The sequence below is a fragment of the Thamnophis sirtalis genome, unplaced genomic scaffold (assembly GCF_051295495.1).
Source record: "Thamnophis sirtalis isolate CommonGarterSnake01/CBP01778 unplaced genomic scaffold, rThaSir2_p1.2 scaffold_5, whole genome shotgun sequence".
Lineage (NCBI taxonomy): Eukaryota > Metazoa > Chordata > Lepidosauria > Squamata > Natricidae > Thamnophis > Thamnophis sirtalis.
This window is the reverse complement of record NW_028261385.1, coordinates 131,325,892-131,397,980: the sequence shown is the minus strand read 5'-3', so window position 1 is coordinate 131,397,980 and position 72,089 is coordinate 131,325,892. Positions and strand designations below refer to the sequence as shown.

Here is a 72,089-nt window from a genome sequence, read left to right as displayed (position 1 = left end):
CGTACATTCACATTATACACAATTAGTCTCAACCATTAACTATTAGCCTGCTTAGTGCATTATCTATCCTTCTGTCCAATCACAATATATACAGTTTGTTCCAGTCTTGTCACTTTGTTTTATACCAATCATAAAATCTGTTCCAGACTTCAATATATTCTGATTCCCCTTTATTTTTAAGTTCAAGAGTGAACCTATCTGCTTCCGCACCGGCCAATACTTTTCTGATTATAGCTAGCTCTGATGGTGTATTTTCTTTTTTCCAATATTGTGCATAAGTTATGCGTGCCGCAGTTAGTACATGTATAATTAAATAAAGTGTATCTTTCTTAAACCCCTCCGGTATTATACCTAGGAGAAAAATTTCCGGTTTGAACAAGATTTGGTCTCCCACCATTTGTTCTAACCATGATTGAATCATTTTCCAATATTTTAAACAGTTTAATGTTGAAGCTGTGGGGGTTTGAGGATGTAACAACGGAGTCAGGTAGAGCATTCCAGGCATTGACCATTCATCAGCAAAACCTACCCATTTTTATTTTTAATCTTCCCCTATACGTGGGACATGGTGGCTCAGTGGCTAAGATGCTGAGCTTGTCGATCAGAAAGGTCGGCAGTTCGGCAGTTCGAATCCCTAGCGCCACGTAATGGAGTGAGCTCCTATTTCTTGACCCAGCTTCGGCAAACCTAGAGTTCAAAAACATGTAAAAAACAAAGTAGAAAAATAAGAACCACCTTTGGTGGGAAGGTAACAGCATTCTGTGCGTCTTCAGCATTTAGTCATGTCGGCCACATGATCACGGAGATGTCTTCAGACAGCTTTGAAATGGAGATGAGCACCGCCCCCTAGAGTCAGGAACGACTAGCACACATGTGTGAGGGGAACCTTTACCTTTATGCACTCAAAAGAAGCATGAGCTTTATAATATAATATTATAAAAGAAGGGTAAAACCCAGTAAATAAATAAACAAATAAATATAAGATTAAAATAGTCGTTTGACAGATAGGACGTTGTAGCAGACAATTTTGTGTATTATGCTTGTCAGATCGCAGGCAGCGTAGTTCCAGGTTGTCCAAGCCCAACATTTTGAGGCTGATGGCATAAGGGATTCAGTTGTGAGCAGAGGACTTCTTTTTTGTGAAATACCTCTGGACCCGCTCAATTGTATTAATGTCCAATATACAGTGTGGATTCCAGTTTGTACTGTCTTGAAAGAGTGCTCACCCTGTGCTGAACAGTCGGTTGGTTTCATGTCACCTGCTGATTGGATATCACCATGATGGTTCCTGTTGGGGAGAAGAAGGGAAGGGGTGGATATCTCCGACAGTTTTTCAGGATCTTCCCCCTTCTTAACTTCTCCTGAAATCTGGCCAAGCCACCTGGGAGGATGAGGGAAAGAAAATTGGGATGCATTCTTGCAGAAAGTTGCTGCTCTGACTTAATTGCTGAGAAAGCGATGACTAGACCCTTTGAGCTCTACCCTCAAAGTCCATTTTTGTGGCCTTCCCTGTCCTTTCTGAGCAACACTGGGGTTTTTTCAATTCTCCAGGAGTTGCCGTTTTCTGCCCCATGTCTGGGTTGGAAGCTCTGGAGGAGGGAGCTCAGCAAAGGAATTTGGGTATCTGGAAGTGTGGAGGAGGTTGTGTTCTCAGGAAAGGAAAGGAAAGGAAAAGAAGTGAAGGGAAGGAAAAGAAAAAAGGAAAGGAAAGGAAAGGAAAAGGAAGTGAAGGAAAGGAAAGGAAAGGAAAAGGAAGTAAAGTAAAGGAAAAGACAAGAAAGGGAAGGAAAGGAAAGGAAAAGAAAGTGAAGGAAAGGAAAAGAAAAGAAAGAGAAGGGAAGGAAAAGAAAAGAAAAGAAGAGAAAGAGAAGGGAAGGGAAGGGAAGGAAAAGGAAGTGGAGGAAAGGAAAATAAAAGAAAAGGAAGGAAAGGGAAGGAAAGGAAAGGAAAAGGAAGTAAAGGAAAGGAAAAGACAAGAAAGTGAAGGAAAGGAAAAGACAAGAAAGGGAAGGAAAGGAAAAGAAAAGAAAGGGAAGGAAAGGAAAAGAAAAGAAAGAGAAGGGAAGGAAAAGAAAAGGAATTGAAGGAAAGGAAAGGAAAGGAAAGGAAAAGGAAGGAAAGGAAAGAAGATGAGGGGGAGAAGCAGCTGTCAGGTGAGTGGCATCTGGGACCATACTGAATCCCTTTTATTTCCCTAGGACTGGGTATAAGGGAGGCAGAGAAATGCTTGATCTGTAGCAGAGGTGGTATTCAGCAAGTTCTGACCAGTTCTGGAAAACCGGTAGCGGAAATTTTGAGTAGTTCGGAGAACTGGTAAATACCACCTCTGACTGGCCCTGGCCCCATCTCTTCTCTGCCTCCTGAGTCCCAGCTGATCAGGAAGGAATGGGAATTTTGCAGTAACCTTCCCCTGGAGTGGGGAGGGAATGGAGATTTGCAGTATCCTTCCCCTGCCATGCCCACCAAGCCACGCCCACAGAACCCAATTTTGAATCCCACCACTGATCTATAGGTGCACGATCTATTGGATTAACAGCACAGTGTCAAATCAAGCAACAACACCAGGGGCAGATGACTTGGTACCAGATTTTGAGAGATGACTAAGCCCCTATGTCCAAATATCTACCAAAATTTGTCATCTCCCCCAGTTTCAACCCCACTCCCGGTTCGTGTGAAGGACAGTGACTTTCTGCTTGCTTCTGAAGCCTGGTGAAAAGGAAGGAAAAGCATTTATCAATTATTTTTCTTGACTTGCCCTGTTCACAACAAATAAGGATAGCGCCATTTGTGCGGCATCACTGGGGTGACATGATAGAGGCAGCAATGTTATGCCAGTATAGTTGTCTGCCAGTTCGGTAATACTTTAACTCCGCTGTGAGAAATTGCTCATAGAATGACAGCACAGAATCCCAGCCAATGTAAATATCTAAGCCAGTGTAATGTCAGGGAGTATTTGAGCAGAGATATATAGGCCATCAATAGTTCTAGTCAGAAACTTCCAAAATAAGACATATCAGGAATTTCTGGTGAAAAATAGATGTAATTAGAAGAAAGTGATATGCTAGGTTCATGTATCATATGAAGGAATGCTTTGTTTCATCCATAGCCTGTTGAATAAAGCATACATCCTCCTAAATCATAATGTGGATTGTTTGGTTTTTAATTTGGAATGTGTGAATCATGCTACTGCAATTTGTGACTTAAAATTATAAGTAGTTTTTGTCTTGCAACCTGAACTGGGACCAGATTTCCAGTTGTAAGTTATTATAGTCATAAGTCAGGGGTGGGTTTCAACCGGTTCGCAGCAGTCCCCGCGAACCGGTTGGTCGGCGAACCCAGAAGTAAGTAACTTCCGGGAACGGCGAAGGCCCCCCCCCCACCCGCGCTCCTTACCGGTCTTTGAAGGCTTTTGCGCTTCCACGCAGGCGCATGGCACATACAGCGCCTGCGCGATTCTCCGCGAGCAGCTGGATGGCACATACCTTGTAAGAGCCAAGGTGGCGCAGTGGTTAAATGCAGCACTGCAGGCTACTGCTAGATCAGCAGGTCAGCGGTTCAAATCTCACCGGCTCAGGGTTGACTCAGCCTTCCATCCTTCCGAGGTGGGTAAAATGAGGACCCAGATTGTTGGGGGCAATATGCTGACTCTCTGTAAACCGCTTAGAGAGGCCTGAAAGGCCTATGAAGCGGTATATAAGTCTACTGCTATTGCTATTGCTATTGCTATTACCTGCGTGATTCTCCGTGAGCAGCTGGAGCATCGCGCAGGCGCTAAGACGCATGCGTGAACTGCGCGCGTGCATGAGGACACCGCTGCCCCTGTTCCAACCGAATCGGTTGGAACGGGATTAGCAACCCACCCCTGCCATAAGTCAAGGTAGCCGTGTAACTGAACCCAATTTTACAACTTTTTTGCACTGGTTGTTAAGTGAATCACATGGTTGTTAAGTGAAATCATGCCCATTCTCTCATGCCCATTCTCTCGAAAATGTTGCAAATCACAGCAGTCAGTCCGGTGGTGGGTTGCCAATTTTTTTACTACCAGTTCAGGCCCACTCGTGCACCCGTGCAACACTTCTGTGCATGCGCAGAAGCGTTGAGGCGGGTGGGCGGAGCCTCCTGCCATCCCTACTACTGGTTCACCCAATCCGGGCCGAACTGGGAGCAACCCATGTCTAAGTCAGTGATAAAAGCAAACCAGTTGCTAAGTGCCTGAATTATGGTCAAATGACTGGGCATAGCCAGACATGTTTTAGAGGCCATAAAGCACCTGTTCCAGGCCCATCATAATTTTGAATGGTTTTTAAGTGGCAAGTCATAAGTCAAAGCATCTGTGCAATTGTTTACCAAAAAGACATGAAATCATGGTTTATGAATAACAGTGGCTGTATTCACACATTATACAAAACCACAATGTGGTTTGCTTCATTTGGTCCCAGTCCAATGTAGGAACCCAGTATTGAAATTATGTTATGTGCTGAGTCATGGTTTGTTTTAATTATGCTTTGTGGATAAAACCACAGTGGCACAATTCCTATATAAAACTATGGCACAAAGATGTTTACAAGCCATAGTTTTGTTGATTGTATAGGCAACATTCAACACTAATATTGTTTGCCAAATCCAAACAAAGCATATTAGTACAATATCTGATCCAAGTATTAAGAGGTTAATTAAATTTGTTAAGGATAAAGTACGTCTATGTGAGAATTTTATTATAGAGGCAATATCAGTGGTGGGTTGCAGGTGGTACGCCCTGGTACGGGCGTACCGCTGCCTGCTGGGAGCATTGGGTACCGTTCCGGTACGGTGCTCGGGAGGGCTCGCCCTCCCGCTCTCCTTACCTGTATTTGAGCTCTTTGACACTTCCACACACGCAGCGTATGGCGCCTATGCGACGCTCCACCGAGCAGCTGGAGCATCAAGGGGGCATTGTGGAGCTATGCGCATGTGCGGGCATGCTGCACGCATTCATGTAGTGGAGTCTGGGCCCCGTTGCACCGTACCTGTTGCAAGGCGATCCGGAACCCACCACTGGGCAATATTCATAAAATCTCACTGGATGGAGGACTCAGGTGGTGACATCTGTTGATAAGTTTTTATGTTTTTCTGCTTCTCCCTTTCTTTCTTACAAAGAAAATCTATTAAGAGGAAAGATTGAGGAGATAAACAATTGGTAAGTAGCAGCAAGAATGCTCTTTCTTCCAATCTATGCCAACTACATAGCGATAGCACTTAAACTTATATACTGCTCCATAATGCTTTATTCTCTAGGCAGTTTACAGAGTCATCATACTGTATTACCCCAACAATTTGAGTCCTCATTTTACTCATCTCAGAAGATAGAAGGCTTAGTCAATCTTGAGCTGGTCAGGAACAAATTGCTGGCATTAGCATTCTAACCACTGGGCTACCGTGATTCAACTCCATCATCATCAGATAGGTTTTTCTGAATTATTTAAAATTATCTGATATATAGCAATAGCATTTAGACTTACTTTATATACCTCTTCATAGTGCTTTATTGCTCTCTCTAAGTAGTTTACCCCCCAATGATTGCCCCCAATGATCTAGGACCTCATTTTACAGATCTTGGAAGAATGGAAGGTTGAGTCAACCTTGAGCTGGTCAAGATCCAATTTTCTGGTAGTCGGGAGAGTTAGCCTACAATACTGCACTCTAACCACTGTGCCACCAGGGTTCATATCAGAATGGAATGTACAATTCTTCTTTCCTTAAATTCTAAAACCAGAGAGATACAGATGTTAAATTAGCTCACATCCTCATGTATGAGTTTTTAAATGACTCTTACCACAAGAACCGCAACCATCCTGGTTTGTTTGTTTTTAAAAAAACATATTTTTATTTCCATTTTCATAACATACAATCACATGTATACTATACATAGCCAATATCATATAGTAATAAATAATGATTACATCAATTCCTCTTGTCATCAATGCCCCCCCAAAATATAAAAGCCCATTATTAGCTCTTCTGCTCTCCATACACCTCTTTCTTCTACCTCTCTCCTACTTCCTATCTTCCCTCCATCATGCTTTCCTACTCTACTTCCCCTTCCCTTCTTCTTCTCCTCTCTCTACATTCCACTCCTCCTTATTCTCACCCTCCTCATCTTCCCCCCTTACCCTCTCTCCTATCCCTCTCTTCCCATCTTTCTCTCTACATTCCACTCCTCCTTATCCTCCTCATCTTCCCCCCTTACCCTCTCCTCTCCCTCTCTTCCAACCATCCTGGTTTGTTGTTGTTAGTTGCAAAGTCATGTCCCACCCATCGTGACCCCATGGATAATGTTCCTCCAGGCCTTCCTGTCCTCTACCATCTCACAGAGTCCATTCAAGATCAAGCCTACTGCTTCAGTGACTCCATCCAGCCACTTGAGTTTCATCTTCAGGATCTGGCCTTCTAAAGAGCAGTCAGGGTTGATCTCCTCTAGGACTGAGCGGTTTGATCGCCTTGCTGTCCAAGGGGCTCACAGGAATCTTCTCCAGCACCATCGTTGAAAGGCCTCAATTCTCTGGAGCTCAGCCTTTCTTATGATCCACTTTCACAGCCATACGTTGCAAGTGGGAAAACCATAGTCTTGACTATACACACTTTTGATGGCAGGGTGATGTCTCTGCTTTTTAGTATGATGTCTAGATTTGCCATAGCTTTCCTCACTCTTTTAAGTTCTTGGCTGTAGTCCCCATCTGCAGTGATCTTGGAGCCCAGGAAAATAACATTCCTGGTTTAGAGCTATGCATTTCAGATGACTATTGTATATGCAGAGCATTAGATTTAGGATCTATCCAAGTCTGGTTGTCACTGAATATCTAGAAGGGATATCTAGAGACTATCAGAATGGTATACAGCCCATCTTCTCTTAAGTTGTCAAAATAGAAACAGAGATATTATGTCATGCCCCGGTGTACGTTTTGAATGTTTACTCTGAAGTTAAAATCTTACATCTGTCCTGTTTCTAGTTAGGTGGGCCTCATTTAATCCTTTAATCTATTTTTTTTAAATGAGAAACATCACACAGTCAGTGACTAAAAAGTGCTATGCAGAGATGGGTTCCTACCAGTTCGCATCTATTCGGTAGAACCGGTTCATCAAATCTACCGAACCGGTTAGAAGAGGTTCCACCAGTGGACCCGGAAAGCAGGCCACACCTACAGAAGAGGTTCCAAAAATTTTTGAAACCCACCACTGGTCCTTGGATATGATTATTCTACACTATCATGCTCATATTTATAAAACTCAGTGCCTCTGTGAAAGGTAAGGATGACTACTGCGTTTGTGGTGCAATCAGAACATTGTGTGTGTTGAAGTTGTTTTAACGCAAACCAAAGATGCCTTTTAAAAAACAAGTTTACATTGTATTCTTATGCATGCCGGTGCTGTGTGTGAGGTAATTTAAGGTAGTTCTCACAAGTGTCGTCGTCATCTTCATATCCTGTCACATCTGCGGCAAGCCACTCCCATCCAGTCACATGGGCGGCAAGCCACTCCCACAAAGGAGACCACACCCACAGAGTAGGTTCGAACAATTTTTGAAACCCACCACTGGTGTTATGCCACCGAAATGTTATAAATGCACAAATTCTAGCAAGATAAAAGACGGTGGGTGAGTGGGGGTGGGAGCAGAAATGTCAGTAAAAAATTCCGGCATAATTTCATTAAAAATAATGTGAATGAAATCCCTGAAGATCAGTTGCCAAGGAAAATAAAGTCTTAGAGAACACCAGTGCAACATATGGAAACAAATAAAAAGAAAGAAAAAGCAATGCGAACAAAAAAGATGGCTCAGGAGGAAGGAAGCCGTGACAGTTGTTGGAGGCAAAAAAGACATGAGTGTCATCCGTAAAGCCCATCTTGTAGGAGAGCAATTTGTCAGTTGGGGGGAGGGGCAGGGCAGGGGGCTTTAAATGATGAGCCTATCGTCACATTGAACTGGAAATGCCGCCAAGGTACCGAGAAGGCTTTGTTATGGGTAAGAGGCATGGCGCAGGCAGAGGCTGCAGAAACATTTGGCCGGACTGTGATGGTGTTGGAGCACCCTCAAGTTGTGGAGCTGAGCCACCTGTCAGGTTTCAGCCAGATGGAGAGTTGAATTGGAAGGCCTGCAGGCGGAGACTTCAAGATGCTGCTCTTGATCAGCTACTCTTTTTACAGTTGTTAGACAAGCTGTCATGAGAAACAGAGCCTTTGGGGAGGGGGAAAAACGGATGATCCTCACTACCGCAAAAATGCTGCAATTGCTGGGGATTAACAGGAGATTATATTTCTCCCAATATATCTGCCAACAACAGGATAGCGTTTTGCACCCAAGCTCAGGCAGAGTTGGCTGATTGTTTTCTGTGATAGAGACCACAGGCTGCTGCCTTTCAGAACTTAAGAAATATGTGCCTGTTGTTTCATCAGACTTTTGGCCCGAGTTGGCTGCAGGGGTCATCAGAAGAAAGAGGTGGTCCAGGGAGTCCTCAATTTACAACCACAATGTAACAGGTATGTTAAATTGGTTGAACAAATATTGTGGTTGCTGTTGTTATCATTATTACATACTTTATTCATTAAATATGAAACTCAGCCAACTTAAATTCAAAAATGCATTACAAATGCCAGTGACTGGTGCTAATGGTTGATAGGGGTTGATGCCAGCGTCCCAGATATCAACCAAGTACCTTCTTAAAATATAAGATGTTCCGAGTAGCACAGTTTTTTGCACTTCTGTTGGTGTTATTGCAGGAAGCTGCAATTTGTTGATGTATCTTGTAAAATTCTTCGACATGGTGCCAAGCTCCGAGCATAACTTCCAAACTCCAAAACTCTGCTGCTGAGTCTTCCAGCATCGGCCGCTCTAGGAGTGCTCTCTATGATGTGTCAGCTACTGGAAGACTTTCTGTCTGGAAGACTCTCTGTCCGGGGGTTTCCTGAATGTGCCAAGGCACGGGAGCTGGGGGCCGGGCAGAGCGCCATGTGGCTTGGCGCCTTAGTGATACCCCCTAGGTCAATGAATGGCTGTGCCCAGCTCTTCAGGAGTCCGCTCACAAGGGAGCAGCTGCCCAGCAATCCCAAAACAATAAGCCCTCCCTGATAATAAGCCCAAGGCCATATTTCGTGGGGCAAAGGAAAATAAGACCCTGTCGTATTTTCGGGGAAACACGGAAGGTATCAACCAAGTACCTTCTTAAGATTTACAATGTTCTTAGTAGCGCAGTTTTTTGCAGTTCCGCTGGTGTTATTGCAGAAAGCTGCAATTTCTTGATGTGTTTTGTAAAATTCTTGGAGATGGTACCAAGTGCCCTGATAACAATAGGTATCAGTGTTACATGTTTCATCCATAGCTGGGTATTATGATGATTATGATGATTATGGTAATTATGATTATGATTACAATGGTTATGATTATGATGATGATTATTAATTGTGATTATTGTGATTATTGTGATTATTGTGATTATTGTGATTATTGTGATTATTGTGATTATTGTGATTATTGTTAATGCAATGAATATTGTTGTAAACACTTTGATTATTATTTCCTAAAATGATTTGTACCCAGACCACACACTGTTCAACAAAATACAAAATGTTCCCCCCCAAAAAACAAAATACGACCACAATCGAAGCTCAACATTGCTGCTGCTGAACGAGACGTTTGTTAAGTAAATTTTGTCCCATTTTTCAACCTTTCTTGCCACCGTTGTTAAGTGAATCACTGCAGTTGTTAAGCTAGCCACACGGTTGTGAAGTGAATCTGGCTTCCTCATTGTCAGAAGGTCACAAGAGCTGATCACATGACCCCGGGGACTCTGCAACCGTCACAAATATGAGTCAGTCGCTGAGTCTGAATTTTGATCACGTGACCATAGGGATGAAGCAACAGTTGTAAGTGGGAAAAATGGTCCTTTTTTCAGTCCCATTGTAACTTTGAGCGTTGAACTAAATGAACTGTGGTAAGTTGAGGACTGGCTGTGTTCATTTTACTTTTGTGGCGCTGGCTGACAGACTTTGTGGTTCTACTTTGCGGTCCGGAGTCCATCAGGATAGAGAGAAGTACTAAGTTGTTCTGAATACATCAAGAAAAGCCAGCAGATGATGGGTGAGCTCCCCATGTCTGTCCTGTAATTCTATTCCTTGGCAGCCAATGCTGTTCCATCAGCATTTGCCCAGGGCATTCCAGCAGCCTAGCAGGCATGGAGGAAATATATCTGCCATTGCAGTCCTGCAGCCAAAGGATCAAAGACATCTTAAAGCTGTGACATCTGTTTCTGCACCCCCAATCTTGGAGTCTCTTTTTGCAATCCAGTCTTTGGGGAAGAGGGCTTTCAAATAGAAAGGAAAATCTGTTTCCATTCCCTCTTCGTCATTTGCAACACAGCTGTCTGCTCCCCTCCCCAAATGAACAGCCAAGGTGAACTCACAAACTCCATAGGCATGGTCGTGAATTGGAGAATGACTGGCGGTGGTGGCACAGTGGTTAGAATGCAATATTGCAGGCTAACCCGCTGCCAGCAGTTCGATTCTGACCGGCTCAAGGTTGACTCATCCTTCCATCCTCCTAAGGTTGGTAAAATGAGGATTTGGGGACAGCGGGGGGGAATATGCTGATTCTGTAAACTGCTTAGAGAGAGCCGTAAAGCACTATGAAACGATATATAAGCGTATTCCTAAGTGCTATTGCTACTCAAGACTGGCTGCTGTTTAACCTAGAACCTGTTTCTCCCGTGGGGAAGAGTTCATGATCTTTCGGCAGTCTGTCAGCATTGCAGCAAGAGGCAAGGAGAACAAAGGACACCCGTTTTTGACTTCTCCAAGAAGGCAAAAGGGACAGTCAGAGCCACATCTGCCTGATTCTTTCTCTCGGCTGCTCCAGTTCCTCCATCCCTCTTCAACCCACACACCCTCCTCCTCCTCACCAGTCTTTCTCATTATTTCTGATTACCATAAATCCAGCACCACCGAAACACAAGAGAATCGCTTGTTAATTTCATGCCACATGCCACAGAATAAATGGAACTGCCGAAGCCACGGCAAGGCTGCTGCGCTCTGCACATAAATAATGATCAGCTGTCTGCATCCGGAAAAGCAAAGTTGGGGGATTCACTGCTGAAGACTTCCATCCCCTCCTTTCGCTGTCATTGTTTTCCTGCGTTGGGTCATGCCAAAGAAGAATGAACGTACTGGCTGGGAACAGAATGAATCTGATTTAATTTGGGCTTAATGTGTCATGGGAAGGAGGCCATCAGGATTAGTACATCTTCTAGCATACAATTCCTTGTGGCTAGTCCAGGAAACTATGGTTATACTATGCAAGAACCTTAGTGAGATGTGTGGCTGTCACACAGAGCTCTGGTGGGGAAGGAGGGAGGGAGGATGGAGAACAAGGAGGGCAAATGAATACAGAAAAACAGAGTTGCAAGGGACCTTGGAGGTCTTCTAGTCCAATGCCCTGCTCAGGCTGGAAAGCCTATAGCCGTGAGGGCGAACCTATGGCACGCGTGCCACAGTTGGCACACGGAGCCATTTGTTAGGGCATGTAAGGTGTTGGCCAGCTTACTTTGGCCTTCATTTTTGGCCGTTTTTCACCCTCCAGAGGAAGAAAAATGGCCTAAGAGCAACCCAGAAGTTCGGGAGCGGACTTCCAAGTTGCCCATAGGGTCGTTTTCGCCCTCTGAAGGTTTCAAGGAAGCCTCCTGAAGCCTCCAGAGGGCCTCGAGAGGAGAAGCCATTTTCACCCTCTCTAGGCTCCTAGAAAGCCTCTGCAGCCCAAGAAGGGCGAGAAATGGGTCCATCTCGGGCAAAAAGCAGGGGTCGCACACACATGCGCGGCAGTGATGAGTTTCAAAAATTTTTAGAACCTCTTCTGTGGCCTGCTTTGTGGGAGTGGCTTTCCAGCCATGTGACTGGGTGGGAGTGGCTTGCCGGCCATGTGACCATGTGGGCGTGGCTTGTCAGTCATGTGATTGAGTAGGAGTGGCTTGGCAGTCATGTGACTAGGTGGGGATGGCCAACTTGTAAAATGTGGTGAAAATCACTTAACAATGCTCTTGCTTAGCAACCAAAATGTTGGCTCAGAAACTCTGGCATTTGAAGCAACGAAGTCTTAAAGCTGTCAAGTTACAAGACCCTCGCACCCCCAACCCTTTAGAAAAAAAAACCAGGGGTGTTCAAATTTGACAGCTTTAAGACTTGTGGACTTCAACTCCCAGAATTCCTCCTCTCGCTCTTCATCTTGATGATATCCGGATGGGCAGGAGGAGGGAACTGGAACTGGTTCTAAATGGCACTGTAGATTTGTGGAACCTCTTCTATAGAAGAGGTTAGAACTGGCAGGAACCTACCCCTGATGCGTGGGTGTGTGTGTATCACTCACATAGAATTATGGGTGTGGGCATGCCTGCCCACGACCCCCCTGCACTCCCCCTGCTTTTTGCACGAGATGGCAAAATGGTTAGCCATCCCTGGCCTACAGTATCATTTCAGACAAATGGTTGTTCAATCTCTTCTTAAAAACTTCCAGTGTTGGGGCATTCATAACTTCTGGAGGCAAGTCATCCCACTGATTAATTGTTCTAACTGTCAGGAAATTTCTCCTCAGTTCTAAGTTGCTTCTCTCCTTGATTAGTTTCCACCCATTGCTCCTTTTCCTGTCTTCAGGTGCTTTGGAAAATAGGTTGACCCCCCCCCCTTCTTTATGATAACAAAAGCAATGTTGCAAGTCCCATCCTTTTTGGTCAAGAGATCAGCTCTTCCATTACAATGGCACGATGATGTTATTGTTTTGATGGAAGGTTAAAATTTGGACGTGCCTCTGTTGTCAGCAGTAAATGCATATTGTTGCAAACGTGTGTGTGTGAATTGGCTGTCCCCCTTAAACACCATCCTCTTGAATTATTCCCAATGTTTGCAGTTCAGTTTATGAGAGTTGGCCTGTGAGATTTTGCTGCCTGAAATTAAAACAAGAGCACAGCTCTTTTCAGGCCATGATCAAAAGCAAAGGACTGACTCTATCATCAAACTAGCAATGGGTAGGTGTATTGAACTGTGTCAGAATATTCATGAACTGGAATAGGACATAGCAACAGGTCAGCCATTGGGGACTGGCTGGAATAGGACATGGTAACAAAAGTCAGGCAATGTATAGGCATAGCAACTAAGTCAGCCAATGAGGGCTGTTCGGGAGCTGAGACAGCAAGGAGCCTGGGCGTGGCTTTGGCTTTGGCTTAGCTAAACTGCCCTGTATAGAAGAGGTTCTCTTTGTCTGTATTAAACTCTTAACTCTGAACTGAAACCAATATCTCCTCTGCCTGTGTTTTGCCTATAACTACTACCACATTGAAGTGTGGGAAGTTATCATCCAGTCCTCTCCAAGAAAAATGAAATATCCTAGGAAATATTGAAAAGGCAGACTATTTCTCTGGATGTGAAAAGAAACATGTTTTAAAAGACAGAATAGTTGCCTATAGCTTTCTGCCCACCCCCAGCTAATGGGCCATTAAGATGGCCAGGCTAGCCCACTTTACATAATAAAGACTTCTCCTCACTGCAGCTGTAGGGGGAAGGGATATTACTCAACTGACCACAAGGCAACTGAGAACTCATCACAGCCTAGAGAGTAGCCCCCTGCATGGCACCATGGGAGTCTGACAACCAGTCAGAATACATTTCTTACACAGGAACAGGAAACAGACAGGTGGGACTGAACAGGGTATAAAAGCCTAGCAAGCCCCTCCCTCAGCCCTTCTCTTCTTCTCCATCAACATTGAAACATGTGATCACCTTTTCTGGTCAGGGCTCAAGCCATGTCGCCCTGTCCAACAATAAACCATCTTTCCAAGCAGCCTCCATGTCTCCAGTGTCTTTTTCCCCACTTGGAGCTGAACCCAGAAGGACATTTCTTTCAACAGAAGAAACCACTATTGGTATTGCACATTTACTCATGTGTTATTATGTATATAAAAAAGTTAATGAATCCTGCTGAATCAGTTATCTGTGTGTGCGTGCTGGATGTGATTTCTGCAACAAACTCTGACCAACTACCTCCACGGTCTAGTTTATGGTGCCCATTAAGGCATGATGGAAAGTGAATCCAGAGTTTGTTCTGGCAATCAGGTGCCTTCTGCTTAGCCACAGAATCATGAGGGCTAGTGCTCTGATAACAAACAAGCCCCTTTGCCCAGCAATCATTTTGTGAGTGTGCCCATCGCATGCCCTGAAAATCCCCAACATGAAAATCCCCCATAAAATCAGAGAATAGAGTTTGGATTGAACGCGGGTGAAACTGGCCCAGGATACATTTACCAAAATGTGCTTGGGCCCTTTAAAACTAGCAAACACCTCAAAGTTGCAATGATACAAGGCTAAATGAAGAACTTATCCTGCTCGCGGACGAGAGCGAAGGTGGCATTGAAGGTTCCAGCCAGGGAAGCACGATAAGACAAACATAACCACTGATCTGAAGGTGGCCATTGATTAACACCTAAGGTAAGTGAAGCACAAACCAGATAAAGCAACCTTGCCATTAACTTTTACTGCATTCAAGGTTAGAGACTCCAGGTGGGAGAATCTGCTCCGAGCATTGACTTTAAAGTAAACTCCTGGGAACAAAATTGGGCTTATTTCAGAGAACACATGCATAGCTCATATCAACAGAGCCACGGTGACACAGTGGTTAGAATCAGAGGTGGTACTCAAACCAGTTCACCCGAAACGGTAGCTGAAATCACGAGCCCACCTGCCCTGGCACTATGCTATCTGATTTAGACACATTTTTGTCAGCGGGAGCATGCACGGAAGCCCAGGCACATGCGCGGGTGCTTGTACCCGCAAAGCAGGCGGGAGTGTGCAGGGCAAACTAGTGGTAACAAAATGAATGCAGTATTGCGGGCTAATTCTGCCAACTGCCAGCAGTTCGATTCTCACCGGCTCAAGGTTGACTCAGCCTTCCATCCTTGCGAGGTCGATAAAATGAGGACCCTGATTGTTGGCGGCTGACTCTGTAAACTGCTTAGAGAGGACTGTAAAGCACTATGAAGTGGTATATAAGTCTTAAGTGATCTTGCTGTTGCTCAGAGTGATACCTGTTCCTGTTTTGGGGTCCTTCTCTACACCAACTTTGTAGCAACAGCTTGATAGCAGCAACCTCTGCGATCTCATTATGTCAGTTGGGTTCAAAAACCGAGTCAGTTTCTTTGGAGCTGATCTGCTGTATACAGGTAGTCGTCGACTTACAACAGTTCATTTAAGTGACTGTTCAAACTTACAATGGAACTAAAAAAGGGACTTGTGACCATTTTTCACACTTACGACCATTGCAGCATCCCCACGGTCAGCAATCAAAATTCTAATGCTTTGCAATTGACTCATATTTATGATGGTTGCAGTCAGTGACATGCGATGAGGTTTATGGCTGGTGAGGCACTGACACAATTTTTTTTAGACTTCAACTCCCAGAATTCCACAGCTAAGCATGCTCAGTTCCGATTTAAAGCGACAGAATTTGTTTTTCTCCTTTGCGAAATAAGTTTCCTTCTTTCTTTTTCTTTTTCTTCTCCCTTCCCCTCCTTCCTCCCTCTCTCCCTCCCTCCCCCCTCTCAAACACACACACACACACAGTTGGATTGGAGGGAGTCAGGGAGACCATAGGAGGAGGCAGGAAGCCAGTCAAAGAGCCATACTGGAGCACACACACTTTCCCCCAGCCCCGGAAGGATCCAGCCCAGCTTCACTGATTACAGGTTTGAAAAGACAACGTGGCTCTGCCTGCATTCAAACTACACTTGGGGAGGGAGAACACTTCCCTCCAGCCTTTGCCCAAAGCCCCGCACCAGGAGGAGGAAGTTTGAATTCCTCCCCCTCCCTCCGATCCACATGTATCTTTTCCAGCTGTTTCAGAGAGGATTTCAACTCTGCTCTTGCCTGCCATCATGAAAAGAAAAAAAATGTAAAAGGAAAAAGGCAAGAGCTGAGGTCAGGCTGAGCTAGTTGCTGCCAGAGTCACCGTGGATGACTCTGCTTAACTGTTTAAAAAAGCCTCTAAAAAGCACCCCCTACAGGAGGAGGCAGGAGAACGACATGCCTCATCTACGTCAGGACTTTTTTGGCTTTTAACCCTTGCTTAACTCTGCTCGAGTGATCATAAAAAGTCAGACTAGAATGAGGCATGTCATTCTCCTGCCGCCTCCTGTAGAGAGCGCTTTTTTAAACAGTTAAGCACTAAGCAGAGTCATCCACGGTGACTCTGGCAGCAACTAGCTCAGCCTGACCTCAGCTCTTGCCTTTTTCCTTTTACATTTTTCTTTTCTTTTCATGATGACAGTGGTGAGGCTCTGCCTCCCCTGCCTCCCCTGCCTGCACGTCACTGGTTGCAGTACCCCGAGGTCACGTGATCCCCTTTTGCGACCTTCTGACAAGCAAAGTCAATGGGGAAGCCAGATTCACTTAATGACCATGTTACTAACTTAACAACTGGAGCGATTCAGCTAACAAATCTGGTAAGGTCATAAAATGGGGCAAAACTCACATAAGTCCCACTTAGCAACAGAAATGTTGAGTTCACTTGTGGTTGTAAGTCGAGGAGTACCTGTATTTAACGCCACAAACCAGGAACTCTTGCAAGGTTAATGGAAGCTTGATACATTTAATCTATCCTTATAGGAACTATTGGGTCATATTTCTGAAATGTACAGCCAATCAAACACATCCACAAATATGCTAAGGATACCGATGGGGAAATAAAAGGCGCAAGCAATTTATTTCCTTTCCCTTTTTTTCACTGTGTAGGGATGAGGAAATGTGTATCACTGCGGAACATGGCAGCCCAAAAACAGGGCTGGTATGTTTTTATCCCTCATTCTCTGTGTTTCAAGGTTGGCAGGTCAAAGATGATTTCCTTTGAGGAATGCGAAGAATGGAAGTGGTGCAGAAATTCCCTTATTTCTTTTTCAAAAAGGCAAGATTTATCACAGTTCTGCCCCTCTTCCTGTTAAAGAATTCCAGTCGTGCAATCGTCTTGTGGTTGAGGCTGCTTTCCAAGGTGAAGGTTTGAGTTTGACAGCCGGTTAGAGCAGAATGCCAAAAGAAATTGGTCCAAGCCTACATATCATTGTGGCCGCAAGAATAACTTAGGCACAATTTTGGAAATCCACTACCATACCGTCGGAAGATGCTATAATTAAAAAGATCTATGAATGTGCAGAAATGGACAGAATGACGGGTTGGCTGAGGGGCAAAGGAGAAACGGAACATTACCTTAGCGGGAACTTATGGTATATGTGGGCGACAAGGAGAACAGCAGGGACTTAAAACGGGGAAAGTTAAAAGTGAACATGGGTATTGTAATAGATCCCTGAACTTTGTAATGAGAAGATGTGGCTTAGAGACCTAACAATGAGGAAGGAAAGAAAAAAGTTGGGCTGTGAATGACTGTCACCGCGGGGGGGGGGGAGGGGGGGTTGTATCTTTAAAATTATATTTGTATTTGTATGTTTTACTCCTAAAAAAATGTATAACTAATAAAGATTACTTTAAAAAAAAAAGAAATTGGTCCAATTCATGGAGGGTGGGTTGCTAAACCAGAGCATTTCTCCAGTTTTAGGCTAACAAAAACCAGCCTGCTAGCGGCGAGTGCATTCCAAAATGCTCAGAGCCGAGGTGGCACAGTGGTTAAATGCAGCACTGCAGGCTACTTCAGCTGACTGCAGTTCTGCAGTTCGGCTGTTCAAATCTCACCGGCTCAGGGTTGACTCAGCCTTCCATCCTTCCGAGGTGGGTAAAATGAGGACCCGGATTGTTGTTGGGGGCAATAGGCTGACTCTGTAAACCGCTTAGAGAGGGCTGAAAGCCCTATGAAGCGGTATATAAGTCTAACTGCTATTGCTATTGCTATCTTCTATATATTCTATATTGCTATATACCTGGAGAAACAAAGCTGGTCTTTATAACCCTCCCTAAGGCCTGGTTGTGGCCAAATAAGCTGTGTGCTGTTAGATAACCCACCGTTTCCGTCTGGAATTGAAAGCTGAGACTTGTCATTCTTATCATCGCTGTGCTTTCATTTAAGGCACGGGAGAAAGTTCATTTATTTCTCAGCAGGCGTATATCTGAGAAAGGCTAGTGGGATGTCCTCCGCTAAATGCAAACGCTTTCCCTTTCCCTTCCAAATCGTGTGCATAATGAAGCGCGTTTGGCAAATTAAAGCAAGGAGAAAAGGAATTAATAATAATCGAACCCCACAAGTGCCATTAAGATCTTCACAGCGGTTTGCTTTCATGAGGGTTTTCTTTTTGAGAAAAGCACGCTTCACTGCAACGGCAGGGGAAACGTGTACGGAGAAGAATGCATTCTTTTGTTCCGCCTTCCAATGACCATGTCACTAAGCAACCTCGCAGTGGTTTGGTAGCTGTTTTCGTCCCCCAGCCCATCAAAAGCTCCTATTAGCGCCCTATGATTCATAGTCCAACTGAATGGCTGGTGAAATGTGTAAGAGGGGTGGGTTTTTTTTTTAAACTGGGGAGGGGGAAAATATTGTAATCAATGTAAATGACGGGCAAGAGTGTTGGCCCTAATTAATGACTTGAATTGAGCCAATGTCACGAGAACAACAAGGTCAAAGCAATGTCAGAACAACGTAGAATCATTATAGGAGTAAAGTTCAGAGGTAGGTTCCTACCAGTTCGCACCAGTTCGGTAGAACCGGTTCATCAAATCTACTGAACTGGTTAGAAGAGCTTCCACCAGTGGACCTGGAAAGCAGACCACAGCTACAGAAGAGGTTCCAAAAATTTTTGAAACCCACCACTGACACACACACAAACACAGATTCACACAGAGAGAGAAAAAGAAAGAGAAAGGAAGGAAGGAAGGAAGGAAGGAAGGAAGGAAGAAAGAGAGAGAGAGAGAGAGAGAGAGATGAAAGAAAAAAGGAAAAAGGGACAGAGAGATAAAAGGAAGGAAAGAGAGAGAGAGAGAAAGAGAGAGAGAAAGAAAGAAAGAAAGAAAGAAAGAAAGAAAGAAAGAAAGAAAACACATGGCCAGCAAGCCACTCCCACCAGGTCACATGGCCGGCAAGCCACTCCCACAAAGGAGGTCACACCCACAGAGTAGGTTCAAAAAAATTTTGAAACCCACCACTGGTAAAGTCCCAAATCCTGCTGGAGTTCTGGGTCAGAACAATGGGTTTATATGATGTGCCATGTGGAGTAGGGCTTCTGCTTTTCTGAATCCGGACCTAAAAGCAGGGGGATCTATGATAATTTGGCTTTTTGTTTTTCACTCACTGAATACTTTAGTGTTCTGATAGGATATTATGCAGCAGCAGCCAAAAGAAGCCAACGCAGTCCTAGACTGCCTTAATAGAGAGATAGAATCAAGATCATGTGAAGTTCTAGTACTGTTTTACAAAGCCTTAATAAGACTACATTTGGAGCAGTGTACCCAGTCCAGAGGTGGTATTCAGCAGGTTCTGACCAGTTCTGGAGAACCGGTAGCGGAAATTTTGAGTACTTCATAGAACCGGTAAATACTCTTTTGGACTGAATTCTATTAATAGATTCGTACATACTGGGCTGATAATTAACATCTGGTTGTTTTAGGATGATTTTGTACCATCTCAGCAACTGGATATTCAGGGGCTAAGCCTGGTTCTTAAAATGTGATTGTCATGCTAAAATAGTTCTCCTTCCACTTAGCCCAAACATTGTCTAACTATTGGGCCAGTTCTGATCTTTTGAAGAAAGGAACTAATACGCTGCTAGAGCTGAATTTGTGGGAACAGGTGTCATCCCCACTGCTCAGAGGTTCACCAAAAAAGTAAAGACCATGAGGACAGATGATGGGGAAAGCAGGGGGTGGGCCATTATCTAAATATTGGGGCTGACACCTGGCATCTGAAGGCGCCGATAGAGTCACCAATCATACATCTGTCTTCGTAGGTGCATGCAAGAAGCAGCATAGTGAAATGCCTACTGTTGCTGTACTTCCTATCTCCCCATCTCCCCTCCAAGTGGGGAGAACCTCTTCTTTTGTGAATTTTACCAAAGAGTTTTTCAATAGGAGTAAGTACTTCAATAGTCTGTACCATTTCAGGAAGTGTGGAAGGGTGGTACTGTTTATGTTTGAATGTGAGTAAGGGAAGTACTGGTAGCATGAAGCCAACCTTGATTTCTCTCAAGAAAACTAAGCAAGGTCTTTACCTTTAACTTATAAAGCGAATCTAAAGATAAAACCAGAAGCTTTTCTTATAGACTTCATGGAAAAAGACTTGAGAGAAAAAATTGGAATTTTAATGTTATATATGTTGACGGCAGCAAGGCTATTTCATGCACAAAAATGGAAGGACATTTTGATTCCTACAATAGCAATAGTACTTAGACATATATATTTTACAGCCTTCTCTAAGTAGTTTACAGAGTCAGCCTATTGCCCCCGACAATCTGGGTCCTCATTTTACCCACCTTGGAAGGATGGAAGGCTGAGTCAATCTTGAACTGGTCAGGATCGAACACTTGGCAGTGGGCAGAGTTAGCTTGCAATGCTGCACTTTAACCACTGCACACCATGACTCATGGACAATGGAAGACACAATGGACAAATGGTTGCGAAAACTGATGGAGTTAGCAGAGATAGCTAAATTGACTGCTTTGATTAAAGAAAAAAAAACCACAATTACTTTTGTTTCTGCTTGGAAACCACTTCTTGTCTTTGTGCTTGAGATGGGAAAAAATGAAGCTTTGATGTTGGGTTTTACTGATTAGATTGCTTTGTTGTTATAGAAATGGCTAGTTGATACTATTATGGATTAGTAAAAAGTTGAGGCTTGATGTTAATGCCGTATGCTACTGTACCAGAGAGAATAAAAAATCAGCATCTTTTTTTTTCTTTTGCCCTCTCTTTTCTAAACTTCTCTCTTCCCCTTTCCCTCCCTTTTGTTTCCTACTATTTGCTTTTGTATTTTTGTATTTTATATTATAAGCTAATTAAAAAAAACATAAAACTTGTAAGAAAGCTAAGCAAGGTTAGTTCTTGTTATTTTTTGTGGGACTACCAGGGTGGAACTACTAGGGTTATAGATTAGACATTGAATATGTAAATGAATGAATGAATGAATGAATGAATGAATGAATGAATGAATGAATGAATGAATGAATGAATGAATCAATGAATCAATCAATGAATCAATCAATGAATCAATCAATGAATCAATCAATGAATCAAACAAACAAACTAACAAACAAACAAAGAACCAAACAATCTAACAACCAAATAATCAATCAATGCAGTGTCAAACTACTTCAAAACTGTGGCAAAAAAACATCTGTTTGTCTGGCCACTGGAGTTGAGCTTAAACTAGAGGAAAATTGTTTAAGAGGAAATTCCGGGGCATGGAAGTGATTCGTTCTTCTGGCTCTTCTCTCTTCATATGTGCAGGGATTTGTTCAGCGTTCAAGCAATTACCCCTCATCCAGTGGTGCAATTCAACCGGTTCTATCCGGTTTGGGCGAACCGGCAGTAGTGGCAGCAGGAGGCTCTGTCCACCCGCCAGGACGTCATTACGTCCCGTTTTTGATGCTCTGCACATGCGCGGAAGCTCCTGCACATGAACAGAGGTGGCGCGTGCGCTCACATTTGCGAGCCAGGAGCAAAAATAAGTTGATTTCACCCCTGCCCTCATCTTCAATCTTTTCTAGAGTGTAATTTAATAAAAGGTTGATCATTTGAATTTTATAAAGATGCCAGCTGTGGACTAGAGATACTAAAAAGCCTAATACCTCCTTTTTTTTCCTGAAAAGACAGAAATCACATTTAAAGGAGAAACTTCCTGATAGTGCAAACAATTAACGGCTTTCCTTCAAGAAGTTGTGGGTGCTTCATCCCTGGAGCTTTTCAAGAAGAAACTGGATAGCCACTTGTCTGGGTCTCCTACCTGAGCAGGAAGTTGGACTAGATGACCTCCAAGGTCCCTTCCAACATATTCTATGTCCTAAGTCTAGCCATGGTTCTGTATAAATTGTCCTTCAGTTATATTAGTGCCCGTATGCTAATTTCTCATTTCTGTCCACAAAACTTTCGATGTGAGAGAGATTCAGCATGGACTTTGCTCCCCCTGCTGGCCTGCCTGCAAATATTCTGTTATCTGCAGAAGCTGTTTAGATAACAAGTGGATCTGCTTTGCCTCCTTCCAAAATTTATACAGGTAGTTCTCGACTTACAACAGTTCATTTAGTGACCATTTGAAGTGATAGTGGCACTTGATAAAAGTGGTTTATGACTATTTTTCATACTTAAAGACCACTGCACCGTCCCCATGGTCACAGGATCAAAATTCAGATGCTTGGCAACTGACTCATATTTATGACTGTTATAGTGTCCCAAGCGCATGTGATTACCTTTTACGACCTTCTAACAAGCAAAGTCAACCAGACCCAGTTAACAACCGTGCTACTAACCTAACAACTGCAACGATTCACTTAAAAACTGTGGTTAGAACGATTGTAAAATGAGGCCAACATTAACAAATGCCTCACTTGCTAACAGAAATATTGCGGGTCAATTGGGGTCATAAGTTGAGGACTACCTGTACCACAGAGTGAAATGGACTGAGAGACACAGGAAATAAGAGCTGATTCCCCCCCCCCCCCCCATCAGTACAAAAGGACAGGAGAGTTTGTTGATCTTACTACCCTGTTTCCCCCAAAATAAGATCTCCCCGGATAATAAGCCCAATCAGGCTTTTGAGCGCATAGCAATAGCAGTAAAAGCAGTTAGACTTATATACCACTTCATAGGGCTTTCAGCCCTCTCTAAGCGGTTTACAGAGTCAGCATATTGCCCCCAACAATCCAGGTCCTCATTTTACCCACCTTGGAAGGATGGAACGCTGAGTCAACTTTGAGCCGGTGAGATTTGAACAGCCGAACTGCAGAACTGCAGTCAGCTGAAGTAGCCTACAGTGCTGCATTTAACCACTGTGCCACCTCGGCTCTCGGCATGCACAAAAATAACCCCTCCCCCAAAAATAAGCCATCCCCGAAAATATTGCAACACAGCAGCAGCCATGAGATGTCCATGCTTGCCGCCTCCTGCACCTGAAAAATAATAAGACCTCCCCGAAAATAAGGCCAAGCGCTTATTTTGGGGGTCAAGAGAAAATAAGACCCTGTCTTATTTTCAGGGAAACATAGTAGTATTATCCCAGAACTCAAATGATGAAGCAAAAAACTGAAGACTTAGAGCAGTGTTTCTCAACCTTGGCAACTTGAAGATGTCTGGACTTCAACTCCCAGAATTCCCCAGCCAGCATTTGCCAGAATTCTGGGAGTTGAAGTCCGGACATCTTCAAGTTGCCAAGGTTGAGAAACACTGACTTAGAGCAAGTTGCGTGTTTTCTCACCACATATGAAATATTGGTGTTGGAAACATCCCACTTGAAGCTGTGGATACTGCGTTGGAACAAAAAAAACGTTCAATCGGGTAGAAAGGAGAAAGAGGTTGGTGGACTGGGGGGTAAATCAAAGGAAGGAGTTGCTGAAAAGGCTAGCTTTGAAAATTGCCTCTGTTGGCTGTTAAATATTCATTTTGATGTTACTGCTCAGCACAGCACTACTGGAGCTCATAAAGAGGTAGACTGTTTATGATGAAGCAGGTTATTTGGCAGTACTTTTATTTCAGCCAGTTTTATCAGTGTCCAAACTTAATGTAACTCTGTTTGGATCTTTATGTGGGACTAGGAGGGCCATGTGTCAGAGTAAATGAGGGCTGGTTAATGCTAGACTAGGAGCAGTGGTGGGTTTCAAAAATTGTTCGAACCTACTCTGTGGGTGTGGCCTCCTTTGTGGGAGTGGTTTGCTGCCCATGTGACCGGATGGGAGTGGCTTGCCGCCCATATGACTGGATATGAAGATGCCGATGCCACTTGTCAGAACCACCTTAAATTACCTCACACACAGCACTGGCATGCATAAGAATATGATGTAAACTTGTTTTTTAAAAGGCATCTTTGGTTTGCGTTAAAACAACTTCAACACACGCAATGTTCTGATTGCACCACAAACGCAGTAGTCATCCTTACCTTTCACAGAGGCACTGAGTTTTATAAATATGAGCATGATAATGTAGAATAATCATATCCAAGGACCAGTGGTTGGACCCTGGTCCAGTGCACCGGACCAGTCCAAAATTTTTTGGAGCCTCTTCTGTAGGTGTGGCCTGCTTTCCGGGTCCACTGGTGGAACTTCTTCTAACCGGTTCGGTAGATTTGACGAACCGGTTCTACCGAATAGGTGCGAACTGGTAGGAACCCACCTCTGACTAGGAGGCAGCAGGGAATTTCACAGCTGCAGATAAGTAAGCCTGAATGTTTTTGATCTCAGATCAAGCTGGCTTGCCTGTCACCTGGCCACAATTCTTCCCCAGGTAGTGAGGCTCAATGAGTTCTTCCAACAGATATATTCATAGGATTTTAAATATATAATATGATTTCAGTGCCCGAGTTATGTGTAAACCTTGCATTCCTTGGAACTGCAGTTGCGATCTATCCTACAAACTAGAACACACTAAAATATAGCAGCTAAAAAATCTCCCTTGTTTCCAAGAGTAATTTAATCATTCCACAATCCTTTCAGTTACTTCGTCGGTAGCAATCATGCTTGCTCTGCAAAATAGCTCAGCTAGCCCAGATAGGTTTAAAATTAATTATTTTGCCACTGTGGCTGATACATTTGTTGTAAAGAGATAGGGTTGCTCATGTTCCTTCTGCCAATAGCTCCAGCTGTTTAATTTTGTTTTCAAGGGCAGTTGATTTATCCTCAAAGTTGTGTAAAGCTATTGCTTGGAGTTTCCAGAGAGAAGTTCCTATAGGGGGGCTGACAGGCACACCTGTTTTAAAACAGAATTCATGTAAGCAAATTCTCCCTGCTTCACAGGGCTCCTCTCTAGGCCTGTCTACCTCTTCCTTATTTATTGGTGTGAGCCAAAGTCTCGTCCAGCCTTCTTGATGGGATTCTTCAGCGCCTCTATTTCAGTTCCTAAAAGTTGCTGTGCCATGTTGAAATATCTATGCTAGAGGCTGAGACTCTGGAATGAGTGCGGAGAGGAGAGCAACCAAAATGATTAGGGGGCTGGCGGCTAAAAAGTACGGAGGTTACAAGAATCTAGGAGGAGGACAGATCTTACTCTTGCCCTGCTGCCGGTGTTGAGATGGTTCCATCACAAAACCGCAGTGGAATAAAGCGCGCTCGACGAAAGCGCGTATGTGACGTCATCACAGTGCGACGAAAACATCGCGCTGTGAGCGGTAAATTTAAAATTAAAGCGAAAACCTTACCCTAACCCCCCCAAACCTAACCCTAACCCTAAACCTAACCCTTATCCTAACGCTAAACCTAACGCTAACCCTGAACCTAACCCTAAACCTAACCCTAACGCTTAACGTAACCCTAAACCTAACCCTAACCCTAACCCTAACCCTAAACCTAACCCTAACCCTTAACCTAACCCTAACCCTAACCCTAAACCTAACCCTTACCTTTACGTGAATTGGCTTGCTTTAATTTTATTTTAATTTTAATTTAATTTATTTTTAATTTTTTTCGTCGCGCTGCTGATGACGTCACTTACGCGCTTTCGTCGGGCGCGCTTTATTCCACCGCGGTTTTGACGGGTCACGGTTGAGATGCCCTGCCTCCTGCCAGCCGGCTGGTCATCGGGTCTCTGCTGCGCATGTGTGCATGTCCTCACATGTGCACATTTGCGCATGTCCATGCATGTGCACATTCGCGCATGTGCAGACCTTTCAGTTTGGATATGCATGCACAGTTTGGGCCTAAAAGGTTCACCATCACTGTTCTACGTTCTATCTTGGGATATATTGGATTTAGGAAAAGCTTTGGGTATGGTTCTCCAAAAGAGCTCCAAATATTCTGTAGAGATTCTCAGTCATCCAGGTCCTGGTTGCCCCAAAGATGCTTTTTCAGGAGGCAACTGGATTTTTCTTGTTTTTTTTTCTTTTGAAGACATTTCGCTTCTCGTCCAAGAAGCTTCTTCGGCTCTGACTTCTTCCCCAATATCCACTCAGAGCTGAAGAAGTTTCTTGGATGAGAAGCGAAACGTCTTCAAAAGAAAAAAACCAAGAAAAGTCCAGTTGCCTCCTGAAAAAGAACCTTTGGGCCCTCCAAATATAGTTACCAATATTGCAATTTAACAGAGGAAAATAATGACTGGAAAGTGGCACTATAATTACCTTTTGTTTTAATTCTGAACAAATGAAATGGAACCGAACGTCTTCTGAGGCTTCCTATGCCCCCAAGGGACATTTAGAGGCCATGTGCAAACCCTGCTCTAAATTACCTTGTTTGTGTTGGGCTTAATGTGATGTACAACCCCCAATTATGGTTTAGCGTGCTACGCAACCAGGCCACAGCAGCCTGTTCCACAAACTATATGATTTTAAATCCTCTGTCCTAGTATTTTAAGGGAATGGGCTTACAATGAAGCAGTAGATTATTTCCATCCTACAGCTGGCAATGACATTTCCTGGACAGGAGAGACACAGGTCACCAGATAATCATCTCCCCTTCTGTGATGAGCTGCCTTGCATTTCTATTTACACTGCAGCAAGCCTTATCCAGTGTGCATTTATTCTCTGTGTGGCCTCCACTGATTACTGTCATCCAGATCCTCTGCTTCTTTTCCATCAGTTTTCTTTACTTTTACCTGAAGAATATACTGTATATTCTGAATATAGGTTGCTCCCGGTTCGTCCCAGATCGTGTGAACCGGTAATAGTGGCGGTGGGGAGCTCCACCCACCCACCTGGACGCTTATGGCATTGCGCAGAAGCATTGTGCGCATGAGAGCGCACGCAGAAGCGTGCCTAAACTATAAATAGTAAAAAAAAATTAGCAACCCAACAATAACTGTAACTGTACTGATCCAACCCCAAACCCTGAGATACTCCACCACCATCCACCCACCCACCCAAGGGAAGAAGATCCCAGGGCTACTGGGTTCTGTCCCGAAATGCAAGTTGGGGAAGTACCTGTTGCAAGTGACATATATTTACCCAGGCAAGTGCCGTAACAAAAGGCCAAGGGAAAATACAGGTAGTCCTTGACTTATTACAGTTTGTTTAGTGACCGTTCAAAATTAGGCACTGAAAAAAGTGACTTATTATCAGGCTGGAATTTACTTCCCTACGGGTTTGCAAATGTGAGCACGCGTGCATGTGCTAAGCCTTCTGTGTGCATGCGCTTTTTGCTTTAAAAGGGCCTAAATGGGATGCCGTAGAGGTGGGTGGGCGGGGCCACCCATGATTTCTGCTATCGGTTCGGGCAAACTAGTCTGAACCGGTAGAATACCACCTCTGCTTATCATCATTTTTCACACTTATGACCATTGCAGCATCCCCATGATCACGTGATCAAAATTCAAATCCTTGGCAACTGACTCATATTTATAACGGATGCAATTTCCCGAGGTCGCATGATCCCCTTTTTGCGACTTTCTGACAAGCAAAATCAATGGGGAAGCCAGATTCACTTAATGACCATGTTACTGAACTTAACAATTGAAGCGATTCCCTTAACAAATGTGGTAAGAAAGGTGGTAAAACGAGGCAAAATTCACTCAACAAATGTCTCACTTAAGCAACAGAAATTTGGGGCTCAATTGTGGTCAATTTTGGGCTCAATTACAGGTAGGTAATTACCTGTATAGGTTCTTAGTGAAATATATGTTTTTACCAATTATCAGCCCCCTTTAAAAGCTCCTGACGCTTCCCTTACACCTTACGGACATCTGGCACAGTTCCAGCAAGTATGCCAGGAGATCATTTTTAATCACAGAGCAATATTTTTGCCTTGGCAGCAGTCCCATGCCACACTGGCATGCAGCAGATGGAAAGCAGTGTTGCTTTTGGAGGTAGCAAGAAATAGCTAACCCACCTGGCCGTGTCTTGCCTCACAGTGTGATGTTGAAGCAAGGAGAGGGATGTCCCACCAAAAATAGGAATTAAAACAATCCCTTCCAAGTTACTATGAAGTTTTGGTGTTTTTAAGCGTCTTCTACCTGCCACCAGTAATCAGTGTATGTGAGGCTTTGTATGTGAGAAATGGGCAACTCGCTCTGAGCATTCTTTGTGCACTTGGGATTACCCTGCACTGAGGGAAATTGACAGCAAAAGTCTCAAGTTTAGCACAATTTGGCAATTTTAAGATGAGAGTGGACTTCAACTTCCCAGATTCCCCAGCCAGCATGCTATTAAGTTTGAGTTTGAAAAACATTGGTTTAGCATTGTCAATGGGGAACTGTAAAAAGGGAAATACTGTTGTTTTTTTCCTGTGATGGAATGCCTGCTTTGCAAGCAAGTCTTTGATTCAGTCCCCAGCATTTCCAAGCAGAGGTAGAAAAACTGTGTGTACTTTTCAAGAGCCACCATCAGTCCTTGTTGACAGTATTGACGGACTAATGCTGGGCAGAAAAATTCTCCTGACAATTTAATTGGATGAGAGAGAAGTTGCTTTAGAATTATCTTTCAAAAAGGAGAGAATTTCAGGCAGATTTTCATGAGTTTCTTTAGCTTTAAAACAGCCAGGATATCCTTCATTGCACAAGTTGCTCTGTCTACAGCCTCCTTGGCTTCTTATATGATTTGATTGATTGATTGATTGACTGGTTGATTGATTGATTATGGTGTTGGGGCAGAGAAAATGCTCCTAGAACACTCTTTGCTGCTGCTGAAAACGTGATAAGACCTGGGACCAATGGCCCGTTTTGCATACCCAAAAGTATGCAAAGCTTTGTCTTAGACAAAGCTCCATTTACACTTCTGAATCCAAGAAAAGGAAAATATGACTCATCCCCATGCAGGATAAAATTGATTAAGGCGACAAAGATCCCCCCCACCCTCCTGCAACTTTTTGAAACAAACTTCTTTAAACATTTCATTGTCTTTTATGACAAGCACCTAATCCAATCCAATCCAATAGCAGAGTTGGAAGGGACCTTGGAGGTCTTCTAGCCCAACCCCCTGCCTAGGCAGGAAACCCTATATTGTTTCAGAGAAATGGCTATCCAACATCTTCTTAAAGACTTCCAGTGTTGGAGCATTCATAGCTTCTGGAGGCAAGCTGTTCCACTGATTAATTGTTCTAACTGTCAGGAAATTTCTCCTCAGATCTAAGTTGCTTCTCTCCTTGATTAGTTTCCACCCATTGCTTCATTGCTTCTCCCATCAGTGTCTTTCCATTTTTTAGCCAGGTAGTGGTGGATTCCTACCAGTTCGGACCAGTTCGAAACCGGCAGCGACCCAGGCCTGCCATGCCCCCAAACCGGTTCTTGTTTTTGGCTTCTGCACATGCGCAATTTTCATTCTAAGGCGCATGCGCGCACAGCACGCATCAAGCGCACATGGCATGTCCCTGAGTGAGTGGCAGTAGCAGCTGACAGAACCCACCACTGGCCAGAGCCAATGGCTTTTTTCCAGCCTCCAGGTAATGTGGTTTTCTCAAATAATAGGATGCTTCCATTTGCATGGAATAAGAACAGCCTAGTTTGCCTCCTATAATCCCAAGACCCAACAGCAGTCAAAGCCCTGAAAACTCCCCCTCTAAAGTTTAAGCTATCTATAAAGAGGAAGGGTGGGCTGCTATGTGGACAACTGAGTTCAGGAGAACCCGTAGCTAAGGTTATGGCCAGTTTGGAGAACCTCCAAATCCCACCCCTGGCTGGCCCTCCCCTCCCCTCCCCACCCCACCCTCCCCTCCCCATCCCACCCCTCCCAGGAGTCTCCACCCAGCCTGTTTTGGATACATGGTAAGTGCAGGGCCCACGTGGAGGCTCGGGGAAGGGGAAAAACGGGTCTCCTGGAAGTTTCCTCCCTCCAGAGCAGTGATGGGTTGCAGTTGGTACGCCCCCGTACGCATGTACCGGTGCCTGCCAGAAGCAGCAGCCACCGTACCGGAATGGTGCTTTGGAAGTCCCGCCTGCCCGCCCTCGTTCCTTACCTGTATTTGAAGGAAATGGGCCATTTGCGCACATGCGCACAGCGTACGGAGCCTGTGCAATGCTCCACCAAGCAGCTGGAGCATCACAAGTGGTGAGTGTGCATACATGCACAGCGTGTGTGCCCGTGGTGCACGCCCGGCTCACGTTGCAGCGTACCAGTTGCAACGGGAGCCGAAACCCACTACTGGTTCAGAGCCTAGGGGAGTCAGTTTTTGCCCTCTCCGAGGCTCAAGGAAAACCTCCGGAGCCTGGGGAAGGCAAAAACAGCACCCCCCGCCATGGTACAGGAGGCCAACTAGGCCACACCCACCCTGGCCATGCCCACCCAGCAACTGGACAGAGAACCCGTTGCTGAAATTTTTGAAGGCCGCCCCTGATAGAGAGCCCTATCTTTCTATGGTCTTGTTCCTCTTCATCTGTAATCTGGATTTCACAAACCATTGTCTTAATAAAATGTGTATGTAATCTTCCTTTCCACAGGAGCCGAGGTGGCGCAGTGGTTAGGGTGCAGTACTGCAGGCCACTTCAGCTGACTGTTATCTGCAGTTCAGTGGTTCTAATCTCACTGGCTCAAGGTTGACTCAGCCTTCCATCCTTCCGAGGTGGGTGAAATGAGGACCCAGACTGTGGGGGCAAGTTGCTGACTCTGTAAACCGCTTAGAGAGGGCTGAAAGCCCTATGAAGCGGTATATAAGTCTAACTGCTATTGCTATTGCTAGCTGTATTCCATCTTTTGCATATATGACAATGGCCAGCTACTAGCTGTGTAACTCTGGAGGTAATCCCTCCCAGTGATTATTTTTTCAGTACAGTAACAATTACCTCTATGTGTGAGCCGTGCCCTTGCAAAATGGCAAATAAATTCAGCTTTCAACATCCATTTGTGTCTAGTTTATAAGATTGACGGGTGGTGTGTTTTTTTTTAATCCTATAATACTCTTTGCTTTTCTTAGTAATATCAAGTTTTTCATCAGAACAAATAAAATCCTAGATTATTTTTTTTTGTTCAGTATAGAAAATGGAAAAGTTTCCTCTGGCCAGCAAAAGTAACACAGCATAGAATTAGGCTTAGAAAACTTGAGAGAAGAAATCAAAGGAAAAAAGAGAGAGGTGATAGATTCTGTATTCAGCCAAGACTAGTGAGTGTCCCTTGGCATAATTCAAAAATAAGGCTACGTTTATATAAAAGTACAATAAAGGCATTACTTTTTATTGCAGAAAATACAATAAATTTTCTATCAATGCTGACAGCAGCTAAAGATAAAAAGCGAATTGTTCCCAGAAAAAAATATATATATACTATTAGAGAAGCACAGCGTGCACATCTGCCAAGATCTTGGGCACCTTCTTCATATTTTGAAGGAACTGCTTTAAAACATTTAAATGGTCTGTAAAGAGTAAGATATAAACCTCATTTTTCAATGTCTGCAGCGTCAAAGCTAAGGACTGATCTTAGCAGAGTGAAATACGGAGGAAAGAAGCCAACCACAATAGGAGGTTGTGCTTTGTTCCGCCTCTTCAAGATCAGTTCCTTACTGTAATGACTCTAAAAATCTTTACCAAAGTGGGGGGGAAATCTGCCACAGATGGCTCCGCTTTAAACTATTGGAGGTTGAAATGTTCTCTGTGTGGGTGTCAGTGTTTCTGAAAGGAGGAATCTGACCTTCACCTGGTTAGTGAAGCAAGATTTACAACAGACTTATTTATAGGAAAAATATTATAGAAATAAGGAAGCCTTCACCATGTTGGAAAAAAATATCCTTCTGGGTTCAGTTCCAAGTAAGGAGGGGGGACACTGGATTCATGGAAGTTGCTTGGAAAAAAAGGTTTATTGATGAGTGTTAAGTTTATCCCCGTTAGGAGACTAGAGTTGTGTAGCAGAAGGTACTAACAAACGTGTCGCTGAACAGTCACTCACAGCCACCAAAGGTAAAACAAAGAATAGCTTTGTTAGCCAAGGTGGCGCAGTGGTTAAATGCAGCACTGCAGGCTGACTGCTAGATCAGCAGTTCAGCGGTTCAAGTCCCACCGGCTCAGGGTTGACTCAGCCTTCCATCCTTCCGAGGTGGGTAAAATGAGGACCCAGATTGTTGGGGGCAATATGCTGACTCTGTAAACCGCTTAGAGAGGGCTGAAAGCCCTATGAAGCGGTATATAAGTCTACTGTTATTGCTATTATTATTGCTTTACTTGCGTAACAAAATAGGATAAATAGTCTCCAAAACAGACTATACCGGTAAATGGTCTTGTAGTAAAAAAAACAGTCTATTTACAATATGCTGAAGTTACAGTTGCTCAACTCACAATTCACCATGTAGACAGGTAACCACTATACAGACTAGCCACCATCCAACACACAGTCTTCTCTCCCAATACTAAGCACATACCGTAAGAGTCAGTAACTATCAGGAACAACAGTAGGACCAGTAGAATCAGTGAAACTCAGGAAACATCAGGAGCATCAGGGAGAACTCCGTACTAGTTCCTACTTCCTTATATGGCTGCTTAAAGCAATAGCATCCAATTACCTTTCTCTTACATTTAAAGTAACAGATACATTTGTTACAATCATGGCTTATATACATTGTCAAGCCAAGACTAGGGTTACATCCCTAACAATGATGGACAGGACCACATAGTTTGAAGACCTAGGGGGAAAAGGAGGATCTCATGCCTTGAAGATCTTGAAGAAAGAAAAAAGGGGAGAGATGCTGAAAGAGCCCGAGTTTTATACCCTCTCTTGGGCTCCACCTTAAGAGTTTCCTCTTCCTGTGCAAGAAATGTATCCCATTGGCTGTCAGACTCCCAGGGGGCGGGGGTCTTAGCTAACTTTGTCGGCTGTCTGTCTTTTGAGTCCCAAGCTTGGTTGAGCTGTTGCTGGGTGATGATGTAATGAAAGGGCTTTGGGATTCCTATTATGGCTTTGACCAGGAGGTAGATCTTTGTTATGTACAATAGACTGGCTCAGGCCTTAATGGGCCATTGACAAAGGTTGGAGGGGGGGGGGGGAGAGAGGCAGGGAGCTGCAGGAAACTGCTTTGTCTTTAAAACATGTTTCTCCTTTTCTCATCCAGGGAAATATAATATTCTGCCTCTTTTAAATATTTCCTAAAATATTTCATTTTTCTAGGAGAGGGGTGGGTGCTAACTTCCTATAACCACATCCTTCCAGAGGCCGTGTGTGTGTGTGTGTGTGTGTGTGTGTGTGTGTGTGTGTGTGTGTGTGGTGGGATTCAAATTTTTACTACTGGTTCTGTGGGTGTGGCTTGGTGGGCGTGGCTTGGTGGGCGTGGCAGGGGAAGGATACTGTAAAATCTCCATTCCCTCTCCACTCCAGGGGAAGGATACAGCATAATCCCCCGTTCCCTCCCGATCAGCTGGGACTCAGGAGGCAGAGAATAGATAGGGATGGGGCCAGTCAGAGGTGATATTTGCCAGCTCTCAGAACTACTCAAAATTTCCGCTACCGGTTCTCCAGAACTGGTAAGAACCTGCTGAATACCACCACTGGTGTGTGTGTGTGAAGAAAAGCAGGAAGGACTGACTTCAGATTGGTAATCCTTCACCGAAGTGTTTCTCAAGCCTCAAAAACTTTGACTAGGGAATTCTGGGAGTTGTAGTCGACACATCTTAAAGTTGCCGAGGTTGAGCAATATGGCGTTTACCAAAAGAGTGGCAGGTAAAGAAGGATCAGGGTGTCAAACCATAATCCTCTTGTGGCAAATGAAAGGGGGAAGAGCTGGTATCTCTGGATTTGGACTGTCATCAAAACACTCCCGTAAAGCTGGGAGGGATCTTGCTCCAAAAAAGCAAATGAATCTTTTCCCCATCCTCCAAGGTTTCTGAACCTTGAATGTCATTGAATATTGAAACTGTAGAGTTGCCTGTCCTGCCGGTTTCCTGATTTATGGCTGGTTTCCTGCGACTTCTCTCTTAGTTTTCCAAAATGGTATTCAGTAGGTATTAGCTGTGACATACAGCACAGCAATGCATCAGTTGTGTCAATCACATGAGTGTGAAACACATACCTGCTACGTGATGCTAGAAAAGACTATGGGGTTTACTTTTTTTTTTTTTACCATTGCAAGTAATTATGTTGCTGCTGCTGTTGTTAGAATGTACATTAATGTATTGATCCAGTATTCTACCCGTAGACACACCAGCTTGAATTCTCATTTCTTCTTTCCTATTCATTTTTGTTCAGTTTCATTGTGGGAAGTTATCATCCAGCCCTCTCCCAGAGAAGTAAAATATCCTGGGAAATATTGAAAAGGCAGAATATTTCTCTGGATATGAAAAGAAAGAAACATGCTTTAAAAGACAGAATAGTTGCCTGTAGCTTCCTGCCCATCCACACTTTGTCAATAGGCCATTGAGAAGGCCAGGCTAGCCCACTTTACATAATAAAGACTTCCCCACTGCAGCTGCAGGGGGAAGGGATATTACTTAACTCTCCACATGGCATCTGAGAACTCATCTATATCTGGATTCAAAACAGCCTAGAGAGTAGTCCCCTGCATGGCACCATGGGAGTCTGACAACCAATCAGAATACATTTCTTACACAGGAACAGGAAACAGAGAGGTGGGACTGAACAGGTTATAAAAAGCCTAGCAAGCCCCTCCCTCAACCCTTCTCCTTCACCTACATTGAAACATGTGATCACCTTTTCTGTTCAGGGCTCAAGCCATGTGGCCCTGTCTAACAATAAACCATCTTTCCAAGCAGCCTCCATGTCTCCAGTGTCTTCTTCCCCACTTGGAGCTGAACCCAGAAGGACATTTCTTCAACATCATGATGCCCATAAAATGTTCCCCCAAACTTGGTTTGTTTTTTTCCCAGCTGAAATAAGTTAGACAGAATAGAATTCTTTATTGGCCAAGTGTCATTGGACACACAAGGAATTTGTCTTTGGTGCATATCCTCTCATTGTACATAAGGAGAATAAAATACATTCATCAAGAATAAAAAGATACAACACTTAGTGACAGTCAAAGTTACTAATAAGCTATCAAACCGTACTAGGAAACAAATCAAACAATATACATTGAAAAATACAAGCAACATGGTTATAGTCATAATTGGGAAGAGAAAGATACTAGGAAGGAAGAGAAGAATAATAGTAATACAGTCTTAGTAAATAATTTGATGGTATTGTGGGAATTGTTAAGCTGTGTGATGGCATTCAGGGAAAAAACCTGTCCTTGTGTCTAGTTGTCTTGGTGTGCTGTGCTCTATAGTGTGGTTGTGAGGGCAGAAGTTGAAACAATTTATGTCCAGGATGTGAGGGGTCTGTAGATATTTTCACAGCCCTCTTTTTGACTCGTACAGTATATAGGTCTTCAATGAAAGGCAGGTTGGCAGTAATTGTTTTTTTTTCCCTGCAGATCTAATTATCCTCTGAAGTCTTGTTGGGTTGCAGAGCCAAACCAGACAGTTATGGACGTACAAATGACAGACTCAGTGATTCCTCTGTAAAACTGAACATTGCCTTAGCAACATCCCTCAAACATTAATTCTGTAGTTTTAAATGCTGGGTTCCCTAATTGTTTTCAAGCAATTAAGGAAACACCACAACATTTTTGAAGGAAAATAGCATGAGGACACAGTGCCACCACATATGTGTGGATAGCCACTTGGTTTAGATTTTTCTGCTGGGTATTTTGCATTCAAGAGAATGGCTCTCCACCAAATTACCGTTTGTGCTTAACATGGCTGCAGAATTTACTATGGAACTGGATTTGCTCTTACCTACTCAGAAGTAAATCCTGCTGTTTTCAAGGGCTTCTTTAAACATAAGCACAGATAATTGAGAGGGACAACCTCTTAGTGGCTAATAGGCTGCATTGAACACATTTAAATCCAGTGAGGTTGGACCATATCATACTCCTGGGCAAATGTCAATCCTTTGAGGAAGGTCAAACTTCCTCAAACTCAGCAAGCTGGCTAAGGAACTCTGGGAGTTGAAGTCCACAAGTCTTAAAGTTGCCAAGGTTGGAGACCACTGGTCTAGATCAGGGCTATCCAACCTTGGCCATTTTAAGAATGGCCATTTGGGAACTTCAACTCCCAGAATCCCCTCATGCTGGCTGAGGAACTCTAGGAATTGAAGTCCACAAGTCTTAAAGTTTCCAAGGTTGGATATCCCTGGCCTAAGGTAATATTAACAGGACCTTGAAAGCCCATCTAAAATCTTCCCTGCCCTCTTTTTAAGGATAACAAAATCAAGGCAGAGTTCTTCTGAATCTCTTGCTTACACTTCCTACTTTCCCAGAGCAGCCATTTTCCCTCTCCTTGTTCCATCTACAGCATTGGAAGATTTTGGAAGGGGGTGGAGGAGAATTTCTCCCCTTGTCTACAGGTTTCTCTCAAAATGGCAGTAGTGAACGATGTCTCTTTTCCAGGAATCATCAGAAGGCGCACCAAGGACCCTTGTAAAGAGACTTGCATTGTCTCTTTGCAAGTTAGGAGCCTGATCACTCGGGTAAATGGGGAGAGATGGATAAAGGCTATAGCAATAGGACCTAGATTTATATACTGCTTCACAGTGCTTTTACAGCCCTTTCTAAGAGGTTTATAGAGTCACCATATTGCCCCCAACAACCTTGGTCCTCATTTTGCCGACCTCGGAAGGATGGAAGCATGGGCCAACCTCGAACTCCAGACTGTGTACAGAGTAAGCCTGTGATACGGCATTCTAACCAATATGCCACCATGGCTTCCCCTGATGCCACTAAGCCAGCATATTATATGTCAGGCAAGTTTCTATATTTAAGAGACTGGAGATTTTCCTGCCTCTCCTTCTTTTAAAGTTAGTGTGGGAAGTTATCATCCAGCCCTCTCCCAGAAAAATGAAATATCCTAGGAAATATTGAAAAGGCAGAATACTTCTCTGGATGTGAAAAGAAAAAAACATGTTTTAAAAGACAGAATAGTTGCCTGTAGCTTCCTGCCCATCCCCACTGTTAATGGGGCATTAAGACGGCCAAGCTAGTCCACTTTACATAATAAAGACTTCACCAGCAGCTACAGGAAAGCATGATAATATTGGCCCTTTACTCAACTGACCACATGGCATCTGAGAACTCATCCATACCTGGATTCAAAACACAGCCTAGAGAGTAGCCCCTGCATGGCCCCATGGGAGTCTGACAACCAATCAGAATACACTTCTTACACAGGAACAGGAAGCAGAGAGGTGGGACTAAACAGGTTATAAAAAGCCTAGCAAGCCCTTCCTTCAGCTCTTCTCTTCTTCTCCACCAGCACTGAAGCACGTGATCACCTTTTCTGTTCAGGGCTCAAGCCATGTGGCCCTGTCCAACAATAAACCATCTTTCCAAGCAGCCTCCATGTCTCCAGTGTCTTTTCCCCACTTGGAGCCGAACCCAGAAGGACATTTCTTTCATCAGTAGTTTAGCTCCAATTGAGATCTACAGATAGGAAAGCATTATCTTTCTTAAGTTATCCCCTATGGATGGAGCTGGGATTGGATGTATAAAAGCCAGTAATGCATTGTATATAATAATTTAAAGATGGCTGCTAGTCCTGGTGATATATCCACCTTAAAAGGATGAGAAATCATGTCTTCTGTTTTCAGCCAGAGGCATCTCTAGAGCTAGCAAAAAAGGGGGATTTGAGAGCTATGGGCTGCAGATCACCTCAAGATTTAGTGCTATCTGTGAACCCCTCACTCCTGGTCCTAGTTTACTAGATAGGCTTTAATACTAAAAAAATATCCATAAAAGTGGCTTTCTGTGCAGTTTTGCTGGTTATCTGGATCCAAAGGGAAGAAAATGGATGATGATTTGCTTCTTACGCCCTCTGGCTATTGTATTGCTTGCTGCTCTATCTTAGAACAACAGCAATTCAATTAAGGGGGGGGGTGGAATCCTGAACCTTTCAGAAATGTCAGCAATATATAAATGTTGGTATGTCAAAAATAAATCCTTCACTTTTAAATCACCTGCTTCAAGATGTATTGAGATGCTCAATTCGCATTAAAGAAGCGCTACAAATTTCATTTCGCCTCTCACATTTATATAGTTTATGTATTCAATAATGTATTCTCTGTTTGACTTTGGAATTTCGGTCTGCCTAAGCTTGGATAATTATGGACAATCAATTATAATTGATGACAATCATAAACCTAGGAATAACATATGTGTTTCTCTGCCACCCCCAAAAGTTGGTTTGCAGTATCAGTTGCATATTGTGAAGTTATATTTTTATACACATATTAAAATAAGGCACATTGCACTTACTTCTAAAGAGGAAGAAGTGTTGTTCAATGCAGGCATTATGTTGTTGTTGTTAGTTGCAAAGTCGTGTCCAACCCATCGCGACCCCATGGACAATGTTCCTCCAGGCCTTCCTGTCTTCTACCATCCTCTGGAATCAATTTAAGCTCACGCCTATTGCTTCTGTAACTCCATCCAGCCACCTCATTCTCCATCGTCCCCTTCTTCTTTTGCCCTCAATCTTTCCCAGCATTAGGCTCTTCTCCAGTGAGTCCTTCCTTCTCATTAGGTGGCCAGAGTTTTTGAGATTCATCTTCAGGATCTGGCCTTCTAAAGAGCAGTCAGGGTTGACTTGAGAGACCGCCTGCTGCCAATTACCTCCCAAAGACCCATTAGATCACACAGATTAGGCCTCCTCTGGGTTCCATCTACTGGCCAATGTCATCTGGCTACTACCCGGGGGAGGGCCTTCTCTGTGGCGGCTTCGGCCCTTTGGAACGAGCTCCCTGCAGAGATTTGGACCCTCACCTCTCTCCAGGCCTTCCGAAAAGCCGTTAAAACCTGGCTGTGTCGGCAGGCCTGGGGTCAATGAGTTCCCTTCCCCTCGAATCGTGTGGCTGTTGGTTGTTTTAAATTCCCTTGTACTTTTTTGTTGTAGTTCTTTGTGTTTCCCTTCCCCTCCCTTGGGTTTCTGCGCCGCCCTGAGTCCCGCCGGGAATAGGGCGGCATATAAATAAAATGAACCTTGAACCTTGATCTCCTCTAGGACTGACCAGTTTGATTGCCTTGCAGTCCAAAGGACTCACAGGAGTCTTCTCCAGCACCATAGTTCAAAGGCCTCAATTCTTTGGTGCTAAGCCTCCCTTATGGTCCAACTTTCACAGCCATTCACTCCCTTCTTCAGTGAGTCCTGGCATTATATAAATCCCTATACAGCAATGGCACAGAATATACAATACATTGATGGCCAAAATCAGAGGAGATAAAGGTAATGTTAATACTAACATTGTTTAAACCAAAGTGTGGGAAGGGAAGAACTCATTAGATCACAGTGAACATTAATAATTCCAGAGTGAGATGTGACCCTACCAAAAAATAAGGATGAAATTTAGGCCAATTTGGTTTGCAAATTTCCAGATGACCAGTAGATGGAAGCAGAACTTTTCAATATCTATGGAGATTCTCAGTCATCCAGGTCATGGTTGTCCCAAAGGTGTTTTTTTCAAGAGGCAACTGGACTTTCTGGTTCTCTTCAACAGTTTTGCAGCTCAAAAATTGGGGTTCTTCTAAAGCCCACAGCTAGAATAACCGGGATAGGCATTTCGCCTGAATCCACAGGTATTATTTTTCTTGAGTTTCACTTGATCATGAGATCATTTACCCACAAAGGTAGTATGCCGAAGCTCAAAAGGTAATAGTAGATGAAAGGAATGCTTTGTGGCAGCCTCAGACTTATTTCTTCAAGGAGTTTTCACTTTTTTGGTAAATTCATGGAGTTTGGCAGGGGTCAGCACTCCTGATGGATTATAAAGACTCTCTTAGAAGAATTATATGTATAGAATACAGGTGGCATTAGGCCTTTAATAAATATGCTATTTTTGGCGCATATGTTTCCATCTTTATTTTGTTATAAGGAACTTCAACCAGGCAAAAAGTTTCATACATATGCAGAGTATTTCACACACACGTCAAAGCATAAAGACTATGCGGTGACATCTTGAAATAGAGCCTGGAACCAGTAGAAAATGGTGATGTTAAGTCTATGAAGCAGGCAAGGTTAGAGAACAGGAGCCACTAGCTGTAATGGCATGTGGGAATGACCTTGGGGGACAGAAGGAAGGACTGCAGGCAAGTCAGCTTAGGTTGCAGAAGCAATGGAAGCATGGCAAACCTTCCCTGATTATTTGGACAAGGCAAGGGGGAAGAAATGTACGTTCAAACTTGCAAGATTCTGTTAATGTAACTTTACAGTAAAGACAGAGCTAGTACTACAAGCTGACCTTAGGAGTCTTCGAATGTAGTTTAATGTGGCAGAATATTGCAAGAGAATCTTGAAAACCTGTCAAACCCCCTTTCTACTTTCATCTAGGTGGCACAGTGGTTAAATGCAGCACTGCAGGCTACTGTTCAAATCTCACCGGCTCAGGGTTGACTCATCCTTCCATCCTTCTGAGGTGGGTAAAATGAGGACCCGGATTGTTGTTGGGGGCAATATGCTGACTCTGTAAACCGCTTAGAGAGGGCTGAAAACCCTATGAAGCAGCATATCAGTCTAACTGCTATTGTTATTGCTATCTACCTACCACAATCAAGCTGAAATTGTTTTGAGTTCCTTTCTCATGTTTTCTACTTTCCAAGAACTCAGATATCTTTTCTGTAATGGCTCAACATTCTCTTCTCCCATTCTCTAACCCACAGTCCTTGAGCCAGTTCAATATGGTTGCATATACACGAGATTCCAAATTAGACTTTTAAAAGCTAAAAAAACAAAAAGTCTTATATGCATGAATCAACCCAATTTGCTTTGTTTGCTGTTTGGATTTTGTTCCTGAAAAGTCACTTTCTTTAAATATTCTATAAATATCAAATGATCATCAAGAAACATCTTCCTAAAAAAAAATGGACTGCCCAAACTTGTTATCTATTCTTAAGACTAAACAAGAAGTGTTCTATTCAAAGTCTTATCTTTCCTGGAGAAGAAAATGAATGAAGAATGCTGTGAGTATCCATGGAAACTTTCTTCAATGCTTGCAAGGCCTTCCTGCCCCATTGGACTTTATTTTTTTTATTCCCCCCCCCCCCACCACCAATTAATAATCATCAATGGTAGCCTGGGCTTTGCACCAAATTCAGCATCACTACTTTCAATGAAATTTACTTCCAGGTATCTATGTTTAAGATTGCAGTTATGCTAATCTGATGAATAATATCAAATAAATTGAGAAGCTCCTATTTGCATTAGGGGGAAAAGCTCCTATCACTGACTCCCCATTCTCTTTTGAGATACCGAGTCTTTTCACTTACATGTCTTATGCTGCATGATTGAGATTGTCACAATGAACTTCTACCCTTCAAATTTGACCATTGCATTGCTGGTAACAGACTGCATCTTTGGCTTCTTCAGCATATCTAATGTAACAATTGTCTTAATTTTATTCTCATCATGCCTTATGAAACAAGGCAATATAATTCATACCAAATATTATGGATGTGACAGCATGGCAAGAGCCAGACTGTGATCATTTAGAGGTTTGCTCTTTTATAAAATTAATCGTAATACATCTAAAAAGTGATACACATTTAATTTAAATCCTTCTAGTTTAATTTGTTCATTTGATCCAATTTATCCTTATGCAGCCAACTACTGTATAAGGCCTTTAGCAACTGCATGCAACCATAGCATAAGATCTTCATGATCATCTTTAAACAGATTTCTTGAAAGGGAAAATAAAGACTGAGTTGTTGAAAGTTTGGGAACTGGATAGATTGCTATAGCATCCCACGTATCTTTTAAGTCAATACTATAGACATAATTTTCTTGATCTTTCTGCTGATCTCTTGTTGATGTACCTGAGAAGTGGCTACTTATCAAGGAGGGATACAGTATGTAAGTACACTTGCAATATTATCGTACACTGCTTTTGTATTATCGCGTTGTATTGTATTAAATACAGTATTATTGTAAACAGTTTGGTTTAGTAGTTAAAGTGCCAGGCTAGAAAGCAAGGGGCCATGAGTTCAAGTCCCACCTTAGCCATGAAAACCAGATGGGTGACATTGGGCAAGTCACTCTCTCCAGCCCAACTCACTTCACTGGGTTGCTGTTGTGGGGAGAAAAGAAAGAGGAAAGAGTATTGGGTATGTTCCAGAGGTGGGTTCCTACCAGTTCGCACCTATTCGGTAGAACCGGTTTGTCAAATCTACCGAACCGGTTAGAAGAGATTCCACCAGTGGACCCGGAAAGCAGGCCACACCTACAGAAGAGGTTCCAATTTTTTTTTGAAACCCACCACTCACACACACACACACACACACATACACACACACACACACACACACACAGAGAGAGAGAGAGAGAGAGAGAGAGACTGACACACAGAGAGAGAGAAAGAAAGGAAGAAAGAAAGAAAAAAGAAAGAAAGAGTGAGAGAGATATGAAAGAAAAAAAGAAAAAAGGGACAGAGAGACAAAAGGAAGGAAAGAGACGGAGAGAGAGAGAGAGAGAGAGAGAGAGAGAGAGAGAACACATGGCCAGTAAGCCACTCCCACCAGGCCACATGGCTGGCAAGCCACTCCCACAAAGGAGGCCACACCCACAGAGTAGGTTCCAAAAAAATTTGAAACCCACCACTGGTATGTTCACCACCTTGAGTTATTTGAAAAAATAATACAAGTAGGAAATAAATAAATCTGCTAACCTTTTCCCAGGTTCTAGGGAGCCCATAACACCAACTGCCCTCTAGAAGGGGTCTAAAAGTTATTTTAATAGTATATATTAGCAGTATTCTTTAAAAAAAAGTTTATTTACTGCTTTATTAATGACAGCTGCTTATAAGCCACTGAGTTACAAATGTGGTGGTGGTGAAAATGATGTCACTTCCCTATTTTCTCTTTTATTCCTACAGAAAATTCCCTTTTTTAAAAATTACCACCACCAATTTATGATTTGTCATTGAGGCATTTATAAAACCATCAGAAAAGCAGCTGTAGAATTGATTCATGGATACAACTGATTCATTCCCAAGCTGAAGCCGGCAAAGCTCAGTTTAAAAACCACAGATGAAAAATCTTGACCTCTAATGATTTTTCTCCTTTTTGCCCTTCTGGTTTAGTACTTGTTCATCGTGGGCGATCTTAGTTCTGTACAGGGCAGGCAAAGGGTGATGTGGAGCACAAACTGAAAGCTTATTACAAGCTGGGCTTCACTCAAATTAAAATTTTCACTGAACTCACTGGAACAAAATTAAAGCACAAGGTTTTTGGAGAAGCAGTTATGGCTACATTTTTGCAATCCGCTAGTCAGGTAAAAGGACTACAAAGCCAGAATAAGATATCCAAATCAGACATACCTAAACACCGCTGTTTAGAAAATTGTTTGCTCCCTTGCTTTATTTTTTTTTTTGGGGGGGGGGGGGGAAGGAAGGAAGAATATAGCGTTTCTCTGTAAGCAAAAGAAATGGATTTTTGCCTGCTGCTCTGTTGATAGCACTCTTTGCTGTGCCTGTGACTGAGCCAAGAATTAAACCCTCCTTTTTTTCTGAAACATTTGACATCCATTCATTCTAGCATTGATTCTGTAAATGGAATGACAACAAAGGGGAGTTGTTATAAACAAAGATTTGGGATAGTTTCCCCCTGAGCATGCTTTTGCTTTAATTACAGTCTGCCAATACTTGCATGCCATTTGTCAGTGCCTTGAATTGAGCTGTTTTTTTTCTTCTTTCTTTCGCCCCTTGCTCATTGTTCACAAGAACAGTCAGAAAAAGTCCTGGGTAGCTCTTTCACGCCACTCTCTGGTTCAAGAGTGTGTTTCATTTCACATCAGCCTTCAGTTGTGATTTAGCCTTCGATATGGAGCTTTGTATTATCTTAAACCCACTGCATCACAATTTTATTGTTCAGCTGTGACACGATGGACATCACAGTTCTGAGGATTTGCCAGTATATCACAAATTCTGCATTTCATAGAAAGGTTCAAGTATTGTCTTATCACTTTAGCAGCATGATAACAAAGTTGGCTACATTAACAAGAACCTTGTTTATAGAACCTTGAGGTCAAATGAATTCTTACATATATATAAGTCAAGTCAGTAGTCCTTGACTTAAAGTTCATTTAGTGACAGTTCAAAGTTACACTGAAAAAAGAGACTTATGACTGGTTTTCACACTTACGACCATTGCAGCCTTCCCTTGGTCACACGATCAAAATTTGGATGCTTGGCAACTGACTCATATTGTTGCAGTGGTCCAGGATCAGAAGGTCATAAAGGGGTCCGCTTTTGTGACCTTCTGACAAGCAAAATCAATGAGGATATCAGATCCACTTAACCACCGTGTTAGTAACTTACCAACTGCAGTGATTCACTTAACAACTGAGGCATGGAAGGTCATAAAATGGGACAAAATCCACTTTACAAATGTCTCACTTAGCAACATAAATTTTGGGCTCAGTTGTAGTTGTAAGTCAAGGACTACCTATATTCCCTTTCAGAGTAAGCAACATTATGAAAGTGCAGAGACAATAAAATTCTTGATTTGAAATAACTGGAATCTTTACTTATAACTAATCCTACTAATCCTCCTACTAATCCCTAGGAGACTAAAGTCCTAAAATTAAGGACATCAGATAACAATTTCAGCTAATCTTGCCCCAGTTGGTATCTTCCAAATGTGTTGGACTTCAGCTTCCCTAATTCCCCACTGACATGACAAATAGTTTGGGAATTATGGGAATTAATCCAATATATCAAGAAGATACCAATTTGAAAAAACCTCTTAAAATGTAAGTCACCATACTCAAAGATTTTTTAAGTAAAAAAAATGTTATTCTGCTGTCTAAAAAAACCAAACGGCAACTATTACTACTACTATTATATGACAGTATAGCCAGACTCTTCAGATTACAGGTATAATTTTACATATTTCAGAATTAAATCTCCTTATGTTTAACTATCTTCTTAGGCTTTCAGTCTAGTAGAGCTTAAAACAGAAACTCCTTAAATTTTAGGTCCAGAAATCAACAAACAAGCACAAAAATTAAAACTTTAAATATATACATCCCTCAAAAGAGCAGTCTCTTCTCCCCCATCAATCTCTATAACTAAAATACAAATAGAAAGGTGGGTTTTAACTTCCTACAGGTATTGTTCCAATTTTAGTTTAAGTGCTGCTGAAGCAAAAACAACCTACGGTATATTTGTTTTAAAAAATAGTGTCATTTGTGATGGACTGCTTGCGTGATTAATGTCTTCCATTTTGATATTCAGAGGTGAATGCTATTAATGTTTGCATGCCGAACAGTTAGCTCCCCTTAAAAAAAAGAAAAACTAAGCCTTCCACATGTAGGGTTATCACCCAGCCCTCTCCCAGAAAAGTGAAGTATCCTAGGAAATATTGAAAAGGCAGAATATTTCTCTGGCTGTGAAAAGGAAGAGACATGTTTTAAAAGACAAAATAGCTCCCTGTAGCTTCCTGCCCATCCCCACTTTGTCAATGGGCCATTAAGAAGGCCAAGCTAGCCCACTTTACATAATAAAGAGTTCTCTCCTTATCATTAAGGCATGATAATATTGGGCCTTTACCCAACTCACCACATGGCATCTGAGAACTCAACCAAACCTGGATTCAAAACGCAGCCTAGAGAGTTGCCCCTGCATGGGCCCATGGGAGTCTGACAGCCCATCAGAACACAAGATCAAGATCAAAGGCCAGAGAGGGCATAAAACCAGGGTCTCAGCATCTCAGTCCTTCCCTTCTTCTCCACCAACACTGAAGCATGTGATCACCTTTTCTGTTCAGGACTCAAGCCATGTGGTCCTGTCCACCATTAAAACCATCTTTCCAAGCAGCCTCCATGTCTCCAGTGTCTTTTTCCCCCACTTGGAGCCGAACCCAGAAGGACATTTCTTCCAACACACAGATCCCAAACTATTAAGCTCAACCATCCCAAACGCAACTGATGCTCAAGAAAAATAGGACAAATTTTCCTAACCATATAGGCATCTGGGGGACAAGACAAGAGACAACGCATGCGTTCACAATGCCAGATCTGCATTGTGCGGGGAAACTGGTACTCACACTGAGAATACTATAAAACAAAATAAAGAAGTTACAGAATAAAGAAAAGACAACCAGATCCTTCTGAATCCATAAACTCTTTATGGATTCATAAAGTTTATGAACGCCACTTATTTATCCGTGTCAGTTATCCATATATTATTTATTTAAGCCATCCTTTGGGTGTGTCATTTCTTTTTCCTGTATCAAATATTACTCTGCTACCAGTTTTTTTTTTTTTTTTTAAGGCAGTTTGGAACAAAAACATTAACGAGCCGCAGCTCATTCAGTTTCGTTCATGTTTAAAGGTCCGATTGAGCAACTCCATGGACTTCGGCTGAAAAGCTCATTGATCCTCCCACGCAGCATTGCAACCTATTTCACCAGCCTTCTATCGCCCAACCTCGGGTCTCTCCCGTCAAGGCTTCGCGCAAGTCATCTCCCCGCCTTCCGGTGAAAGGCATCTAAATCAAATCCACCTCCGCTTTTCTGACCTTGAAGCTTGGGGACTTTTCCCGCCGACGGCACAGTAAAGCTGGCCTCGACAAAAGCCTGTTGTGGGATCAGCGTTATTTGGGGTGCGGGGGTTAAGGGGAAGGATTATAGAGGGAGAGAGAGAGAAGGAGACACCTCCCTAAAATCTCAAATCCCGGGAAATTTACTTTCCCCGAGTTTTCCCTGACGGCCTATTTTAATCGGGCGCCTGATTCGGACAGCTATAGCTTCCGGAAGGGCCCTCCCGGTCACGCCTCTCTCTCGCGCTCTTACCCACGTGGGCTGGAGACTTCCAGAAAGCCGTAGTCGGCGGCGCGCGCGTTTCTTTTCCGCTGCTCGGCTCCTTCCGCGGCCTTCCTCTCTCTCTCTCTCTCTCTCGCTCGCTCGCTGCCACCATGTTGAGCGCTGCCCGCGTGCTCGTCTTGCGCCGTGGAGGGGGAGTCCCGGGGCCCGCTCAGGTAAGGCCCGCCGGAGGAGGGGAGGGGGGGCAGAAGGCAGCGGCAGTGGCAGTTGCCGGTTCCTTTCCCGGCAGCAGAAGGGAGTCAAGGGCGTTCGGGGACAAGCCCCCCACCACCATTTTTTTTTTAAACGGGACCCTTTCTTGCGTGTCCTTTTAGCCTTGTGGGCAAGCGCGGGGCCGCCGCCGCCTGGACCTGGTCTTGCGACATGACCGTGCCGTGGTTTTTACAGTCAGGAGGCCAGAATAATCTTCGGGGGGGGCATCGATGCCAAGAAGAAAGGAAAGGAAATCCCCCCCCCGCCGCCGCCACCAAATGGATCCGTCTCCTTTTACTAAGCGGGCTCGTTAAATTGCTCGTCATCGTGATGCCTCCGGGCAAAATAGGAAGGCGGCGGCGGTTGTTTTTCTCAATATTTTGGAGGATTTCGATGGTCCCACATGGGGCGATTTCCCCCCCCCCGCCCGCCACAATCTTTTAGAGCAGTGTTTCCCAACCTTGGCAACTTGAAGATGTCTGGACTTCAACTCCCAGAATTCCCCAGCCAGCGAATGCTGGCTGGGGAATTCTGGGAGTTGAAGTCCAGACATCTTCAAGTTGCCAAGGTTGGGAAACACTGTTTTAGAGCAGGGGTCTCCAACCTTGGCAACTTGACAACGGTGTGGACTTCCAACTCCCAGATTTCGGTAGCTGAGGGATTCTGGGAGTTGAAGTCCACAGTCGTAAAGTTGCCAAGGTTGGAGATCCCTGTTTTATAAAGAACAAAGATGTATTTGAATAAATTGTGGTTTAGAAACGTCGAGCCTCTCGGGGTTTTATTTCACCTCTTCCCTTATGCAACAAGAGAGGATCTTTGTGAGTCTGGAGGTGGTAGGCCTGACTGGCTTCTATCTAAAAGCCCTGCCAGTTCTTGGTGCTTTTTCACAGGAGAAAGCTGGGCTTCATCGTCTGTATAGCAGCCCCTGAATGCAATGACACGGAATGCAAGGCAGCATGGATGAAGAACCAGGGATTAGAAATACCCACCCATCCCCAGCGGTCCAGCCACCGCTTAATAAGGGAAGGAGCCACGTGCTCGCTGCCACTTTCAACTGGTGAGAAGCAGCGCCTTGCATTCAGTAGGCTGGCAGAAGGCAGCTCTTCCTTGTTTTTCATTAATAGGGCATTGAACCATTTTGGTATTTAAGATCCACTGTAAAGGCAGCGAAGTTACATTAAGGCAGCACCTACCCCCCAGAAGAATGAAAAATATATTCCCCCCCCTCCTCTCTCTATATATAGAGAGACAGAGACCCAAAACAATTCCTCTTCCCTTAATTCAGCCCAGCTTGCCAAAAGGTTGGATACCCATGCATTAAGGTATAATGGTTTATAGTATAATTTTATGATGCTATTGTTTAAACAAACGGCGAAAGGTTTTCTATGCCAAAACTAACGTATCTGAAATTATATCTGCGGGCTGTTTAAAATACAACAGTTAATGCAGAGTAGAAATTTCCTTGAAATGTAGCATTTCTTGGGGTGTGTTTCTTGGATGGAAGTTTTCAGATCTACTGATATAGTGGTTCTTTATGAATGAGTCCTCTTGAATGTGCTCAGACTTGTTTATTTTTATTTAGTACTATTTAAAAGTACTATTTTAGTACTTTTTATTAGTAATAGTAGTGCGTCTTTTACTATAAGCAATTTTACTGATACCCTTTCCAAGGGGTGAGGGAAGGGTCTTGCTTAACTGAATGCTTTTTTTGGATAGGATTCTGTCCTCAGGAGAGGTATGTTTTGCAGATAAAGCATGGGGAGTATATTGGAAGAAGACAACATTATCAGTGAAGAATGCAAGTGCTCTTTATAAATACATGGTTATTGGCTTTGTTGTTTTTATAGATCATCTGGAATGGTTTCAGTCAAGATATCCTCAGAACTGTAGCAAGCAGGAATTATGCGTAAGTAATAAAATTAAAGCTCAAAATGATTTAGTTGTATATTAAAATGAAGAATGGTTGCTGTTCAGGAAAGTTTTGTAAACCTCATAGCTTTTAATTTTTTTCATATGTGGGTCTCATAGCTTTTAATTTTTTTCATATGTGGGTGAAAAAATCCTGTGAAAACCATGATATTTCTGAAAAAGTCTGTTCTATTAGAGAAATGGACAGCAATAAAGGGAGGGGAGAGAAGTGCGAACTAGAAATCAGGGTAATGAATACATATTTGATAGAATCTAACCAAAACGTGCATCTGCATATTTTCTTACTATTTTCCACAATTTACAAGAAACGAGAGAATTAAAAAATCAGTTTCAGTTTCTGCTGATATTCAGATTTTTGAAATCTTTGGAGATAAATATAATGTAATATCAAAAGATGATGGCTCTTGAGCATAAATTACATCTAAAATGAGACTACAATTCTAATGACAAAGCATAAGACAGCACTAGGAATGTGTATTGCAATATAAATAGTTTTTGTAATTGAGATTATATGAAAGATGAATAAATGATTAAATGGAGCAAAAGAATAATAAAAATGGAAGTAATATCTGCAGCGGAGCGTAAAACCTTGCATTTTGCCCAAATCTGAAATTTGAATTTTCAGAAAGGATTTTAAATTACACAGGCTGCCTGGGAAGCAGTGACATTCATAAAAAAACAAAGAGAAAGGGTGGTGACATTGGTACCGCTGGGAATAATGACGTTTGGGCAATCAGAGGTCATTGGGGACAAACGGAAAAGGCAAGGTAATAGAGAAATTTAAAAGTAAAGCAATACAGGTAGCCTCCAACTTATTGCTAGTCATTTAATGCAGGGGTATCCAATGGGTTGTGGAAGTGGTGGGTGAGGGTGTGCACGTGCGAAGCTGCAGTTGTGAAAACGATACACATGTACAATCCCTCCCCCCCTTTGCCGGTCCATGGAACCAGAAAAGCTGGAGGCCACTGGTTTAATGTTCAAAGTTGTGAGCTTAGCAAGACTTGTTTTCCAGCTTGCAAAACATTTCCAGCTGTTAAATCCCCCCCCTCCTTATCACTGCATTTTGACCATTTATTTATTTAATCAGCTTAGGTTTAGGTTTTATTTGACTTGTATGCCGCCCTATTCCCGGAAGACTCAGGGCAGCTAACAATCAGAAGAGGAGGGGTGTCAGCTTCTGCCTTGCTGTTGTCATGAAACGGGGAGGGAGGGTTGGTATTTGGGAGGGGTTATTCGATGTGCTGGAGGAATGTCCTAGTATTTACCAGATGGTTGGATTACGCATGCGTGAGTGCTTCCCGCCTGGACCAACGGCCTCGACATTCCATCTTCGTGATGTCTTTTGAAGTTATCTCACACCTGACACTTGAAGGACTTATGATTGGCCTGAGGCTATGATCCCAAGGGGTGGGGAATGGACTATTCTATATATCAATTGCTTTCGCGCCTAATTAAACAGACTTCGCTTCGCAACTGCTGGCTAACCATTTGTAATTAGTAAAAGTACATTTGATTTCCAACACATGGAATCCCTTGGTCTTTCTTTCCTAATTATATAATGGAGGGATGCTGACAAGGGGGTACAAAAATAAAAATAGAAAACAGAAATTTAAAATACAACAACAGTCATAACTTCGAAGGGGGCTGGATAGTTCAACAGCCCCAGGCCTGCCGGAACAGCCAGGTTTTAGTTGCTTTGCGGAAGGCCAGAAGAGTGGTAAGGGTCCGGATCTCAAAGGGGAGATCGTTCCAGAGGGCCGGAGCAGCCACAGAGAAGGCCCTCCCCCGGGGAGTCGCCAGCTGACATTGGCCGGCAGATGGAATTCGGAGGAGGCCTAGTCTGTGGGATCTAATAGGTCTTTGGGAGGTGACTGGCAGGAGGCGGTCTCTCTCTCTCTCTTTTGCTTCCAGCAAAAGATGCCCATTTGGGAGAATGGATTTGCTGGATGACTGCAGTGTTGCTTAACACTCATAAAAACAGTCAAAAAATCAGGTCTGGTCATGTGGGTGCCTCAATTTATGATCACAAGGCCAACACAAATTGCAGTCCCAATTCTGATCATAAGTTGAGAACCTATTATGGTATGTTTATTTCTTGGTCAATTATATTAACTGTATACATTTTCAATGTAACAATGTTATTTTTGAAGTTCTTTTTTAAAAAGCCCTTTTGAATGTGTGTGTGTGTGCATATGATCTGTGCATATTATACTGTGTATACAATATGCTATGTATATTGCAGCTTCATATAGCAGTTGAGATCTTTGCTAGTACCAACTCCAGAGATTGGTGTACCAAGCTTTGTTCTATTCATAGCATGTAAACAATCATTTTAAATTATTTTGCCTTATATTTTCTTTGAAAATATAGCTGAACAGAGTATTTGGATAAACTAACAAAGAAAAATATATTCATGCAAATATATCCATATCCATGTATATGCAAATATATGCTAAATTTTATTTTGTTAGCAAAACTGGATGGTATATGGTATAGATATGATGCTGTTAATGGTATAGATTTGATGCTGTTATTGGTTGACATTAGATAGCTTTGGTATTGATATTTCATTTGGTATGACCAAGAGCTACATTGGCTGTAATTACTGGGAATTGTAGCCATAACCATCTGAGAGATTGCTGTGTTGGAGAAGGCAGTACTAATTGGTTAAGAGGTTTTTTTTTAAAAATCTCAATTTGAATTTTTTAGAAGTAGAGAGTAAACACACCATTTACTCTGCAAGTCTTGGTGCTAAATTCCTTTTAAGCCTAATTTCCTTACATTTCCCTTTCAGCTCAGAAGCAATCAAAGGAGCAGTTATTGGGATTGATCTTGGCACAACCAACTCTTGTGTAGCAGTCATGGAAGGGAAGCAGGCAAAAGTGAGTCAAATCAGATTGCTGATCCAACTCAGGATTTTTATAAATTTGATGATTGTTGCCCATATCAACTGTTCTTTTTTTGTCTTGTGCAGGTGCTTGAGAATTCAGAAGGTGCCAGAACCACCCCTTCTGTTGTGGCATTTTCCGGTGAGGGAGAGCGATTGGTTGGCATGCCAGCTAAAAGACAGGCAGTAACAAATCCTAACAATACACTCTATGCAACCAAGCGTCTGATTGGGCGGCGATATGATGATCCAGAAGTGCAGAAAGATATGTGAGGAAACATTTTGAGGTTTTTTTTTAATTCTTAAAAAAATGAACTCCGTACCTACATGTATTTGCACCTATGATCCACATTTTTTAATGTTTGGAAGTTAAATAATTCCAGAGTTGTTCTCAAAGTAACTGAAGTATGTGAAGTTTCATCTACAATAGTGTTCTGATTTGTTGGGATGCTCGTAGGAAGTTGCTAGGAGATTTAAGATGATCTGTTTTAGAACTATGGTTTTCATAAATAGTATTTGAGTTCTCTGAAAACCAGTCTCTGTTTTGATAAACTCACAAGCTTTCCAAATTTAACCCTAAATATTGTGGATGGGAGATCAGAAAGAAACAGTTAACATAGATACATAATATTGGCTTGCTATTTTGGAAAATTTAATATTGGGTTTTAGGGGTAATATAAAAGTAATAGTAATACGTATATTAAGATATTAAAGTCTGCTAACTTTGATCTTTTAATAAAGGATTGTATTAGTCCAATTCTTTGAAAGTTGTGACAGTTTTAAATAGAAATATTCTTTTGACTCAAGCTTGATTTCTGGTGTCTTAACAGTTTTTTGCCATAAAAATATGTGAGGGATTCTGCAAGAGGCTAAAGGGAAAACATCTTAGTCTTTTTGAATACTTCCCCCTCCCTTCCTTAATCCCCTTTAAAACTTTATCTTAGTGATGGGGGAAGGACTTTACAGGGGATCACAGTAAAAAGGGCCTCTGGGACTAAAAGTTGGAATGCTTTGTGAAGAGGTTTCCCCTAAACCCTTATTGCTAAAGTGAGCATAAAGCTCCGGGCTTGTCATCTGACATACAGAAGTCCCACCCCGTCTTGATCTGGGGTTCTGTGGCCTAGGAAAAACCTTGGCTTAGCCTATAGCTCTGGGATTTTTGCTAATATTCCAGTTAATTATTAACCTAAGTGCTTGTAATTATGCTTTTCAGATCAGAATTAACTAGGCGTTGCCACAAAGTGCTATGCTCTAACTTTCTGAAAACTTTTATTATTTCAGCAAGAATGTCCCTTTTAAAATTGTACGTGCTTCCAATGGTGATGCCTGGGTAGAATCTCACGGAAAGCTCTATTCTCCAAGTCAGATTGGTGCTTTTATTTTAATGAAGATGAAAGAGACTTCAGGTTTGTACATGCAGAATTTTGTAATTGATCTAAGGCAGCGGTTCTCAACCTGTGGGTTGCGACCCCTTTGGGGGTCAAATGATCCTTTCACAGGGGTCGCCCAAGAGTCTTGAGTGTGGCTCTTCCACAACCCGCGTGCCCTGACCCCGTGCTGGTGCCGAACGGGGAGCCGTGGCCGGCGGCGGCAATGGAGCCATGGCACTTGAGCGGCGAAGGCGGCAGCTGCGGTGCTGCCAGGCGCTTCTAGTGGGCATGCTGCTTTCACTCTCGGGCACCTGCCTCTGCTACAGCCTGCTGCTCCTGTGCTGCGCCACCCGCTGTCGCTGCCTGCCACCCACAAGAAACATCTGCAGAAGTGGTGCGCCTGCCCCGTTGCCCTCCGGCCACCACGTGCTCGAGCGGGGGCGGTGCTCCTGCTCCTCCTCCTTCCCCCCTTTACTGGCTGAGACTTCCTTTCGGCCGACCCCCTCCTCTTCTTGCAACCCCCCCGGCCGGCTGTGGTGGGGCCAGGAGGGTGCACACACATGGGGAGACCACCCACAAGTGAGCACCAAAGTCCACCAAAGCGGGGCGGCTGGCTGCTCGCTTAAGGAGGGTCTTAACAGGGCATAAAAGGATGTGGCTTCTCCTCTACTAAGGCTCCAGTCATGACCTTGCTGTGTCCTCCATATCTTTGGCTGAATGCGGAGGGCACAAGCTCAAACCTGAAGTGGCAGGAAGCGAAGTCTGCCTAATGGGGGAATGTGATGCAAAGGGAGGTACAGGGCTGCTTCACTCCTGCACTAAGGCTCTGGCGACCCTTCTCCCTCTCCTCCTCTCGTTTGAGTGGGAGGGATGACACAGTAAGGCCAGGGGATTGTGAGAGGGGGAGGAGGGTCACCTGAAGGGAGGCCTCCACCATGGGTAGCGATTGTTCCTCAGCAAAGAGAGAGAGAAGGGGGAGAGAGGGAGAAAGATGGGGAGGGAGGGAGATAAATGAGAGAGAAGGAGGAAGGGAGATAGGGAAAAAGAAATGGAGGGAGAGAGAGAGAGAGAGAAAGATGAGAGGGAGGGAGAGATGGGAGAGGGAGAGAAAAAGATGGGGGAGAGAATGAGATGGAGGAGAGAGAGAGACAGATAAAGAGATGAGGGAGGGAGAGGAAGAAAGAAGGGGGGAGGGAGAAATGTGTGTATGTGTGTGAATTTCCCATACAAAAGAAAACAGCCACAAAACCTGGGAAGTCGTGGGTAGGGGGGAGTCAAGTGACTCGGTGGGAGTGAGTAACATCGATTTGGCCATGCCCACTCAGGTTTTGTGGCTCCTGGTGTTTTGTTTTCTCTGGGAAACGGGCCTAAGTGGCTCTTTGTTTAAGATTGCAGACCCCTGGCCTAAGACCATCGGAAAACACATTTTCAATGGTCTTAGGAACCGAGATACTGGTTCCTTTGGTTGGGGGTCACCACAACATGAGGAACTGTATTAAAGGGTCACGGCATTGGGAAGGTTGAGAACCACTGATCTAAGGTTTCATTTCTAACTCAAATAACTTTCCAACCGGTAAAATATGATAGGTTTCTTTTATGCCGTTCAAAACTCGCACTTAGATTATTTGCGGTTTTGTTAGTTTGATTTGCAGCAGAAAACATATATGATTTGCCTGAAGGACTAAACGGAGATCTATAACCTTTTTATAAGGGGCGTGGCATCTCTTTTGCCAATTAATCATCTCTATGCTTAAAACACATTGTGATTCTAATTGTTCTCCAATGGAGAAGCAAATACAGAAGTTGCACTGGCTAACTTTGACTGGTATCCTTCCTATATATTTTGCTTGTGGTAGTTTTTGAGGGCAAGCTCAACATTGCAATTAGTATAAAATATTGTTGCCAGGATCCAAGAAGTCTGATATGCTGACTATTATGGTTGCCAGCAAGATTCCAGGCCCAATGCTTTTAAAGCTTAAACACTTAGTACTATCCTTGTGAAGGGCTGCCTTTCCTCTACAATTTTACCATACTTTAGGGAATTTTCTCACACATACAAGACTCCCTAGGTCTAGCCTGAGAATTGGACCCTCTTCTTATAGGCTTGCATGCCTAAGACTTCTTTAAATACTAGTTTTAACTGCTTTTGTAATTTAATAAGTTTCACAAAGTATTCTATTGATGCTCACTAATGTGGATGTCAGTATTGCCTTGTTTGCATCTTACTTTTGGAGTCCTACCCTAAAAAGCTATTATAATTACATTTAGTTTTAGTCAAATGAAATATTAAGCAGATCTGTAATACTTTTGCAAGTTCTATAGTATAGCTACACATATTTCTACCCAGATTAAAATGTTGAGAATATCTTAATAGTGACCTCTCTTAAAAGTATGCTTCCTCTTCCATAGAAAATTACCTGGGGCATTCTGCCAAAAATGCTGTCATCACAGTTCCTGCTTATTTCAATGATTCCCAGAGACAGGTATGGTTGCAGAAATTGGGGTTCCATTTCTCTTGATGGAAGGAAGAGAGATCAGGAGGATCTTCTCCACATATGTTCCCTTATGAAAATATTTTGTGGGATCTCAAGAATGTACTGCAGCTTGTTTACTTGACAGTAGATATTCATTTCTTTTCATTTACTCAATTCTTTCTACCCACTTTTTCTTACCTAAAATTAGTATTCAAGGAAGATATAACAAAAAAGGGATAAAATTAAAGCTCAGCCATTAAGAGCTCAAAACAGTGAAGTAAATACTGTATTTCTTCAAAGGAAAGGCGATAAAGCTTCCCACAAAAGAGGTTAAAAAAATTGGGGGGGGGATTATGTTTCTAATGCTCTATTTGTAGCAAATCAAACTCAATATTCCCATTTTAGAAATACTGTATATTAAGTTGGTGGAAACCTAGCCTTCAGGCAAATATTGTGGGAACACAGATCAGATTACAACTTGCCCCTACACCAATTCAACTTAAGCTCTTAAAAACCTACTTTGCATCAGAAGTTTTTATCTAAAATAAACCATAAGTAAAAATAATCCCTAATTCTCCTTCCTCTTGTAGACCCTTGTATAGTTTTATAATCTGTTCTGGATAATTTTCTAAACTAGTTTGAGAATGCATGGGCCATGGGTGGAAGGTGACTGAAGAAAAGGTTCCTTTCCAGAAGCAAGCATAATTTGCACTCACCTCTTTGTGTTGGATTTTCCCTTGGTTGAACAAGCAGTACCTAATAGATTGCTGTTTTCTTCAAAGGCCACTAAAGATGCTGGGCAGATTGCTGGATTGAATGTTTTGAGAGTTATTAATGAGCCAACAGCTGCAGCCCTAGCTTATGGATTAGATAAGGTTGAAGACAAAGTGTAAGTATACAGTAGTCTCCTGCGTTTTGCAGTATTACTTCTTGGAGTGTGTGCTTTATTAGTTTATGTTACCTACTGGAGCAGCAGATGTGCTAATTCCTTTAGCTGCCAGCTTCAGAATATAGCTTTATATAAAGAGCTCTGTTTAAGACCTATAATGAATTGGGAGGCTTTGGGGTAAAATTTCAGTTGAATGCCTAACAAACCGTGATATACTTTTATCAGAGATAGAAAGAAGTTGAACATTATTTTACAGAAAGACAGGAGTTGGATCTATTTGCATACCATTTTCTATGCAGAATGAAGGCCATTATGCCAAAAGAACATTATAATGGGATGTCATAAATAGACACTTCTAAGATCAGTTTATTAGATGCTGTGATAATGGATGAACTCTGAAAATCTAAGATGAACTATACCTCATGGTGCTATTTATATGGTGCTAATGTATGTCTTTCTCCTCTCCCCCCCCCCCCCTTTAGTATCGCAGTTTATGATTTGGGTGGTGGTACGTTTGATGTTTCTATCTTGGAAATTCAGAAGGGGGTGTTTGAAGTCAAGTCCACAAATGGTGACACTTTCTTGGGTGGTGAAGATTTTGACCAGGCCCTCTTGCAGCATATAGTTAAAGAATTCAAAAGAGAAGTAAGCATTTTGTATATTTTAAACTGATTTTCAGGGAACTCTTTCAAGTGTAAATTTAATTTGAAAAAGAAAACTCTAGTGCTAATATTTCAGAATTTGTGTTTTACTTAACCAAAATATCTCACTGTTTTTCATCATACTATTGTATTCGATTTGTACCATTGTTTCCTACTTGTATAATTCAGTAGCTATTTTGCAAAGCTTATCTCTGCCTCATAAATATTACTTCAAAGTGGCGTAAGACATAAACACATTTAAAATAAGTTGATTGCTTTAATAGCCATTCTGTTTCCCCTCCCCTGTGACAGGATGAGTTTCACGAAGACATGCAACAAGTTTTTCAAATTTAGGTGTTTGGGAGTTTGGATAGTATAGTCTTATCAGTTTTCTAACCTTACTGGGAATGCTTCCTCCTGTGGGTTCTTTTGAGGTCAGAACACTTCAGACAAGATCAAAATTGCCCATTTTGAAATAGGATTAAAACATTCCAGTTAAGCAGATAAAGCATTTCCTTAGTATTTCATGCAGTTCCATTATGAATGTACTGAAGAAGGTTATAGAGCAACTGGTCCTGAAATTACCCTAGAAATGTGTAGCATGGATTTCCTTCATGCTGTATGCTTTGTGTCCTTCCCTAGAGGTGTTCAGATGATAATGAAGTGAAGTCAAGACACATTTCAGTATAATTTTTGAATCTACACTGTATATGTATATTGCAGTCCAGACTCATAGATCTCTACCATTGTGGATGTTATCTGCATATACTAATATGTTCATTTAATTATCCTTTGAAGAAAAAAACTATGAGCCAAATCTAAACTTGGAGAAGTTGCTTGAAGGAAAAATGTATACGTTGATACAGGGAGTTTATTGGATAATTAATAAGGAGGTTGCATATTGACTTTTACCAATTTGTATAAATTAATGCACTTATTTTTCAAAATATCCTTGCTACTATTGATACAGTAGCAAGGATAAATTTCCTCATCATTCTTGATCTAGCTTAGTTTGTATGTTTACAATTTAATAATTAGAATGCAAGTAGAATAGAACTGGAAATGGTTATCTAGCATTTTTGAGTGGGAATGTATATAGCTACTGGGAACCATAGTATGGGATTAGGAGCAGAGTATGGCTCAAATACTTTTCTTCAAATGGGAATTTAAAAAAGATTTCTAGCATCTGTAATATAAGACAATCTTCCATACTATATCACATTTGTTGTAAAGTCACTTAAACAATTGGCTGCCTAGTATTAAGGATTGATGTTACCTATCTTCCTTAGAATTCAGAAAGAATCAATTTGAATGTTGATTGTATGGCCAGTTGTGGATTCTCTGTATGAAGCTTTCATTCTAATAATTAGATTTATTTAGTGTTTAATGAAGACTACATAGAAGACAGTGAACTTCAACACTTGTCCTTTTCTTTTTAGACAGGGGTTGATCTGACTAAAGATAATATGGCTCTGCAAAGAGTGAGGGAAGCTTCCGAAAAAGCAAAATGTGAACTTTCTTCTTCAGTCCAGGTGAGGAACTGAAAATGAGCTACATTTGGTGGATCCTCAGTGGCAGGCCTTTTATGCTATAGCGTCCACATTGTGGAATCTTCTCCTGGACCCAATAGATGCTTTGAGATTGCAACTATTTAACAGAAAGGCTTGCAATTTCCCACTTATTAAAATTGACTCCATTTTAACCATATATCAACCACTGAACTGATTGTTTTTGAGACTCAAGTATGTTGTAATACTATAGCCAAATACAAATCTTCAAAGTTAATAAAATACTATTTGGAGATATATGGCAGAAAAAACAATCCCCTCATGGTTTTACTTACTATCTTGTACTCAAAGGAAAATTGAAATACTGATGGAAGTCATGGGTGAGGTGGTATTGTAGTTTTCCAATAATAAATGCTGTGATCTTGAGTTCTGGAAAAAAATTGATAGCCATTCAGTAAAATGTACTGAATTAGGAATTATCCCCTTAGAGACTTACTTAAATGAACCACACCAAGAGGATACATTCTGGACAATTAATTGGCTTTCTAAGAAAACTTTCTACTTGGGTGCTGCCATATCCATTAAGGACAGTAATTATTTGCAAGATGTGACGGATCAATCTGGGAACAATGTATCCTGGAGAAAATCAAATAGCTGCATCACAGAATACTTTTCAACTAAGTATTGTTCTAATTCTAATTGTTCTTACTTATTTCTAATTATTATTAATCTTGTATTGCAGACCGACATTAACTTGCCATACCTTACAATGGATGCCTCAGGACCGAAACATTTGAATATTAAGTTGTCACGATCTCAGTTTGAGGGGATTGTGGCAGATCTGATTAAAAGGACAGTCGCACCTTGTCAGAAAGCCATGCAAGATGCTGAAGTTAGCAAGAGTGACATCGGAGAAGTTATCTTGGTTGGTGGCATGACTAGAATGCCAAAGGTACAATCATTCCCCTTTGACTTGATGTACTTGAAGATCCTGTCATTGCAGTCTGGCCAAGTGCCCTTTGGACTATGCGTTGCTTGTTTTTTTAAAAAAAAAATCAACAAAAATAAAGATGTGTTAATCAGTAGAGATGACTGTGTAGAAGCAACCTTAACCCTTTATATGGGGTATTCTGCTGTTTTTGCAGAATTACTGTTATCCTTTCTAAATCTGAAACCTGATAGCTTTGATGACGAGTCCAGAGGTAGTCTTCAAGATACAACAGGTCAGTTAACAAAGGCTCAGAGTTGCAACAGACAGCCCCAAATTTAGTAAGACCATGTTTCAAAGTTATATGAGTGCAGTGCCCCCAGGGTGGTCATTTGCCCTTACGACCGACCATAGGGATGCTGCAGCATCCCTGCACCTCTTCTATGAGTCCACTGTACTTAGGACTGTTTCCCACACCCATCAATCTTCACACTTAACCTTTTGGAGCTTTCTGGACCTCATGGAAAGTGGAGGGAAAGCCACGTATCTGTGGGCTGTGCAGAGGCAACCCTGATTTTGTTCCATCTCTTGAGTGCTGGGACAAAAATGGCAACTGCCAGACAAATTGCTTCATTTTGCTGGCTAACAGGGTCTTCTGAACACTGCAGAAAGCTTCTGCAGGACTGCAGACATCAGTAAGGCATCAAAACTAAGCAGTTTGTCCCCAGCTGCATGACAGTGATCCAATGGCAGTGGCCATTTTGTGGACACGACAAAAATGGCTGCTTCCAGGACCATACCATGCAGCCACACGAAGCAATCCATTCCAGTGCTCTGGAAGGCCTCATAGCCCTTTAAAAGTAAGTGAGGAGGAGAGTCTTTGACCTGGTGAGGTGGGGATCACTTTTAAGGTCTGGGGGACCCAGTGGCAGTGGGAAAAGGCCTGTGGGGAGTCAAGTGGTGGGAAGCAGAGCACAGGACATCTTGTGGGGTGAGGAAGGGCCAGGGCAGGTGGGCCAGGGGCTGTGCTAGGCTTCCAAGGGCCATTGAGGCACCCCGTTCTCCCCTTAACAACCTGGGCATTTAGCAATTCATTGGGGAGATCAGCAACAGGAGAGGGGTTGTAAGTTGAGATGTTTTGCCTAGCAACTTTCACAACATGCATCTGTAATGGTTAGGTAGGTTCCATTACAGTTGTATCTTGAAGACTACCGTACTTTCCTTCAGTTTTTTTTTATTTTTGTGGGGTTTTGTTTTTGTCATTATATCAGCATTCCATTCAGTGTATAAACGCTGGAAGATATTTAAAGCATTGAAAGTGATTTTTCAGCTTGAAGAAGTAGGTTATTTCTTGGGTTTGTGGGAAGCAGCAGTAATTTCACAAAAGAAATGTATGGTCTTGTAGCTTCTTACGTATAGCCATCTATTATACTTTTTTCATGTGGATTAATTTCGTGGACTGGACTCGTGTTATTCTGGGCATAGCTTACTGCAAAGTCAAAGAGTAAACGTTCCTCATCTATCCTGTTTCGGGGCAAATGGAACACTCATGTAGGATATTACAATGGTCTTGCATACTTTTATATCTGAGCTTCCAAATTCCATGCTCCTTTCAGGTGCTGAATCCACCTGCCACATTCTGTGGTATGTGACCATTTTTCTGGTGTATTCCTGATAAATATGAATGTATCCATACAGGTACAGCAAACTGTACAAGATGTGTTTGGGCGTTCTCCAAGTAAAGCAGTCAATCCTGATGAAGCTGTTGCCATTGGCGCTGCCATCCAAGGAGGAGTGTTGGCTGGAGATGTCACTGATGTGCTGTTGTTGGATGTCACTCCACTTTCCCTGGGAATTGAGACTCTAGGTGGAGTTTTCACGAAGCTTATTAATAGGAATACAACTATCCCAACCAAGAAGAGTCAGGTGAGATGATGTGTTCTTAAATTTTTTCTCAATATTTGAAAGTCACCTAAATTTTGTCATTGTTGCCCCACTCTCTCTCTCTCTCTCTCTCACGAAACATTCTGCCATTATAAATAGGCTTAAACATACAACCATAATTGAGTCCAGAATTTTGGTCAGAGTTGTTCAGTTAGTATGTTGAGTCACCACATGACCAAACTTGGTTTTACAATTGTTTTTACAAGAGTCACTGTGGCGATTAAGTGAATCACAGAGTAGATAATCAAACCACATGGTTGAGAGGCTGAATCTAGTTTATTCAATGGGCATGATTTGCCACAAATGATAAAACGATGTTGCAAAAGGAAGATTGTATGACTACAGGAGGCTGCAACAGGTTGTCAGACTCCTGAAATGCATTTATGTGTCTGTGGGAGTGGTGCGGCACTTGTGACTTCGTCTTTCTGGCATTTCCTGTGCTTTCTAACAGTTATTGGAGCCGGTACTGAGGTTCTATTCTGTTCCTGGCAGGAAATTACCGTATCATGTTACTTAGTTATATGATTGTGTTAAGTAGCATTAACAGAATGAAATGTGCTTTGCTTCCACAGGTATTTTCTACAGCTGCTGATGGGCAGACTCAAGTAGAGATCAAAGTTCATCAGGGTGAACGGGAAATGGCTGGTGACAATAAACTACTTGGCCAGTTCACATTGGTATGTTGGAATTCTGCTGAATGCATTTTTAAATCTAAAATAATAGTCATGATGAAAAAAAAGTAATATTTACTTTTCCTATTAAAACACAAAGCTTCCCTAGAACAGGACATAATATTTGATGAAAATTCTTCGTTTAAATACTTTTAAATGATTAGGTTTGGCAGATAAGTATGGAAACCGATTGCTATAACATTAAATTGGTTAAAGAAGAAACCTCTTCACGGTTATAGAATGTATACACCTCATGATGCTTTTCTAATGTAAATTATGGAATCTTGTGCTAGGAAGGCATCTATAGTAAAATTTCCTGAGGACAAATACTAGAATTATAAGGAAATATGTAGTGATGTAGATAACCTTTCTTTTAGATTACTGTGGTTTCTCTTCAGATTTCACAAATCTTTTGCTTTAGTGAATAATAGATTGCACCAGTAAGTTCACTTTAGTTTGCTTGGAAAGACAGAGTTGATTACACCGATGAGTCTTCTCTAAGTCAACAGCCGTGTACCTTGTAATTCCAGGTTGGGATTCCACCAGCCCCAAGGGGAGTGCCCCAGATCGAGGTAACATTTGACATAGATGCAAATGGAATTGTTCATGTATCCGCAAAAGACAAAGGTACAGGACGAGAACAACAGAGTGAGTACTTGGATTGTTGCTGCTTTAAAGACTGAAGGGCATTGTTGAGAGCCTATTACTGCAAAAGCCAGCTGGGGGGATAAATATAGAATGGTTTGTTGCAGTATATTGCCAAAATTTAGTAATATTTTATCATTGCATTTCTGCCAAGTTTCCATTTTTCTAGAAATGCTTAATACAATCTTTGAGTTTTAGCGCTTGGCCAGAATCAACCTTTGTGTGCTATGATGCAATTATCAACACATCATTCTGAAAAGTATGTGGAAGATTTTTGACTGAGCACAGCATTGAGGTAGATAACTGGTGTAATTTTGAAATTATAGATAGTGCCCTTAAAGGTGGCAACCGAATAATACAGGTAGACCTTGCTTAACGATCATTCATTTAGCAACTGCTTGAAGTTATAGTGCTGAAGGAAGCGACTTACGATTAATCCTGGCACTTAGGTTCATCACAGTGTTCCTGCAGTCACATATTTGTGATCTGGGTGCTTGGCAACCAGCTCACACGTACGACTGCCCTGCAATCATGTGATTGCCATTCATAACCTTCACAGCCATTCTAAAAAGCAAAGTCAATGGCAGGAGGTCACAAGTCATGGTCAACAACTGTGAGTTATTTGCTCAATGACTGGCAAAAAAATGGTTGCAAAATTGAGTGCAGCCCCATCTTGCCTCACTTAACAATCACACTTCTTAATGATGAATTTTATAGCCCTTATTGTCGTCATAAGTCAAGGACTACTTGTACATGACATCTAGTATGAAAAGCCTATATCTATGCTAAAATGATAAAGGACATATGAAGTAGGAATTATTAGCAATATTTTACGTAGTTTACATTCTACAGTCATAGGCAGGCAGGAATATTGTCTAGTACGGTGGTTCTTAACCTGTGGTTCACGGACCCCTAGGGGGCTGCGATGTCACAGGGGGCCTTCCAAGGCTTGAAGAAATTATGATTTAAATTTTGAGTTAAGTTTTGGGAAAAGCTACTTAAAGGGTGAAGAAAGGTTGAGAATCACTGGTCTAGTAAAATAGATTAAAGTGGGAGACCACAATGGTGTTCATGTAGACTGGTTTAGTCAACCTAGAGTAGCATTCCCACATTTGATGTTTTCCGGACATAAAATCTTTGTCAAATGTGATTGTGATCCATTAATATGAAATATTGTAATCCTGCTACGTGTTGCATGTTGAGTTTGTTCAATGATAGCATGCTGTAAAAAGAAAATTCTTTTACCTTCCTGTAGTTGTGATCCAGTCTTCTGGTGGTCTTAGTAAAGATGATATTGAAAACATGGTAAAAAATGCAGAAAGATATGCAGAAGAAGACAGACGGAAAAAGGTAATGTTGCCAAGATAGTTTCCATCTTATTGGCCTGACATTTATTTGAAATAAAAGTCAGCTATGGAGAATAGTTTCTGTGGTAACATCAGTTGCATAGTATTTGTATGAATTAAGAACACCTTGGTTTCCATTAGCTTGACTTTTTTAGAATGTTCTTTTTAAAATAATGAATTTTTTTAAAAAAAAACCCACCCTACAACAATAACAAGGGAAAAACCCCAATTATATAGGAAAGGAATCTGAATGATCTGAAAGTGACAAATAAAAAATGAAAACTTAAAAAAAAGTCCATCAAATCAGGAAAATAAGATTCAATTTATATAAAATTAATCTTGGTCATGTCTGGCATCACAGAGCCAGAATTCCTCATGGTATGGGAAATTCCATGCTTTAGGAATATACTTCGGTATTACATCAAACTTCATAGCTATAATATTTCTGGTTCATCGACAAAAGGGTGAATGACAAAACCGCGCCCGACTAAACCGCGGTGACAAAACTGTGGGTTCTAAAGCGCTCTGACAAATGAGCGTTGAATCACACTGACAACAGCGCGGCGACAGAAGTGTGCTGTAAAACTAAACCTAACCCTAAACGTAACGCTAACCCTAAACGTAAAGCTAACCCTAACTAACTAACCTAACTAAATCGGCTTTCTGTCGACGCGCTGTTGTAAAGTGCCCTTCTGTCACCGCGCTGTTGTCAGTGCGTTGAAGATGTCGCGGTTTTAGCGACGCAGTTTTGTCGGCACGCTTTTGTCATGCGCGCTTTTGTCAGGTCACGAATATTTCTTCCCTAAATTGTATTGACATATATAATAATTTGAAACCAAAATAAAGCAATATGTAGAGAAAATCAAATCATGTGATTTAAACAGCCTTCAAATTTCTGATTATCACAATAGGAAAAAAATACTAAAGTCCATCCCTTTGAAATATTCTTTTGGGGGTCTGGAACTGCTTTCAGTTCATATATTTTAAACAGATGTGAATGCAACACAAATTACAAGTGGGTTGCTATAGTTACTGCTTTTAAAAAGAAAGGTGAATCTGTGAATAAGACAAGGAACTGAAGAAATTGGTGTTATTTTCCATGCAAGTTAGAATAGGTTTTCTTCTATATTTTTCTATATACTCCCAGATTTATTTATCCCTAATATTTACCTATACAAAACAAAAACCGTATGCCATCTTCCAAGTAACAATGTCTTAAATTATCCCAGGATTATTTTTTTTTACAAAATGGCCAAAATATCTCCTATACTGATCCAAATTTTTAATGCCTTCTGTGGTCAGTCATAAAATATAAGAGTCAATTTGTAACAGCTAAGTATCTTGCCAACAAGACACTTATTTAATGTGCACAGTGAATGAACTCTTGAAAGGGAAAACAAAACTATCTACCGTATTTTCACCCATATAACCCGCCCACGCAAATAACCCGCCCACGCATATAACCCGCGGGTTTTCCGGATCGTGTAAAATATCTTCCGTATACCCCGCCCACGCATATAACCCGCGACGAGTAAGAGAGAAGGGAAACAGCTGAGATGGGGGGGGAAGAAACGGAGAAACAAGCCTGCGCAAGCTGGGGAAGAGGAAAGGAACGGAGGAGAAGGAAACAGCTGAGATCGGGGTGGGGGAAGAAACGGAGAAACAAGCCTGCGCAAGCTGGGGAAGAGGAAAGGAACGGAGGAGAAGGAAACAGCTGAGATCGGGGTGGGGGAAGAAACGGAGAAAGAAGCCTGTGCAAGCCTCCGATCGTGTAAAATATCTTCCGTATACCCCGCCCACGCATATAACCCGCAGGGGGGCGCTGTGCATGTAAAAACCGCATATAACCCGCGGGTTATATGGGTGAAAATACGGTAAATATGGCAAACACACATTCCATTGATGGAAATGTTTGCATACTACCAACTTAACATTACTTTTTCTTTTCTGTAGTTATAGAATGGGGGGAAAGTCTTCCATTTTGAAATTAAGGGCCACCAAGGAAAATATTTTTTCAAGAATTTCCTTTTGGAGAGCAAATATATTTCTTCTGTCTAACAAAGTTACTGTTTTCTTCAGGAACGTGTTGAAGCTGTAAACATGGCTGAAGGAATAATCCATGACACAGAAACCAAGATGGAAGAATTTAAAGATCAATTGCCTGTGGATGAAGTAGGTCTACCATGCTGCCTTTTTATAAAGGGTTATTTAAAATATAAAATGAACATGTGGATGTGTTGCGTTTCTTGGGCATGTTTTAAGCAAGTCTACCTTTTGTAAATGCAACTTAGGAAACTATCACTAATTTGTTATTTTTTCCCCATAATGTCCACATTAACAACTTTTGCAATATTCCTCAATCACATAATCACTATACATGTTGCCCTATGACTAATATGTTCCCCGCCCCCTGCAGAGCAGAGAGATTGGAAAGAAAGGATTACAAGGGAGTAAGCAAGTACAGTAGGGAATACACATCAAAAGCACTGGCAGTCACAGTTATGCTATCCAAACCGACCAGTGTATTCCCATTGTGTGCCTTCTTACTTTCTGATAATCTCTTCAATGAATGTAAATACAAACATTAATTTTATTCTTGTTAATTATTCTAGCATTAAGGGAAGCAGCCCAAAGAGCAGTGGTATGAATAGGAGGCAAATAAACGCCAAAAATTTGGAACTGATTACTCTTTTCAGTTTCCAGCCACTCTTCTAGCACGGGGTGAACATCCCAAAGGGCAGGGGAGAGAAAAGCATAGTTTTAGTCACATTATTTCCTACTTAGTGACTGCTTTACTTAATCTCAATTGTGGTTGCTAGATGAAGACTACCTGTAATAAAGCTTAACTCACGAATTTAGTCTTACATTTCCTAGCTGTGGTTTTTAAAATTCTTTCCCAGGATGTTTCCTTCAAAGAATTGACTCCTGGAGATTACTATCCTCTATGACACTTGACCGTTCATTCATATACCGTATTTTTCAGAGTATAAGACGCACCTTTTTTCCTAAAAAAAAAAGGGCTGAAAATCTGGGTGTGTCTTATACATTGAATAGAGCATTTTTTGCCTCCTGAAGCCCCGCCCCTTCACCAAAATGGCCATGCATCTTTCAGAGAGCTCCTAGGGGCTGGGGAGGGCAAAAATGAGCAAAAAATGGGCTGTTTTTTGCCCCCCAGCCCCCAGCAGCACTCTATAAGCCTCCATAAGACTAGGCATGCAATTGTTTGACAAAAAATGGGCCCGTTTTTGTGGAAAAAGACAGGTTGTTCTTTGCTTATTTTTGCCCCCACCTTCTAAGAAGCACTCTGCAACCCACCCACCCCTTTTTGGAAAGCTAAGTTAAAGGCTATTCATACCTTGTATTTGGAAAAAAAACACGTCCTGTTTTCGGGAGGTTTGCAGAGTGCAACCACCACCCCCCTTTTGGAAAGCTCTTTAACTGATTGATGAGAATTACATTGATCAAGTGCTGTGCCAGCAGAAACACCTACCTATCTACTGGATTTCTCTCTCTCTCTATTTCTCTCTCTCTATCCCTCTACCTACCAACCTACCTACTCTCTCTCTCCCTACCTACCTATCTACTGTATTTTTCTCTATCTCTTTCTATTTCTCTATCCCTCTACCTACCTGTCTACCTACACACACACACACACACATTACTTACCTACTGTATTTCTCTCTCTCCCTCTACCTACCAACCTACCTACTCTCCCTTCTTTCCTCCCTCCCTATCTACTGTATTTCTCTCCCTCTATTTCTCTCTACCTACCAACCTACCTACTCTGTCTCTCCCTACCTACCTACTGTATTTCTCTTTCTCTCCCTCTCTCTCCTTCTTATCTACCTACCTACTTTTTTTTTTTAAAAAAAGCCTCTTCAAAACCTTGGTGCGTCTTATACTCCAAAAAATATGGCATGTAGAAAATCAAACAGATGTATTTGCACACTGTTGAAAAGTAGTACATTGAAAACATGTTCTAGAAGAATTCCCTGGTTAAGCTATTTTTTTGTGTGCAGCAATGTTTTGCATTAGCATTTTGTTGTAAGAATACCTCTTGTATTCTGTGTTGGCATGCAGCCCAAACTGACCATCTTAATTAGATTAGGCAATATGCTTGCTGCAATTGATACTGCTTCTCCAAGAAAGCTAATTTTACAGCTTTCCTCTTAGTTAATCACTGAGTAAAAGGAAAATTGCATCTACACACTCTAGTGTAACAGATGGTCTGCATTAGGCATCTATGCTTTTTCTCTTCCGATTGAAACATCAGGGGCTTCCGTTGAATATTGCTCAAGATGGCTAGATATCCATCTGCTTAGATTTATGAAGGCAACTGTATTTTTCCAGCCTCTTACCTTGTACCCAAGATTTAGGATGAAGTTGGGAGGAGAGAGCTTCCATCCTGTAGGCTACATGTGATATGCAAGTCTTCCTGTTATAGTCAACAGGATTGCAAAAAAAGGTTGCCCTCTTTGAACCCATCCTCAGTTTTCTGCATATGCCGAAATTGGGATTGGGTGGCTTTATGCTTTCTCTTAAAACTTGAAGAATGGTGTTTCCTTTCTCTGCCTTGCAGTAGTTCTTATGTTTCTAGGAGATGGCTTTTCATGGTGGCACTTTATAGGTCAAGAAAAGCTGTTCATGTGCTATAGGAGAAAATACTCCTAAAAGGCCCAGAGTTGCCTTTGGTGAATAGGCAGCTCTATAAAATTGAATAATAAAATTCTTTCAAGTCATGCATCCAAATACCATCTAATCTGCAAGATACATCCCAAACCCAACCCAACAATCTATTACGGATGTTACAGCTGTGGGATAATGAAAGTAATTAGGCTTACATCTTATGTTACATTTTCCCTTTCACAAACTTATTTTCCAACTGTTTGGGGCTGCAGTAATCAACAGGAAGAACTAAATGAGGACTAGCTTCATATCAGAATATTAATAGACATGGTTGGTAAAGAGTTCTTATTTCTGAAGTCTCCCATTGTGAATATATCTGACACCTGATCATCATTGTGTGGCCTTCTAAAGTGATATAAGTTGATTGTGTCTTGCTAATAGTATAGATTACCTGCTATTGTTGTATATTCCACTTAAAAGCTGCAATTTTTTGGGCAATTCCTTTACAGTGCAACAAACTGAGGGAAGAAATTGCAAAAATGCGGGAGTTACTGGCTCGTAAAGATAGTGAAACAGGCGAAAACATCCGGCAGGCAGCAATGTCCCTGCAACAAGCATCCCTGAAACTTTTTGAAATGGCCTACAAAAAGGTAGGAGGACAACATATAGAAGGATCTGTCTGGGCAGAGAAAGACCCAGCTTCACATCCCAGAAATATGTGCCAATGACCTTAAAAAGGAACAACTAAATGAAGGAATGAAATGTAACCACAGCCAATGCATTGCTAATCTTTATGGGCCAAACTACTGATAATTTAGTAATTATCTCATATTTTCTCTAAGAACCTAAGGTTGGGTTAATAAACTTTAATTCTTCTTCCTCTAACCCCATTATCTTGATCATTAGTTAACATGTCTGATTTCGACTCAGCATGCTGTATAAGCCCATCTGCTGTGCAAACCCAGCCAGTAATTTATTCAGCAAATCACATGTAACTAATGATTCTTAGAATACATTTTTATTTTTTTTGCTGTGTAAGATTCTGCACAGCATGGCAGGACACATAAATCACAGAATAGGCATTTTCGCTTTTGCACATTCTTTTGCATACGTTCTGTGCAGTGAGTTATACATTTTCAGCCCGTGCTGTCGGGTGGAGGCATTTAGAGAGCCTTTTGCTGGGAAAGTAAGAGCCATAGCAGTTCTCTATAACATTAATTGTGCTTAAAGATTAACTGACTTGCATATGTTCACAAATTTTAAAAATACCTCCAGTTTCATAAAAAATAATACCTCTCTTTTGGACAGTTGCATTCAGAGTAAAAACAACAGTTTATCTTTTTCAGCATGAGAGTTAAGTATGCAATACTGAACATTTCATATGTTTGGTCCCTGTGGTCTTGAGGCATCTGTATCCCTACAGATGTTCCTGAAGTACAACTCCCAACATCCTCCTTAGACATTACTCTTCAGCTTGTATTTAAATCAGTGGTCAGATGTCTAACTAAAGTATTTAAACTCCCATTTATGTTCAAGTCTGAATTCTATTTCAAGAATGCAGAATGTTTCTGCAATAGTAGTACTACCATATCTAAATGCAGATATCTTCATTCTGTTGTTAGAGGATCCCAAACATAATATTCTTCAGGACAGAATGTTGGTTGGGGTGATTCTTCCCACATTCTGAGTTGTTCCTTAGGGCAGGAGCACATGACCACAACTGAACCAATACCGTGCTTTCTTCTCTTCACAGATGGCATCAGAGCGGGAGAGTTCTGGAAGTTCACATGGCTCTGGCTCACAAGAGTCAGGGAGCTCTGGGGATCAGAAGGAGGAAAAGCAGTAAATTGCAGCCTTGTGTAGACTGGAACAGAAAGAGGACACTATTCCACAGCTTCATAGCCAAAGGACTTTCCTGAGCAGCTGTGGACAGATTTATGTCTTACTGTGTTTTTGCAGTATTCTATACATACTTTCTGAAATGTATAAATTTAGTCAAATTGCTGTCTGATTTAAAAAAAAAAATTAATGCAAGGTAACTTTTAGAGGCCAGTGACAGTTTTCACTGGGAGTTCCTGGCAGTCTTACTTCGGAGCAGAAGGAATTTGTTTAATTTGAAGGTCTAGAAACCATGTCTCAAATTCAGAGTGGGAGTAGGATTCATCGTTGCTGAATTGTGAATTCCATCCTTAATAACGGAGTCTCCTCTGGAAACAGGCTTCTGCTTCTGGGAAGAGATGATATTGGGACCTGTGGTTATCAGCTGACAATTTACTTGGGAAAGCATAAGCAGATCTACACCTTAGCTTTAATATAAAAAATGTGGCTTATTTTAATATAGCATCAACCACAAAACAACGTGGATACTCCATGCATTGTTTTTGTGGACTTTCTGCTCTGTCCAATGTCTTTTTCCTTGCAGGAAACCTGATTCCCTATTAATAAATTGTTCTCAGTTGACCAAGTAGTCTGTAAAAATTCTGTTTTCCTTGCCCCAGTGGTATTCCTAGATACCATTCCTGCTGTAGACTCAAGTTGCATTTTTTTTTTAATTTTCACAGGTACATCCCACAAGCAGTAATGTATATGAATGTAATCTTGCAGAATCCAAATAAATAGTTATATTGCACTTTGTGCTTCTTTGGTACTCTACTTATCAAATGAGACACAAACGGGGGGTTTCTTTCACCTCAATGTGTGTCTCAAAAAGCATAATTCTTCATTGCTGATCTGCTATGCAATTTTGCAAATGTGCTAAGCGAAAATTAAAGATTTTGAGCTAATGCAACCTGCTCTGATAAAAGTTGTATCTGACCACATTCTTTGTGCTGCATTTAAAAGTTTAAAAGTGCAAAACTGACAACCATGGAAAGGGTAGGGAAAACTGACTGCCAAGAAAGTTGGGCATCTTTATGGACCAGATGCAGGTGAATAAGTGCACTTTCAAATCAATTGCCTGGACAAATCTCTGCTGTTTTCTTGGTAAGGTTTTAGGGAAGTAGTTTGCCATTGCCTGCTTTTATAGTTTTTAGAGTTGTAATATCGTTCTGCCCAGAGTTTATTATAGGATGGGCAGCTGTACAAATGTTTTAAATAAATAAGGTCTCCCAGCTGGCTTCATACTAAATCATGATTAGAACTCATACACTCCTGGTTTCTAGCTTCACGCCTTAATCCCATGATGGCGAACCTATGGCACGCGTCACCCCCGGTCAG

The 72,089-nt window shown here is 42.1% G+C and overlaps 1 protein-coding gene and 1 non-coding gene across 2 annotated transcripts; both read left to right on the top strand.

Moving 5' to 3' along the window:
- The first annotated feature begins 46,818 nt into the window (after positions 1-46,818).
- Positions 46,819-71,502, top strand: HSPA9 (heat shock protein family A (Hsp70) member 9). The gene is made up of 17 exons (XM_087716900.1): positions 46,819-46,978; positions 48,863-48,921; positions 51,739-51,826; positions 51,919-52,100; positions 53,113-53,237; positions 55,611-55,684; positions 56,458-56,564; positions 57,047-57,209; positions 58,645-58,737; positions 59,456-59,665; positions 61,340-61,567; positions 62,158-62,262; positions 62,787-62,904; positions 64,157-64,251; positions 66,327-66,419; positions 69,383-69,523; positions 70,627-71,502. The coding sequence occupies exons 1-17, from the start codon at positions 46,916-46,918 to the stop codon at positions 70,717-70,719; spliced, it is 2,037 nt and encodes a 678-aa protein (XP_087573026.1). The 5' UTR covers positions 46,819-46,915; the 3' UTR covers positions 70,720-71,502.
- On the top strand, positions 63,124-63,188 carry LOC148045648 (small nucleolar RNA SNORD63). Its single transcript, XR_015696849.1, has one exon. It is a non-coding gene; the product is annotated as a small nucleolar RNA SNORD63 (small nucleolar RNA).
- Positions 71,503-72,089: the final 587 nt, after the last annotated feature.

Excerpts from the sequence above, each read along its gene's own strand:
- HSPA9 (XM_087716900.1), top strand. The coding sequence starts at position 46,916 with ATGTTGAGCGCTGCCCGCGTGCTCGTCTTGCGCCGTGGAGGGGGAGTC. Across the intron at positions 66,420-69,382 it reads ATCAATTGCCTGTGGATGAA|TGCAACAAACTGAGGGAAGA; the intron begins GTAGGTCTACCA and ends ATTCCTTTACAG. Across the intron at positions 69,524-70,626 it reads TTGAAATGGCCTACAAAAAG|ATGGCATCAGAGCGGGAGAG; the intron begins GTAGGAGGACAA and ends TTCTCTTCACAG.